The sequence below is a fragment of the Gymnoscopelus braueri genome (assembly GCF_963280865.1).
Source record: "Gymnoscopelus braueri genome assembly, chromosome: 1".
Classification (NCBI taxonomy): Eukaryota; Metazoa; Chordata; class Actinopteri; order Myctophiformes; family Myctophidae; genus Gymnoscopelus; species Gymnoscopelus braueri.
In genome coordinates this window covers 58,628,802-58,700,890 of record NC_137603.1, presented here as the reverse complement: position 1 = coordinate 58,700,890, position 72,089 = coordinate 58,628,802, and the positions used below count along the sequence as shown (strand labels likewise).

General features: G+C 41.4%; 2 protein-coding genes and 1 long non-coding RNA gene across 4 annotated transcripts; 1 reads left to right on the top strand and 2 right to left on the bottom strand.

Annotated features, from left to right (window-relative positions):
• Nucleotides 1-7,274: 7,274 nt before the first annotated feature.
• Nucleotides 7,275-9,701, bottom strand: LOC308090578. 2 transcript variants are annotated; one of them, XR_013933637.1, is made up of 5 exons: nucleotides 9,184-9,701; nucleotides 8,859-8,969; nucleotides 8,606-8,666; nucleotides 7,835-7,888; nucleotides 7,275-7,786 (listed from the first exon to the last, which is right to left on the bottom strand). It is a non-coding gene; the product is annotated as an uncharacterized lncRNA (long non-coding RNA). The 2 variants fall into 2 exon arrangements; XR_013933636.1 differs by having other exon boundaries at nucleotides 7,275-7,888.
• Nucleotides 9,702-37,240: 27,539 nt separating this feature from the next.
• On the bottom strand, nucleotides 37,241-54,119 carry LOC308090542 (synapse-associated protein 1-like). Its single transcript, XM_080435758.1, has 9 exons — nucleotides 53,824-54,119; nucleotides 51,264-51,382; nucleotides 48,256-48,322; nucleotides 46,964-47,037; nucleotides 46,450-46,589; nucleotides 43,809-43,948; nucleotides 43,351-43,400; nucleotides 38,962-39,121; nucleotides 37,241-38,729 (listed from the first exon to the last, which is right to left on the bottom strand). Exons 1-9 carry the CDS (start codon nucleotides 54,023-54,025, stop codon nucleotides 38,599-38,601), a joined length of 1,083 nt encoding a protein of 360 aa, XP_080291884.1. The 5' UTR covers nucleotides 54,026-54,119; the 3' UTR covers nucleotides 37,241-38,598.
• A 1,468-nt stretch (nucleotides 54,120-55,587) lies between these two features.
• LOC308090550 (putative phosphatase phospho2) lies at nucleotides 55,588-60,626 on the top strand. The gene is made up of 5 exons (XM_080435770.1): nucleotides 55,588-55,641; nucleotides 56,987-57,067; nucleotides 57,856-57,950; nucleotides 58,694-58,857; nucleotides 59,714-60,626. The coding sequence occupies exons 2-5, from the start codon at nucleotides 56,997-56,999 to the stop codon at nucleotides 60,116-60,118; spliced, it is 735 nt and encodes a 244-aa protein (XP_080291896.1). The 5' UTR covers nucleotides 55,588-55,641; nucleotides 56,987-56,996; the 3' UTR covers nucleotides 60,119-60,626.
• Nucleotides 60,627-72,089: the final 11,463 nt, after the last annotated feature.

The following is a 72,089-nucleotide window of genomic DNA, read 5'->3' as shown; positions in this document are numbered from 1 at the left end:
GCTCTTGTACCTTCTTATTCTATCGTGTGTCATCATCAGATGTCCAGCTTAATGTTGTGCAGCCACGCCCTCGTCTCAGGTCCCACATCAAAGAGGCCGGCCTCTGATGGTGGTCTATACAGGGGGACAGGTGGGGATAATGTGAACCTGCCAGTTCCTGCTAGGACTGGCAGGTAGAACTTCAGGGGTGGGCTTCAGGCAACCAGCTATGATCCAGAAAGCGTTGTTAATGGCAATATCAAAACAAAATTGGCATGTGGGCTTCTACACCAGCATGGGGAACAATATTCGGCTGCAACGAAGACCAGGGCTTGTGTGGGGGTCCGGAGTAGGTTGGGAGGAACACCATATAAGCCTTGAGTGTCTGAAAGAAAGAAAGACAGAAAGAAATTGAAATGACCAACAGTCACATACTGTATGTATAATGTACCCTGTCACAACAACTCACTACCTTCAACAGTGGCCATAACACAACATAGGCTACACAGCCTAGTATATGCTTTATCCTGTCACAACAGAGCTGCTCAGGGCCGTCAACAAAGTACTCAACTTTATATGTAATTTGTATTCAATCGATTCTAAACCAATAATGAGATATTTAAACTCTATATTGTGCAGGGGGATGCATATATGAGCAGTGAGCACACCTTAGATTTTTCATAAAATATTTTGAATAATTTACATTAATGTAAAAAAAAATGTTTTGTTTTTATTACTGTAAATTGTTGGATAATTACTGCCGTAACGGTAGAACTGTACTTACAAAAGACAATTATAATACCTAGATTGAGCAGAGTACTTGTTATACAGTAGAGACATGTACGTAGATACACATGTAGCTCTGGTCCAGACCAGAGTGTTAGCGAGTTCTCTCCAACACTCTGGACCAGAGCTAATACATGCGTAGGTATCTGACCATGTCTTTCAATGGTTGTAAAATCATGCTTCTTTCGGGTCAGAAACATTGCTAAAATCATGTCCATTTTGTCATCATTTGCAGACCTTGAAAAGGTCATTTAGGATTTCAATTCATCAAACAAATAGTATAATAGTGAACATTTTCGTCTTCACTATTGATTTATTTTGTCCTCACTATGTTATTTCGGCCTTTTTTAAAACATGCACACATTATAAAAGAGCTATACCTAAAAATCGGACAAGGGCCTTGAAATAAATTGAGAGATTAAATATTTAACTAGGTGTGCCACACACACACACACACACGGGTCCCCAACTCCCCAGCTAAATGATTGACAGTTCGGAACCAAATGCACCCTTATGGGGCTGAAGCCTAATTCTGAGTGTGTACAAATGGAACCAAATGAACCCTTATGGGGCTGTAGCCTAACTCTGAGGAAATGGAACCAAATGAACCCTTGTGGGGCTGTAGCCTAACTCTAGCCGCAGGCAACTCTTAGATGCTATTTTTAATATCTGGCATCTAGATTTCAATAACGCAACATCCTGCTGCCTCCTGCTTAATGTGCAATTTCGAAACAGGTGGTAAGCAGGACCATTGAGTGATTCCCAACGAGTGATTCCCAACGAGTGCTTCCAAACTCCAACACTTAGGAAAAAAGCAGCATCTGCACAGAATTTGTTGACAGAAAGTAGCTCATAGCATGTCTACTGTGGATTTTTATGAAACAAAAACTTTGCAGATACAAAGAGGATAATTTAAGCTTTCCTTACAGCTGCAATGTTGGCGAGTTTAACGTTGTTTAATACAATCAGATAGGACTTTTCTGTTTGGATGTATGGGCTGGCAATGGTTGGTATTACAACTCTAGATGCCAGATATCAAAAATAGCTAGAGTTGCTTGCGGCTGTAGCCTAAAGGGCCATTCACACTGAGCACTAACTATAACTATAACATAGTTTTAAAAATCGTTCTAAGTGGGTGGCAGAGTTCACACCGACTAAAAAATAAATACAATGGTTAACGATTTAAAGTTATCTTTATAGTTATAGTGCTCAGTGTGAATGGCACTTTTAACTCTTGAGTGTACAAATGGAGGGGTCCATTTGGTTCAATTTGTACACTGGTCCGCATAGGGGGTCTGGTATAGACAGACTGCCTTTCCCACTTTACCTTTATAGCCTCACATGTTCCATTATATTTCTCATGATTACATATTATTTTCTGTTTATCATATGCATTCCTATCATATGCATTCCTATCATAATACTTATTTAAGCATGACTTTTTGTCACTGATTGCTGTATATTTCATAAACATAGATACAAATCTAAAGCCATATGTTTGCTTCACAAGTAGGCTACAGACAGAAGAGTGTATTCAGGGATGACCGAGCTGGGTGTGGGGTACAATTAACATTCTCTTTGTTGTTTACCTGGGAGACAGAGGGTCTGGGCATCCCCCTTCCTGCCCCATACAGTTGCAAAGTGTTGGGCAGGGGGTGGGGTCTCACCTTTGAAGGCTGACACACCCACACATGTACCTCTTCTTTAGATCTCAATGTGACCACTGCTATATAGAGGGGATGATTTGTAACTATTTGTGTGTGCTACTCCAAGGCCGTGAGGCTGTTGGAGGGACCTCAGGGTCCATAGAAAGCTGTTTGTACTCTGAAATAAACTGGAAGCAAGAAACCTCACTGACTGGAGTGAAGACTCAATTCATTCTACAACCCTTCATACACACCACTGGAACATCAAACTGACTACAATATGGCGTTGTTGGCAACTACAAAAGTGCAGTAGAACCTTTAAGTCTGTGGTTTTCAGATACCACATGATCTCTATTACATTTTGTTACAGCCTCATGGTCAGCACCAAACACTTGTTTTGCTACAATGCTAGCTACATGGTGATCAAGGAGTTTGTATTCACATCTGGACCCAGTTCAATATATCAAAATTCATTTAATATTAATTTCATTTCATTTTTTACAAACACAGATACAATTGGTTGGTTAAAACATAACCCTTTATTAATCCCAACAGTTTTAAGCATCATTACTAAACAAACACACTGACACATACTTGCCATATCCTCTTCCTGGTCTGAGGATCTCAAAAGAGTCACACATGACCACAGTGCTCCTTATATAGAGGGGTATGGTAATTGGGACATACCACTTGCCAGGGGAGTGTATATTTATCTGTGTTATAGTATGGATGAAAAGAGTTGTGTTGCTAAAAACATGAGTAATACTTACCTTGTGGATTATAATGATTTCTGTAAGGTTTGGGAAATGTTTTCTTTGATGATTTTCACCAGTGATGAAGGTGAATGTATTGAGTGAACCTGTTCTTAAGACAGATGGTTGGTGCCACTAAGCAGACGCCCAGGTTTCCCCTGAATAGACTCATCCAATTCAACAGCAGGTGGTTCAAATTGTGCCTTTCTCTCCACCTAATTCCTTCTAATCTTCCCCCTTGCAGAGAGTTGTGTTTTGCAGAATGTTGTCTGGCATACAGGCTTTGATGGATCTCAGCATCACTGCGCTGCTCATTCTTAGCCATGCTATTGGCAGGTGTGAGGAAGAGAGACAACTGAGTTCTGACAGAGTTAGAGGAGTAGCAGTGGGACTCCATCTTCATCTCTGTTCCTGGCAAGCAACACTTCTTGGACAGTGATGAGCTGGACGTCTGTCTGGTTGACTTTCCACAAAGTGCTGGACGATTGCCTGGCTGCCTTCTCTCTCTCTCTCTCTCTCTCTCTCTCTCTCTCTCTGTCAACTTCAAGTTTATTTGTCACATCACAAGAGGTGTGAGAGGGTGAAATCATTTTCCGCACGAGCTACTCAAGAATTACAGTTGCATACAGTAGATAAGAATAAGTATAGAGAATGTGAAAATATCAAGACAACTCAGCAACAGATATGTATGAAATCTACAGGAATCAGTGGTGGAAAAGGTACTCAAATTAGTCAAAGTAAAAGTATCAATACTTCAATGTAGAAGTACTCTGTTACAAGTAAAAGTGCGGAATTCAAAATGTACTTGAGTAAAAGTACAAAAGTATCAAAAATGTAAAATGTACTTAAAGTACCAAAAATAGAAAGTACTCATTATGCTTTTTCCCCCCAAATGTATAAAATGCATGCAAATATTTTGAAAATAGCCGATCTACAAGCTCACAATAGATAGGCTATTTTCAAATGCCCGAGATGTATATAGGGCTGAAGTGGTTAATGTACGTTTTGTAATAATAATCCAAATCTGAAAAGTAACTAGTAACTAAAGTTTTCAAATAATTGTGGTGGAGTAAAAAGTTGAGATGTAGTGGAGTAGAAGTAAAAGTACTGAGTAATTGGAAATACTCCAGTAAAGTAAAAGTACCTCAAAATTGTACTTAATACAGTACTGGAGTAAATGTACTTAGTTACTTTACACCACTGATGGGAATGTTGCATAAGGTGCCAGTGTAACAGCACTGGATAGGAGTAGTAGTGGCTCAGAGCTTCTGCCTGATGACCAAAAGCCTAATATCTCTCCCGGCCCAGGGGGAATTCCCCTTTAGGCTAGTTGGCTTTCCACGCGGGAAACTTGGGTTCGAATCCCGGACGTCACAATGGAACTACAGGCACGTGCTATACAGTATACACTGTAAAGAGGAAGATACAATCCGCACTCTCTGTAAAGGTCTTGGGAGTGCTTTTAATAATGTTTATGATCCGCAGCAGCAGTCTACTAGCCTGACACTCAGCCTGAATTTTCATTTTTTTTCCACTCCATTATTCAGTCTGAAAGCCCTCTCAGTGCAGACGTTTTCTGAGGTGCAGGGGCGTGGCCAAAGTTGGACTCTTTGGCGATTGGTTCATACTGGATTATCCCGATCCCTATTCGTCGTCGTACAGATTGTCAACCGAGAAACCCCCGCCTTCGACACCGTCACCAGACCCTGAATGCGAGGCCAGGCTAGCTGTCTACCAAACAGACGTCTTTCGGCACGCAGACCTTCTTCAGTGTCAGTCAGTGCCGAAACGCGTCGGTTTGGTAGACTGCTGCGGATCATAAACATTATTAACCCATTAAGACCGGGAACACATCTGTGTAACCACTTAAACCATAATTTTATACTTTGGCTATTCAAAAATAGCAGATATATACAGCTCATAGCGCGGCACTCAGTGACTCTCTCACTGACTGGATCACAGTATTTTATCTTTAGGATCTCCCATTCGCAAAATGGAATGCTTTTATTTGGGAGAAAAGGTAGTCTTTTTGTTTTGTTTTGTTTTTTCAAATAAAAGTTGGGGCACCCCCTGTAGTAACTCTGAGGACCCCCTAGGGGTCTCTGACCCCCTGTTTAAGACCCATGGCTTGCCTTACACAACAAGCTCTCAGTGTTGGGAGACAGGTAGAGACAGCAGGAGCCATGAGCGGCAAGGCAAATATTCAATTATTCTGTTTCTATTCCATTGTTATGCTAAACACAACAATGCTAAACACAACAAGCTCATCAGCTAGGAGGAGACAGGTCCAGACAGCTAGAGCGACAAGCCCGCATGTGGCCCGTAGGCCGCCAGTTTGACACCCCTGGTAGATGGTGTGTGTTGGTATATAGGTCATGTAGAACAGCGTTGAATACATTTTGTAAATGTATTTTCAGAGGATGTGGTTTTTTGTTATTGTCGGCAGACAGTATGTGTGTGTGTGTGTGTGCGTGTGTGCGTGTGTGTGTGTGTGTATTTTCAGAGGATGTGTTTTTTTGTTATTGTCGGCAGACATGATGTATGTCTCTATGTGTGTGTCTGTCTGTGTGTGTGTGTGTGTGTGTGTGTGTGTGTGTGTGTGTGTGTGCTACTACTGTGCAAGGTGAACTTGCAGATGTCTACACGTTACTGGCATGCACGTATAGAGACCTGAGTCACAATGGTATGATTAAGATGGTAAATGGTGCACATTTATCCAAGGCGTTTGACAATGATCGTGCATTACATTCCCCCATGCATACACCGATGGCGGAGGAAACCATGCAAGGGCCCAACCTGCTCATCGGGAGCAGTTAGGGGTTCATTGTCTTGCTCAAGTACCCTAACTCTGGGGGAGCCCGGGATCGAACTGGGAACCTTCCGGTTCCCAAGCGGCCGCTCTAGCTCCGGCCGCTTTAGCTCCTGAGCCACTGAGCGCCCCAGCACATTAATATATTAACACATAATAACATCAGACATTTTATTAATCATAAGAAAACAAATCATTTATTGCACACTACTGTTTTTCTTGGTATTTCTTGTTGCAAAGTCAAATGGCTGAGTCCTTTGACTAAGGCTAAGCCATTTGTCAAGCCATGACAATAACAGATCCCCAAAAATCCAACTGAGAAACTGAATGAAGAGCCTAAACATTCACTTTGAAGATGATACAAGAAAGAATTAAGAAACCAAACCATTGTGAAGTGAGTGTTTATCATGTATGTATCTATAGGACTGTTAGGGGCTGAGAACTCCATGCCACGTGCACCTTTACACTATGTGGGGAGAAAAAGCAACATTAGAAGCTGTCCATGTCTTCATATTATGTGCCAAATCAAAGTCAATCTTGTGTTTACAGAACACAGTAAAATCCTCAGTGTTATTTAGTATGTGTATATTGTGTATATTAGGCCTGGGCAGTTAACCAAAAAGTGCATGTACTGTATACTGTACAAACATAATTTTTGTTTTTTCTTTTCTTTAAATATAATTATGTCTCACTGCTCAACACCCAGACATCTCATACAGCTCATACACATGACAGGAAATAACAACGCAAAGGAAATGCTCAACCACACGATCACGTGTGTGCATGGGTGCAGGTTTCACGGGTGCTTCGGGGCCCGAGCACCCACAAGGAAATGCCCCTGATAAGACTGCTCATAACTTGCTAATCCCCTTAGAACTCTGGAAACCTTATTTTCCTTTTATATTTCATTTAATATTTACATTCATATAAATGGGGACTTTATAATCATGTATTAAACAGTGTATGTTTTATTTCACTAATCTAACTAGAAAAAGTGCCCTCGGAGCACCGGTCTCCGCCAGGTCAGGTAGGTTATTGTGGGCCAGCAATGTTGATGGATTATGAAATATTGGACGAATCCGTCTTGATCACATGATCATAGAGATCCCATTTTGCGTAATGTTTGGACATAATCTGTAGGAGTAATATCATTTTTTTGTTTGTTGCAAAAATGGAAATTGGAAATACTCGAGCAGCATAGTATAAATACCTCAAAATTGTACTTAAGTACAGTACTTGAGTACATGTACTTACTACTTAGTTACTTTCCACCACTGGCAGGAACACACAGGAAACCAAGAGTTGACGTAGAACCATACTTTACTTAAATAAAACAGGTAACAGAAGTACACCTTCGCAGAGGGATCAAAACTGTAACTTATAACTAGAACAACAGTAGCACATGGGGCAGGGCAGCCAGAACAGGGGCAGATCGTGACAGAAAATGTGTATGACTCTCTTTACAATACAACAGTGATGCTGGCTTGCATGTAAACACAGCATACTGTAACATGAGCACCAATGCAACGTTGACAAGAATAAACTATATTAATAAAAGATACAAACACATTTATGATACATATACAACTACACACTGATATTAACACACACAACTACAGACTGATATTGATACACATCTGCATGAACAGATGGATGAAGGAGTGCAGATGTTTAGGGCAGTTGGATGGATGAACAGAGAAGAAGTGATGTGGAAACTGTGGTTTCAGGACGCATGTTTTAAAGGAATTAGTTCTGAAATCCGCTCAGACACATTTCCATTTCCTCTCCAGTTCTTCCTGCGTTTGCGCCTGCGCCTGCGTTTGCGCCTGCGCCTGCGTTTGCGGCTGCGTTTGCGCCTGCACCTGCGTTTGCGCCTGCGCCTGCGCCAGCGTCAGCGTCAGCGCCCTCCTTTGTTTCTGTTGAAAATTGAAAAGTGTGGATCATCGGTCCTCCAGACCCAGCGTGCAAAATATGTGTGAAAGTCAATACAAAAGTGTGCGTCGTCTGCAAATGAGCAAACACAGATGGAAGGAGAGAGGGGTTGGGGTCGGGGTGGAGGTGGGGGTGGGGTGGGGGGGGGGGGGGGGGGGGCAACACGCTCACAACGGCTACACCCCCCACAACACTGCGAGCAGCAACACCAGGAGAAAAGAAAGTGGCCATTTCTGAACTGCAGAGGACTCTGAACTGACATGCTTTCCCAACTGGCATGTGTTCTGAACAGCACACATTCCCAACGGGTATGAGCTTCAAACAAGCACTGCACTAGAAAAACGAATTGTCGTATTGAACCTCCGAATCTGATTTACGAAAAGGAGACAGAACATTGGATATTATAACATTCATAAATCATTTATTATATATAAGGTTCAAGTTGTAGGTCTGTGTGTGATGTGCCTGGAATATGCCCAGATATGGACATGCGCGACATTGATGGCATTGTTAGGACAAAGGTTTGTTGTGTGTGTGATGTCAGACCAGGGCAAGCGAAAGGAGAGACAGAGAGAGAGAGAGAGAGAGAGTGAGACTATTTCACACACGCAGTAATGTAGGCAACATCAATATACGGTAATGTTCAAAATAACCCAAATAACCACAGAACCTATGAAATAAAATGAAATAGAAGAACATACTGTTTATGCGCAAAATCAATTTGTTGTCCTTGAGGTTAATATTAATGACCTCCAAGTCCTCCTAAAAAAATGGAAAAAAGAGTGAAGATATCAGTCCATCTCAACACAGAAGTTATAGAGACTTAATTCAGTCAAGCACAACTTTTTAAGAGCACATGTATGAATGTCTACACGTTAACAGGTGCATCCAGATATAAAATGGGGAATGGATTCTCCCAAAAATACGATTAGAAATAATTCTCATGGTACCCACCGTCCTGTGCTTGGCTGTGTTTGGCTTGTCGTTTTTCTTGAAGCAGATTACATAAATTGCAAATATAACGAGTCCCAAACAGAGCAATATTAGAAGGACTACGCCTGCAACCTGAGACACAAAACACACAGTTAAACAATGGTACATAGCGGTACTAGCAAATATTACGAGGAAAAACTATTTTACTAATCAAAACTTAAAAATTACAGGTTCAGCAAACAGCATTCCGATAAGGTTTTTTAATAGTGTATATTGTAATTGAATAGAAAACCTTCATCACCTATAAACTAAGTATTGTACAGTATTAGGAGAATATTGAACGTACCTGAGAATGAAAGATGTACATTGATGTATTCTGCATACATTTGGTTGTGGTTTTATCACCGCTCACAGTGACGTTAGGGATAGCCTCACAGTATCTGCGCCCTCCAGCTCCAAAACTATATTTACCGTTACATTCTGTCTTTGTCATGGCACAAGCAATGTACCGGCCATCAAAGCAAACTAAAATCATCCAAACAATGCAGGGGACGAAACTGGAGGATAACACATAAAGCATACACGGCCAATGGCATCCTTCTTTTCTACATTTATCCAATCCCAATTTACAATCACCCGGAAACAGGATGATCAGCATCAGGAAAAAGGCCATGACAGCGGGAATGATGCAGAAGGCAGATGTAAACCATTCATTGTGCTTAGCCTACAAGGACATTCAAACTGCATGTCCGTAAACTTCTCTACTGCCACAAGTATGAAACCTAAACAAATGTTTGTCAACAAAGGACTACCTTTCAATCCATCTCTCAGCAGGGTAAAAACTGCTCCTGCCATAGTGGATTCAGATTGAAATGCACCAAAAATGCCATATGTCATTGGTATTTACCAGAGGAGGGTGTGTCCTCTTCTTATGACATCTACTCAGCTGATTGGTTCATGAGCAGTGTTGCCATGCCGGCTTATTATAAGCGACTTTGGGCTTCTTTTTCTGTAAAGTTGCTTGTAAACATTGGTAGTTACGGGTGCGTTTTTTTAGGCTTGTTTCTAGAGTGTAGTTGCTTATTTAGGCTTGTTTCCATTTTTTAAAAATTATAATGTTAAAAAAATATTCCAATTATTCCATATTTTATTGCAAGAGTTTTTTTTTAATAGCAGATCTACAAGCTCAAAACGCGGCGCGTTATTTTGAAATAGCTGACGGCCTGGGTTTAAAGTGCTCATGTGGCCTGCTTCTCTCTTGCGCTTGTTTACCTAGAACGGGGGTTGCTTATTTCTCTCACAAAATATGGCAACACTGTTCATGAGGGTTTTTTGGCGGGCTGACATATTATACAGACAAACTGGAGGGAGGGAAATTGTTGTTGCTGAGCAGAGAGCAGCCCTTTATAAAAAGAAAGAAATAAAGAAAGAGAAAGAGAAAGAGAAAGAGAAAGAAAGAAAGAAAGAAAGAAAGAAAGAAAGAAAAAAAACATACTATAGATTGATAGCACTATAACAGTACAGTGGTTACGTTAGAAATAAACTGCAGGCACAGTACTACAACATTATTGTATCATCATGTAATGAAACACACGGGTTAAGAATATGGGCTTATATACTTTGCAACACAGTGGAAACCTCTTATAGTGACCACATCTGTCCAATGCTAAGGATATGTATGTGTTGATTGGAAACTGTATGTCAAACAATTAGAATATTATGGGGAAATTCAATTCAATCTTTATTTCAGACTCAGGGTCCATACAACAGATGACAATCACACAGTAAAAACAATAAAATAATAAAAAGAAAAAAAAACACAAAAAAAACACATAAAAAACTACAGCTGTTCAAAGTCAGTAGAGGCTGTTACGCCAATGTCTCCATATCATGGAAGAGAACCGAGTAGAACTCTTGACAGGGTTAATTAAAATATTAATAACATGATTTTCAGACTTTTCAAGACGACATATGAATTTGTACATTAAATTTCTTAACAGGGCTTGACAGGTAGGTACCCCCAGGTTTACAAACAGCTGGCTGGCACTGTGCCATCTTGGTACCCTCACTAGCAACCGTAGAGCATCATTATATGCAACTTTTAGTTTTCGCATGCTGCTAGCTTTGTAGTTACTCCATAAGTGAGCCGTATACAATGGTGTACAGAAGGCTTTAAAGAGTGATACCTTGACATGTACAGAGCATTTGTGAAATTTCCGCATTAGTATGTTTGCCTGGGCATACAATTTGCATCTTTGTCTATGGATGTCTTTGTCATCAGAGAGATCATCGGATATACAGTGTCCAAGGTACTTAAAGGTATCATGACATTCATTTTCACTTTTTTTATTTTCAATGTTTTATTTGGGGTTTTATGACCTCAATTACACCCAAAAAACCTGAACTTAAAACATTCAGTGGATTTTCTGTGGTCTGGGGTTTTCTGAATAATTAGGCTGAAAAGTAATCTGAGCTTGGCCCTTCGACAGTGAGGTCACTGTCGAATAATCATAATCAATCAAACACTCTCCTCCTCGCCCCTCCCCTCCCCTATCCTTTCCTTTGGGGGGGGCGGAGCAGAGGCGATGATTGACAGGCAAAATCCCTCACCAGCGACACCCGCAGGCAAAGATTTCTTTTTTCATTGCAGTTGAAAAGGCTTTAGAAATGTGAGAGAAAAACACCTGCCATTGATCACTGGAATGGAATTTTCACTTAAAACTTTTTGTACACTTTTGAAGGACCAGGACAAAGACTTTGAATGTGGTGTAAAAGTGAATGTCATTAAACCTTTAATCTCACTGCACACATGTAGTATGTTGCTACTGAGGATAAAATTAGGAAATACTGCCTTTTTATCATCTTTACTTCGTACAATCATGATGCTACTCTTCTTGGCATTATACTTAATATTAAAATCAATGCCATACTGGGAGCAAACCCTGAGAATCTGTTGTAAGCCTGCACTGTACGGGGAAAAGATAATTAAATCATCCGCATACATAAGGTGGTTGACTACAGCATCACCTATGACACATCCAGTTTTACACTGGTTCAGTTTCCTAGACAGACCATCCATGTATAAATGAAATAATAGAGGAGATAAAATCCCCCCTTGCTTAACACCATTGCCAACATAGAAATGTTCGGACACAGTACCTCCCCACTTCACCTGCATAGTCTGATGTGCATACCAAAAGGCTAGTATCCTTATAATGTACTTGGGTACCCCTCTTTGGCACATTTTGTCAAATAATTTGAAATGATTCAACCGGTCAAATGCTCTAGAAGCATCAATAAAACACAGAAACATGGTGGAATTCTGGCTTCTATATTTTGCTATAATGTCCTTTAAAGCAAAAATACACATATCAGTGCTGTGTTTCCTTTTAAAACCAAACTGGTTGTCAGCTGTGGTAATATACCTATACAGTCTGTCCAACAGGATTTTCTCCAATACTTTGGAGAGAATACTAGCTAAAGCAATGGGTCTGTAATTATCAATGCTATTTATTTTCCCAGCTTTGTCCTTAATAACTGGCACAAGTAGTACAGATAACATGGAATCTGGTAAGATACCATGGTTAAGGAAACCAGTAATACATAGAGCAAGCATAGGAGCAAGCTTCAGACTGGCATATTTTAAGTGTTCAGCTGAGATGTGATCCGGGCCACAAGCTTTGTTATTTTCTAGCTTCATTATAGTGTTGTAGACTTCCTCAGCTCTAACTGTCACATTTTCAGTGGAGTCAACCTTTTCCACCAGAAAAGAGTCACTCTTAACACAGTTGAACAACTCATAATAGTGTTGCCGCCACAGTTCTGCAATGTTGCCAGACCCACACACACCTTCAATGGAGGACGGTAAGGGAGTTTTACTACTGTTTAAGGTTTTGACCTCTTGCCAGAAATCAAAACAGCTGTTGTTGCGCAGTTTTCTGGCAAGTGAGTCAGCCCTCATTGTGTCCTCATTTTTTTTAATGAAACGGACAGCATACTTGTATTTGGCGTTAGTGGCCTGTTTCTGTTCAAACACAGACCCCTGTCTTGGCCTACCTGATTCTGACCATACTTTAAAAGCATCTCTAGCAGCAGTGTGTAGCTCAGTCACATATTCATTCCAACCAGGTTTTATACTGAACTCCTTTTTCTTACCCTTGTAAAGACCCTTACTTGAGGCATTTAAAACATTTATGATAAAATCATAAGTAGAGCATAAATCTCTACCATGATGCACATTTTTACAGTTGATGTCACTGCACTGCAAGGCTTCTCTTGGAAGTCTAACAGAGTCTAATGATTTGTCTGTGAGTGAGGTATAGTGGTTAATATCCTTCTCACTTAGCTTGGTCCAATCCAGCCTCCCTGTGTATGTTTTATTATCATCCACAGCTATAGCTGGGATATTTTCAACATTTAGGGTCATTATAATCGGGATATGATCTGTGGTGGCCATATCATAGCAGATAGTTATGTTATCCAGAGAAGCATGTGCATCAGCTGTGCATATACAGTGGTCTAGCCATGACACTGTATGCCATGCTCCACTAATATATGTATAGCTTTTCTCAGGTAATAGTGATTTACTTGTCAATATAAGATTATTATCATTACAATATTGCAGTAAACATTTTCCAAACAGAGATTTATCGTCCGATATATCAGCATTCAGGTCACCAACGACATAGACACAGGTTGTGGCATTGTCCTTGATGAATGCATTAATAAATGCCAATCTATTGCGATATTCATCTTCATTTTGATATGATTCATAAGGTGTGTATATATTTACAACTAGAAAAAGTGCTCCTCGGAGCACAGGTCTCCGCCAGGTCAGGTAGGTTATTGTGGGGCAGCAATGTTCGGAATTAGCCAATCAGGATGGAATATGAAAAATCGGACGGAACCATCTTGATCACTTGACTATATGTGTACCGATTTGCATGATGTTTGAATTTGTAGGAGTAATATAAAAGAGAAAAGTGTTGCAAAATTGGCCTCCTGGTGGCGCTATAATAGGGAAATGTTAAAAGGGTGGCATTTGTTCTTCAATGTAGTGCGAATCTGCGTGCAAAGTGTCACCGCAATCGGACGCTGCATTCATGATTTGTGGCATTTTGTTCAAAACGGGCCACTCCTGCAAACTTTAGATGTCAATGTTAGCCAATCAGGATGGAATATGAACATTTTAAAAGATCCATCGTGATCACATGACTATAGAGATCATGTGTACCGATGTGCGTGAAATTTGGATAAATTCTGAAGGCTTAATATCAAAAAATGTGTTTTACATAAGTCGGTATCCTGGTGGCGCTATGAAAGGCAAATGTGAAAAATGCAGGATAGTTGTTTTTCCTTGACCTCTAAGGAGTGTGCGTGCAACGTTTCATGCAGATCGGTGCAGTTATAGTTAAAAACACAAATCGTCCATTTATAGCGCCACCATGAGGCTGATTTGAACATTTTCAAGTGGCATTTGTTCCTCGGCCTAGTGGGAATGTGCGTGTGAAATCTCACGGAAATCGCAAGCTGCGTTCATGATTTGAGGCATTTTGTTGAAAACGGAGCAATCCCGCAAACTTTGGAAGCCAACCTTAGCCAATCAGGATGAAATATGGAAAATTGGACAGATCTGTGTTGATCACATGACTATAGAAATACTGTGTACTGATTTGCGTGATGTTTGGATAAAATCTGTAGGAGTACTGTCAAGAAATGTGTTTTGCAAAAAGCGGCCTCCTGGTGGCGCTATAAAAGGCTAATTTGAAAAATTTGGGGCAGAGGTTCTGCTTTGGCATCCAGGGAGTGTGTGTGCACAGTTTGCGAACAAGCCAACGGTGCCAGAGATTAGCTGTACACAAAATGACAGAATGACGGACACACGGACGGACGGACGGACGGACGGACGGACACACACACGGACGGACGGACAGGGGGAAAAACATACTCTCTCGCCATGCCTTTCGGCCTGGCGGAGACAATAATAAATGACCTATTTTCATACTTGATCTCTATTCCAATGGCCCAGTTTACCTCTAGTCTAATCACTGTAACCAGAGGATCATATTTACTGTTCCAGAGAATCGCCACACCACCTGGTATTCTACCGTGTGCTATTCTATCACAGAGGTCAGTAGTAGACTCTCCAACTCCATGAAAGTTAGCATGCAGTGAATTCAGCCTTTCTAGGTCTTGTTTAGGTAACCATGTCTCTTGTAAGCACAGAATGTCACATTCCTCCAATAGTTTGTCCACAACCAGCCGCCTCGCTTTGTCACCAGCACTGTGCCCCACACGTAGGCCCCGTGTGTTATAAGACACCACCCGCATCATACTGTTTATAAACTACGGGCATTTTCATCCGTAGATGACTGATCCCCGTGTTGTACAGGAGCGAACGTATTATTTATATAATTCGTTGCAGTGTTTTCACCTATAAGCGACCCACTGGTAGCTGGCCGTCTTGGCTCATAATATCTTCTCACATAGATGCCTGCTGGCCACAGCACTGGGTCATACATTTCAGCCACTTCATTACATTCAGCAGTGATGTGAAATGAGCTGAATCTACTCTGATGATGCGACTCAATCTTCCGACAAGTAACTGTTCGGTTAAGTTTCTCTTTCAGATACACAGCTAGTATGTTAGCTTCCAATTGTGGGGCGAACTTAGTGACAAACACACTCACCCTCTTCGTGTTTATGACATGTATGTCAGAACTCAAAGGGCCAGTTCCAACAATACCTGGCGTCTTCTTCCTCTCCCGTTTCTGTGGTGCTTGCATTCCACGTTGCCGTGCAGCTGTCGTTTGCTCTGGTGTCGCCTTGTTGCGTCGGTGTCCTGCCTTTACGACCCGGGACCATAGGGGAGACTTAGGTGCCTGTGGTGTGGACACAACTCCCATTACGCTGCTGGAGCCTCCTCCAGCCACTGTTACCTCCTGGTCGGCGTTCTCAGCTGCTGGCCTCGCTCTCTTGCATGGCCTCACATACCCAGCCCCTGGGTCCACGCTGGTCTGTCCACGGGGCCTCTCGATTGCAGACACTCGGTCATCAATGGCCATGGTTGTCGCCCGTAGCCCCTCACAGGCATCTGTTTGAGCTTCGAGCGTTTTTTTCACACAGCACATATCTTTATTCAGCTGTTCCATCCGCCCCAGCAATGCTGAAACATCAATGTGGTCATATGATACTGGTGGGAGTTCATCCAAGTAGTGGGATACGAATCTTGGTATATTCTCCCCACATTCATTTAGCACCTTCAAGCATGTTTTTATGTTGTTAGCATCCTTCTGTGCTCCTTTGTGAGCAACACAGCGCTGCACCGTTTGAGGACACATCTCAAACAGTAGTTTCTTCGAGGCTTCGATCCACTCCGAGTTGAAGTTATTTGAGGCCAGCAAGACAATGTCATCATGATTCAAAGTTTTCATTTTGATGACAAGGAAGTTCAATAGTTCATCTTCCACAATCACCTTATTATCTGTCGTGCGGTAAACTTCAGGCTTAGTACGGCCGGAGAAGCTGGCAGCCCCACGCCCGGCTGCTGCCGCCATCATGCAGGATACAAGTCCCGTAGAGAGTTCAGGGCTCTTGTATGGAGTGTTCCCTGCTCTTGCGGTCTCTAGAAGCCCCTAATCCAACCCGGATCCTGGCTAAAAACGAGCCACACCGAGCTAGGAAAAGATTGTTCTTGTAAGACCGAGGAGGTTTATTCTTCCTTCACAGCAGCAAGTAGTTTGTTCTCCGTGTAGCCGTAGAGGGTTCAGGGCTCTTAACTGGAGAGTTCCCTGCTCTTTCGGTCTACCAGAGAAAAGTTTTTTTGAGAGGGTCCACGACGCTAATCCACAGCTAGTATTAGCTTTCACGCTGCCCACAGACTGATGAGGTGAGTTCATCTGTAGTCATAAAAAGCCAAATATTTCTCTACGTAAGACTGTTGAGTCATCTGTAGTCATAAAAAGCCAAACATTTCTCTACGTAAGACTGTTGAGGTGTACTCTACCTCTATAGCAGACTTTACTACTCATTGTTTGTTAGCTGATAGCTTAGCACAAGCTAGCGCTCCCCAGGGAGCTCCACGCTGCTGCTGCTCGCTCACGCTGCTGCTGCTCGCTCACGCTGCTGCTGCTCGCTGCTGCTGCTCGCTCGTCATGTGAAGTCCGGCTTAGCCGTGACGTAGTGCATGTTTTGAAAGAAAAAGAAAGTTATTTTTTCCCTCTGTAATAGGCCTATAGGCCAACTAGAAAAGTGATACTATCACATATTCTAGATCTAAAATCAGCATCCATAAAGCTTGTCAGCAGATGCTGACAAGCTTGATAAAACCTGATAAAACACTGTGAACTAGCACCAGCAGATGACATGGCATCCCAAAACATTACTGCCTCTTTTCAGATTAAAATACATTTTGCATTTCATTTGGAAATCAAAGTGGAGATGCACAGATGCACAGAATCCAAGATGCTTGAATGCTACTCTGGCGCTGCTCTGTGGCGACACGGGCACACGGGCTCCGCAGCAACTTGTTATACGTCCTTATTGTTTAGTTTTGTGCTGTTTTCCGTGCTGTTTTATGTGGTGACTGGTGCACTAGGGATCACACGGTTGGAAAGTGTGCACCATGGACTATAGGAAATCTTTATGGAGAATGGAATGGAGACGGTTGGACCGCCAACTAGTATGGCTACTAGCATGGCTAATGCTGTCTGGCTGGATAGCTGAGAGCGTAGCTCGCGGACCCAGCAACACAGGTCGACTAGTGTAGGCCACAGCGGGACCGAGCTTCTACAGCTACAGGAGGGCGAAGGAAGACCATCGCCGAACCTGCTGAGCTTGGTTCCAGGAGAGCTACTGAGGCCGCCAGGACAGGCACCGTACCATGCTGGGAGAGCCAGGAAAAGGGGGAGGAAAGGTGGCGTCAGGCAATGTACTCGGAAGGCTACAAAGCTACCACTGCCGCTGCCGCCAATACTACTTTGCAACGCCCGCTCACTGAGGTATAAACTGGACAAACTTTGGTTTGTTAAGGACGTGCGGGACAGTCTTGTACAGGTAGAAGGGTTCTCACATATACGCTCTGATAGAGAGGATAGCTCTGAGAAGCTAACAGGAGGAGGTCTCTGTGTGTATGTTAAAGACAGCTGGTGTCGGAACTATGCGATCAGAGACAATATATGTAACCCTGACTTGGAGCTGTTGTGTATCACGTTGAGACCATACTATCTGCCACGGGAGTTTTCTAATATCTTTGTATGTGTTGTGTATGTACCGCCAGATGCGAGGGCAGCCAGTGCAGCTAGCCAAATCTCAGACTTTGTACACCGTCATCTTCAAAATAAGCCTGACGCACCTATGCTGGTCCTGGGTGACCTAAACCACTGCCCTCTGGAGAAATATCTGCCAGGCTTCCAACAATATGTGAAGTGTGCTACAAGGAAAAGCAACACACTGGACAAGTGCTTTGGTAACATCAAGGACGCCTATACAGCCAGAGCTAGGGCTCTACTAGCCACCTCTGACCATAAGGCTGTCCATCTCACCCCCACATATAGATCTGTGTTTAAATCTAGCAAACCAGTCACCAAGACTATACATGTGTGGTCTGGTGATGCAGTGAGTGGAGGAGCTGAAGGGCTGCTTTTTATGCACAGACTGGGATGTCTTCTTTCACAATGCAGATGTCAACATAGCCACAGAGACAACTAGAAAAAGTGCTCCTCGGAGCACAGGTCTCCGCCAGGTCACGTACGTTATTGTGGCCTCCTGGTGGCGCTAGAATAGGCCAATGTGAAAAGGGTGCCATTTATTCTTAGGTCGTTCACGGCAATCGGACACTGCATTCATGATTTGAGGCATTTTGTTCCAAAAATGTGTTTTGCTAAATTAGACCTGCTGGTGGCGCTATAACAGGCCAATGTGAAAAAGGGTGGCATTTCTTCCTTGGCCTAGTGGGAATGTGTTAGTGAAATTTCACGGAAATCGCAATGATGCAATGATGATTTGAGGCATTTTGTTCAAAACGGACCAATCCTGCAAATTTTGGAAGCGAACCTTAGCCAATGAGTATGGAATATGGGAAATCGGGCAGATCCATGTTGATCACATGGCTATAGAGATACTGTGTACCGATTTGCATGACGTTTGGATAAAATCTGTAGGAGTAATGTAAAAAAAAAGGGTTTTGCACAAATCGACCTACAGGTGGCGCTATAAAAAAAAGTGGGCGGTGTGGTCATCACAGTGGTCATCATAGTGATGGAAGCTCACTTCCAAAAAAAATCTGCACCATGGCCATGGTGCAGATTTTTTTTTTTATCTCGTTCTAACGACATATATGTCGTTCTAACATCTTATTAACTTGAGCGCTCGAGATCCTAAGACGTTCCCACATCATAATAAAGTGTGGGAACGAGATCCTTATGTCGTGCGCTCGAGATCCTTATCTCGTTCTAACGTCTTATTAACTTGAGCGCTCGAGATCCTAAGCTGTTCCCACATCATAATAAAGTGTGGGAACGAGATCCTTATGTCGTGCGCTCGAGATCCTTATCTCGTTCTAACGTCTTATTAACTTGAGCGCTCGAGATCCTAAGATGTTCCCACATCATAAGTGAGAGAACAAGATCCTTATACTCACCTTTACGCACGGTGGATTTACTTGGATTATGCGATATAATAGCCTGTGCGACAGTGTGCGTCCATCCTATTCTTTATTATGGTGAACGAATTGATGCTATTATTATAATACTAATAATTATTATTATCGTTTTGTCCTTGTTGGTGTACAGTTGGTTCTGGTTGCAATGGATACAGTAGCTGTCGGGCCGGGCGCAGAATGGCAACATCAGGCTCGCTCTCTCTCTCTCTCTCTCTCTGCTAATTCTCAACGAAAATCTGTGATTCTAATTTTCCTATGATCACCAGAAGTGAGAGTGTCAATTCCTTGATCAAATATGGTTTTATTCAAAGGAAATCAAAGGCTATAGCTTATGGAGCCAACATCGGTATAGTGTCCAAGCGTCTCAGAAAGAGTTTTCACCGCAGCATAATTCCATTGCTCAGGAAATAAACAACGGATTACAATAATATAACATTCCCTATAATCAGTAACATGTAGGTGATACCTATGTCTATCAAATATGGTTTTATTGAAAGGCAATCAAAGGCTAGATCAAGCTTAGAAAGCAAACATCGGGTAATATCCGACGCTACGGCGGGGCCTCGGTGCGGCTGCTGAGTAAGACTATAGGACACTCATTTATGACATTGTGCCGTTTGTTCAACACAACTCTTATAGCAACAAAGTTTATTTTCATACAATAGGCATATAGATTACATTTCAATGTTAAAAGTAAATAGAAAAACAACACTTCTGGGTCCAATTAGTCTAGTTTTGTAATAGAGAGGAATGGTCACATATTCCCACCTATAAACATGTTTTTGCCCAATGCTGACAGCTGGTCAGCAGGTGGTTTCATGAATAGACAATATTTTGGACCAATTAGAAATATATATATATTTGCAAAAGCAGTGTTGGGTAACTAGTAAAGGTATTAAATTGGTTGTCAGTGGCTGGCAGCGCAGTGTGCACTGCACATCTAATCGCAAAAACCTGACGCTTATTTTGTCTTGATCAACAGCGATACATTTGACAAAATACAGCGAAATCCCCAAATTCTTAATATCCAGTAAGCAATAGGAATTAACTGCAAACAAATTCAAAGTTGTATGCTATCAATATCACACACAAGTAGAGAGAAGCTGTGATCTCACCTCACAAACAAATGGACAAGAAATAATCATTTTGCAAACAACATAATGTTCTGTTCGTTTGTCAACAATGATCTAAATGGAAAGTTTATTTCAGCAACTAGAAAGTGACAGTTTGACATAGTTTGAGACATTTTTGCTGCGCAGGCCAGTCCTCGTTTAAGTTCATTGCTTTCATCTGTTGTTCTGCTGTGCGCAACAGGGCATATCTCCGCCAGGCCAGGTTTACCTACCCAGGCCATGAAATTCATAGGCAGTCATATTAGCCAATTAGAATGAAATCTGCTAAAACTGACTCATATACTGATACAGAACCATATATAGGCTATATATTGTCGCTGTCGGATGGAAACCTTGTATGTTCTTTTTTTATTATTATTTTAAAACAATTTAAAATTGTGAAAATAGCCAATCTGCAAGCTATACTTATTAATAATGAAGACATATTATATTTTAAATAGTGAAATATCAACTAAAGTCATTATTAGTGCAAGTTCAATCACATTTTATTTGAATGAAAATAACTTGTGGGGAAAATACATAAAATCTCTAATCTGTGAATCTAATGTGATTCATGTGACCCCCAGTGGCGTTCCCAGAAATTACATTTAGGGCGGGCGAGATCCCCCCCTGGGGGGGGGGTACTCGGGGGAAAATCTCGGGGGAAACAAGTTAACAACACAACAACACTACCTGACTACAAAACTGAAAAACGTTAATAAAAACAATAATAAGTATAATCAATGTATTACAGAAAAGGCGAACATGATGTCCTGCACAAATTATTGACTCATTTCAGCATTGCGATTACAACAGTAACAATAACAGCCAAATCAAATAGTTTTCAAGCATGTAGTGATGTCTCAAAACATGAGATGACGGGGCTTGCTGCACTTGAAAATATCTATAACTGAATCAGAGTTCAGACCTTCAGTTAAATCTCTCTCAAACGCTAGGAGACACAGACGAGGCGAGAGGTTGTCATTGTACTTCTGTGTGTACTTTTTATGCCAGGTGAGTACAGGTGATGGCCCAGCTAGACCCCCACTCCTGGCACTCCTAGTACCCCATGAAGACAATGGCATACATGATTTGCATCACTATAGGCGCGGGTCGCTCTGCTGAATGGATACGGTAGTGATTGGCTGCCTGCCCGCGTGAATGACGGCCGCTGTCTGTCAGTCTTTTACTTTATTTTCTAGGGGTAGCGAGATTTTAGTTGGGCCTTGCCTCTATGGTGGGTACGCCACTGGTGACCCCTACTTCAGTCAGTGAAGACCAGGGTTGAAAGTGACATAATTGAGACCAGTATAACTTTATACAAATATTGGTAATTTGCCAACACATTATTTTGTGAAATAAATGTGAGTGAATACATATTTCTTCTATTACCATTAGCATAAAGTCATGTAGGCTATTAGAAGTGTAGGGAATATGTATTCAACTACATCTATTTATTTGACACATGCTACAGGCCAGCGGTGTAGACACATTTTTTGGCAGGATGTGATTCCCACCCAACACACATACAGTATCTAATAATAATAATAATAATAATAATAATAATAATAATAATAATAATGATAATAATAATAATTGATTGATTGATTGAAAAGTTTATTTCGAATATGGCAATTAAAAAAAATATATATATAACAAATGAAAGCAATTAATTCTGATTAACAGAAAATGCATATTCGAAAAGGAGTGAGAAGAAGCATAACTTATTGCTCCCACCCCTTCATCATCAATAATAAATATCACACAAGCTTCCATGCTGGTCCACTTCTACCTACAGTAAATACTTCCGTGATATGTGATATATATACGCTTACTATATACATACATCATGCATACAAAATCCATCCATACATACATCCTTACATCCATACATACATACCTACATACATACATACAACCAGGACATACATGTACATACATACATACATGCATACATCCATACGCACACCATACATACATTTACACAATAATAATAATAATAATAATAATAATAATTATAATAATACATGCATGCATCCACACACACATAACTGAGCGCATTCAACTAGTTTGGAGCTACGTTTAGCCTTAGATGCTTTTGCCCTATAGAGAGCACATATTCATCAGCTTTCCAAAGCAGAACATTGATTATTACCATTTAAGAGTGCAAGAGTGTTATATAACCCATTTATTTCACAAAATAATGTGTTGGCAAATTACCAATATTTGTATAAAGTTATACTGGTCTCAATTATGTCACTTTCAGCCCTGGTCTTCACTGACTGAAGTAGGGGTCACATGAATCACATTAGATTCACAGATTAGAGATTTTATGTATTTTCCCCACAAGTTATTTTCATTCAAATAAAATGTGATTGAACTTGCACTAATAATGACTTTAGTTGATATTTCACTATTTAAAATATAATATGTCTTAATTATTAATAAGTATAGCTTGCAGATTGTCTATTTTCACAATTATAAATTGTTTTAAAATAATAATAAAAAAAGAACATACAAGGTTTCCATCCGACAGCGACAATATATATGGTTCTGTATCAGTATATGAGTCAGTTTTAGCAGATTTCATTCTAATTGGCTAATATGACTGCCTATGAATTTCATGGCCTGGGTAGGTAAACCTGGCCTGGCGGAGATATGCCCTGTTGCGCACAGCAGAACAACAGATGAAAGCAATGAACTTAAACGAGGACTGGCCTGCGTAGCAAAAATGTCTCAAACTATGTCAAACTGTCACTTTCTAGTTGCTGAAATAAACTTTCCATTTAGATCATTGTTGACAAACGAACAGAACATGATGTTGTTTGCAAAATGATTATTTCTTGTCCATTTGTTTGTGAGGTGAGATCACAGCTTCTCTCTACTTGTGTGTGATATTGATAGCATACAACTTTGAATTTGTTTGCAGTTAATTCCTATTGCTTACTGGATATTAAGAATTTGGGGATTTCGCTGTATTTTGTCAAATGTATCGCTGTTGATCAAGACAAAATAAGCGTCAGGTTTTTGCGATTAGATGTGCAGTGCACACTGCGCTGCCAGCCACTGACAACCAATTTAATACCTTTACTAGTTACCCAACACTGCTTTTGCAAATATATATATATTTCTAATTGGTCCAAAATATTGTCTATTCATGAAACCACCTGCTGACCAGCTGTCAGCATTGGGCAAAAACATGTTTATAGGTGGGAATACGTGACCATTCCTCTCTATTACAAAACTAGACTAATTGGACCCAGAAGTGTTGTTTTTCTATTTACTTTTAACATTGAAATGTAATCTATAGGCCTATTGTATGAAAATAAACTTTGTTGCTATAAGAGTTGTATTGAACAAACGGCACAATGTCATAACTGAGTGTCCTATAGTCTTACTCAGCAGCCGCACAGAGGCCCCGCCGTAGCGTCTGATATTACCCGATGTTTGCTTTCTAAGCTTGATCTAGCCTTTGATTGCCTTTCAATAAAACCATATTTGATAGACATAGGTATCACCTACATGTTACTGATTATAGGGAATGTTATATTATTGTAATCCGTTGTTTATTTCCTGAGCAATGGAATTATGCTGCGGTGAAAACTCTTTCTGAGACGCTTGGACACTATACCGATGTTGGCTCCATAAGCTGTAGCCTTTGATTTCCTTTGAATAAAACCATATTTGATCAAGGAATTGACACTCTCACTTCTGGTGATCATAGGAAAATTAGAATCACAGATTTTCGTTGAGAATTAGCAGAGAGAGAGAGAGAGAGAGAGCGAGCCTGATGTTGCCATTCTGCGCCCGGCCCGACAGCTACTGTATCCATTGCAACCAGAACCAACTGTACACCAACAAGGACAAAACGATAATAATAATTATTAGTATTATAATAATAGCATCAATTCGTTCACCATAATAAAGAATAGGATGGACGCACACTGTCGCACAGGCTATTATATTGCATAATCCAAGTAAATCCACCGTGCGTAAAGGTGAGTATAAGGATCTTGTTCTCTCACTTATGATGTGGGAACACCTTAGGATCTCGAGCGCTCAAGTTAATAAGACGTTAGAACGAGATAAGGATCTCGAGTGCACGACATAAGGATCTCGTTCCCACACTTTATTATGATGTGGGAACAGCTTAGGATCTCGAGCGCTCAAGTTAATAAGACGTTAGAACGAGATAAGGATCTCGAGCGCACGACATAAGGATCTCGTTCCCACACTTTATTATGATGTGGGAACGTCTTAGGATCTCGAGCGCTCAAGTTAATAAGATGTTAGAACGACATATATGTCGTTAGAACGAGATAAAAAAAAAATCTGCACCATGGCCCTTTAGGGGCTCCGTAGAATTGGCATCCAGGGAGTGTGTGTTCGCAGTTTCCCAGCGACCGGGCCAACGGTGCCAGAGATTAGCTGCTAACACACGGACAGGACACACACACGGACACACACACGGACGGACACACACACACACACACACACGGACGGACGGACGGAGGGTAAAACATACTCTCTCGCCATGCCTTTCGGCCTGGCGGAGACAATAACCGCTTACATCACCTTCTGTGTGGATTCAATAATACCCCAGAAAACTTTTACAAAATAACTTTTACACAATAAACCCTATAGCACAAAGGGAATCCAGGACTGCATTCGGAGAAAGAAGACAGCCTTCAGGATGGGGGACACAGCAGCTATGAAGGGTTAGCCAGCTCCAATATCAAGAGACTATGGGACTCTATCAGGAAGATGACAAACATACAACCTACCAGGAAGCCCATGGCTGCTCAGAATGAGAGCACAAAGGCAAATGAGCTAAATGATTTTTTTAGGCGTTTTGAGACTGACACTATGCCTTACCATGTGACGGTGATGATGATAGAATAATAATTGATGCAGGTTCGGTTACTAAGGTGTTTAAAGCTTTGCAGACTAACAAAGCGACAGGACCGGATGGAATGTGTGCATTCCTCCTAAAAACATGAGCGGAGGAATTAACTCCAGCATGGCATCGTCTTTTCCAGGTATCCATCGACACCCACACGGTGCCATAACTATGGAAAAAATCGATCATAGTTCCAGTTCCCAAAAAGCCCTGTCCACTAGAAAATAATGATTATAGGCCAGTAGCACTAACCTCCAATGTGGTTAAATCCCTGGAGAGAATTATAACTGAGGAGCTCCGTAAGGAAACAGAGCGATCACTAGATCTGCATCAATTTGCCTATGCAAGGAACCGCGGAACTACAGTAGTAATGCGACCTAGCACACTGTGTATTGAAGCATATAGAGCACACAAAAACATATGCAAGACTTCTCTTTGTTGATCTTAGCTCGGCCTTCAACACAATCCATCCAGATATTCTTCTCCGTAAATTAGCTGATCTGAAGGTGAATCCGTTTTTAATTAAGTGGTATTTTTCCTTTTTATCTAATAGGCCACAACAGGTGAGATTTAACTCGGCACTCTCTGATAAGGCAGTGAGTGGTACAGGGGCCCCTCAGGGGACAGTTAGCTCGTCCCTTTTGTTTACTTTATACACAAATGATTGTGTCAGCTCACAACCCAATCAGTATGTATTTACGTTCTCTGATGACACTGTTATCCTCAGTTTACTCACAAGTGAATGTGACATCAGTAGCCATACAACTGGAGTGGACAGGTTTGGTAGGATGGTGTGATGAACACCACTTACAAATTAATGTAAGGAAAACTGAGGAGATTGTGGTGGATCCCAGGTCCATAGAAGACCACACCACGATCACCATTCATGGTCATGACATCAAACAGGTCACCTCCTATAAATATCTAGGAGTACAGATCGATTGTGAAATGAGCTGGCACACTCATGTGACAAGTGTGTGTGCAAAAATACACCAGCGCCTTCATTTTCTCCGTAGGCTTAGACTCTTTGGTGTATGTAGAAATAATGCTGATCTTTTATAGAGCTAGTATAGAGTCTGTTGTCAGATAGACACCAGTTGGTTCGGAAACCTGACGGTAAAGTATAAATCTGAGATCCTTAGATTAGTCAAAATGGCAGGGAAGATTATGGGTATGTCCACACGCCCCATTACCCCCCAGGTCATTTTTGAGCAGTCCACCATTGGGCTGGCTAAGAAGATTGTGTCAGACAGTATAGGTTACTGCCGTCAGGTAGGAGGTACGGGACCCATGCGTTCAACTACAATAGGTACAAGTACTCCTTTGTCCCTATGTCAATTACACTCCTCAATGATGTCCTTGCGGTGGGCAGATGGCGGGGCAGAAGGTTTTGACTTTGAGGTGTGCTAAGGTGTTGGTCTTATTGCACTATATGCTGAATGAGGTGGCTATTATTATTTATTATTATTATTATGGATGGTGATGACTAGGAAAAACGGACTGTACATGTCACTGTGTGTTTATGTTTTTGTCTTTGTCTTTGTCCTGTACTGTATGGTATTGTGTATGCTGCTGGTCTGTGTGTCCAAGACAAATTTCTCCCACGGGAGACAAAATAAAGTAACCTTGAACCTTGAACCTTGAACCTTGAACCTTGAAGATAGTGTGAAGTTTCCACAGTCAGTAATGTTTTGGGGTGTCATGTCCTCTGCTGGTGTTGGTCCACTGTTGTGTCCCTGTCATGCATACAATGTAAAGATGATATTTACACTTTGGAAAAATGATTTATGTCAATACATTTAATTAATGTGTGGTGTGCTGCCTTGTCAGTCAGTATTTCATTTTTGTTGTTTAGCACCCCCTGTGTGTTGGTGTGTGTAAATGCATTGAAGTTGTGTAAAGGTCAGGCTGCCCTGTAACATTCTAATTGATGATGTCACCATGACCTAGCAATCATTATGATCAAAGCAGTTCATCAGGTGTGTCTAATAAGTTCAATTAGTGACAGCTGGTTAGTCTGACAGAGTGCAGAGCTGATTAGTTCGGGACCGTACCTATATTCCCCAGGTTCTATGTTCCCCAGGTTCTATGTTCCCCGAAAAAAAGGTTCTATGTTCCCCCCTTACCAAAAAAGGTTCTATGTTCCCTGGGTTCTATGTTCCCCGTTTACCCCAAAAAAGGTTCTATGTTCCCCATTAACAAAAAAAGTTCTATGTTCCCCGCTCACCCAAAAATGCAGGAAACATACATCAAAAAAGGTTCTATGTTCCCTGGGTTCTATGTTCCCCGTTTATCCCAAAAAAGGTTCTATGTTCCCCATTAACAAAAAAAAGGTTCTATGTTCCCCGCTCACCCAAAAATGCAGGAAACATACATTTTTAATTTCCAATTTTTTATTTTTTTTTCTCTAAATTTTTATCCCACGATTTTGTAACCCTATTTTTTTACACCCAGTGCCAATTGTCTATGTAATCCTGGGCACTACCTTCCCTCTGCCAACCTAGGGAGGCTAGGGCCGAGCTCATGCCTCCTTCAATGCATGAGAGCCAACTGACCTTCTTGTCACCTGACAGGGGAGAGTTTCCCTGGTTGGACGTAGTGCGTGGAAGGAACACGTTATTCCAACCAGTTCCCTTCCCCTCCATCAGGCGCCCCAGCTGGCCAGGGGGAGGCAGTATAGTGACCAGGATTACTGCATGTTTTTGTGAGGGTACCTAGCCTAGGAGACACGGGGAGAACATGCAAACTCCACACAGAAAGGCCCTTTCGCCAACCCCACCTAGGGTATGGGCACTGATGACGCGGAGGAGAGAACACACCCCCAGCGCCCACAGCGTCCCCTGCGGGAATCGAACCTAGTTAATAATTTCCAATTATTAATAACATCTCTGAACACACAACTGAACATAATGGGGAGAAATTACTATCAGAAACTTGCCCGCCCCTTTCCCCTGGCGGCCATCTTGGACAAAAAGTGTACCATATGATAATAAGCATTGGTAAGGACCAATTATATGAGATAAGATATGTTGAAAATGGGTGAAAATGGGTTGTCCTTTAAGCTTGCATAATTGTCTCCACCAGGCCGAAAGGCATGGCGAGAGAGTATGTTTTACCCCCTGTCCCCCATTTTTTGACATTACTCCTACAGATTTTATCCAAACGTCATGCAAAGGTCCGTTTTGAACAAAATGCTTCGAATCATGAACGCAGCTTGCAATTTCCGTGAAATTTCACACGCACATTCACACTAGGCCGAGGAAGAAATGCCACCCATTTCACATTGGCCTGTTATAGCGCCACTAGCAGGTCTAATTAAGTATATATAATAAGTATATAATAAGTATAATAAGTATTTATTTTTGTATGTAAAAAACGTTGTAACTTTTTTTATATGCTTTACAAATTAAGCACTTTGAAACTGAAGATGATGGCCAATGTTGATGATAGTAAAAATGATAATAATATCGTATCGATATCGTGAGCCCAATATCGTGTATCGTATCATATGTACCGTGAAATTAATATATCGTGACACCCCTAAATAGTTTTTGAGTCATGTCAAATAAGTTTTCAAAACATATTTTGACACTTTAAAAACTGGAAAATTACATAATTATAACTAATGGGTATAAATACATGTATTTAAACCTTTTTAAATGTCTCACCATTTCATGCATTTTTGGGTGAGCGGGGAACATAGAACCTTTTTTTGGTTGAGTGGGGAACATAGAACCTTTTTTAGAACCTTTTTTGGTTGAGTGGGGAACATAGAACCTTTTTTTGGATGAGTGGGGAACATAGAACCTTTTTTTGGATGAGTGGGGAACATAGAACCCTTTTTTGGATGAGTGGGGAACATAGAACCCATTTTTGGTTAAGCGGGGAACATAGAACCCGGGGAACATAGAACCTTTTTTGGGGTGGGAGGGGAACATAGAACCTGGGGAACATAGAACCTGGGGAATATAGGTACGGTCCCATTAGTTCTACCTGTACCAAGGCCAGAGAAGGATGTGCCTTTTCTTCTCTCTTCTTTATACGTTCAGATCTTTGAAAGCATCGTTGGTAAGAGTTAAAAAGACTTAGACTTTGTTTTCTGCATGTTCTTACAATTAAGATACATTTGTACAAGTTCATGTGGATTTAGTGCAGACACTGTATTCATTTAGGTAAAATGTTTGTACCTGCTGATTAAGAATGTGTGCTGATACATTGTATTTTTGCAACATTGCACTTACCTTAGCCTATGCTTATGTAACATTTAGAAGCTTTTGTGTAACTTTTGGATTGTTTTGTGTTGTGATATACTCATACTTACCTTGCATTTATGTGATTTATACACATGACTGACATGTGACTGTATGTATGTTTCTTTCTGTCAGTTTTACCCTACTGCCAGTTGCTACAGTAAAGATCCTCAACTGGAACGTCTTTGTCTGTGTGGTAATTGGAGATGGAGTTTATCTGCCTGTCGGTTCACGCAAGGCGTGTGAAGGTTACAGGACATGTGGTGTACATACTTTATATCAATACATTTCACTTTATAAAGACATGACATATTTAGTGCCCATCACACCCCGTTTGACCTTGTGTGTGTTAAAAAAACAACAACAATAATTATTAACTATTTCTATCCATAGGCGATGTTAACTTCTGCCAGTGTTAAAACGCATCATCTATTTACAATAGTGTCACTTTTATGACAATAATAAATCCATATGAAGTTGAACTATTGTCTTGATGTTGTTTTTGCGTACATTCCACAAACCCAAATTACATTGATTTAATCATTTTGTTAATTTCTAATATCAAAATGACTCATTATTTACAGTTTAGTAGATCGTTTATGAACATAGGAGGATACATGAACCTATACCGTTATTATAAATAGTATAGGGTTATTTTGTTGTATGTTTTTATCCCCTTTCCCCCTCCATGCATCATCTCAACCTTACTGCAGCCATTTAAGGACCTGCCCACAATAGCTTCAGTATGCTCTCTGGGTGTACTCATGCAACACATTACGTACCATATTAGCACGACTTGGACATGAGTGACCTTAAGATTATATCCCTTAATGTCAAAGGCATAAATAATGTGGTTAAGCGCCAAAAAATCCTGTCATTTCTGAAAAAAGAAAAGTGTCAAATCGCCTTTTTACAGGAAACCCACCTGTCTCAATTAGAGCATATGAAATTACGGCGAAACTGGGTAGGCCAGGTACATTACTCTTCATATAATACAAAAAGCCGTGGTGTGGTCATCCTTTTACATAAGAGTCTCCCATTCACCGTGGATAAGGTTGTCTCTGATGATGAAGGGAGATATGTCTTGCTTTCAGGTTACCTTTACGGTGAACATATCCTCTTGGGTTGTGTATACGCTCCTAATGTCTTTGAGGCCTCCTTTTATTCCAAATTACTGTCTGCAATTTCTTCATTTTCAATGAATTATACCATTATCGGTGGAGACTTTAACTCGGCTCCTAACTCAAATGCCGACATCTCAACTCCACGACCTACTCCATCTCGCAAGAGTGCTAGACTTACAGAATTGTGTAATGATTTGGAACTACTCGATGTTTGGAGAGTACTCAACCCAAGAGTGAGAGACTTCACCTTTTTCTCCCGACCCCACAAAGTTTTTTCCAGAATAGATATTTTTTTTACGTCCAGAATGATATTGGACAGGTCTAAAGAGCACTATTGGCACACAGACGCTCTCCAATCACTGTCCAGTAAGTCTGACTGTTCACCCTCCATATAGGGACCCCGCATGTAGACCCTGGCATCTGAACCCCTCTCTGATGAGCAGCTGCCCATTTCTGGAATATATCACTAAACAATGGAAGTTCTTCTTCTCAGTAAATAAGACCCCCGGGATGAACCCCTCCACATTGTGGGAGGCAGCAAAGGCTTATCTTCGCGGCTCTATAATCTCGTATACATCGGCCCAACGGAAAGAGGCGCTCAGAAACCAATTGGAACTTGAAAAATTGATTGCAAAATTAGAAACAGAATTCAAGTTCACCCTCTAATAATGTGGGGAAACAGTTAGATGCCGCCCGTTCAGCTCTAGTTCAAATACTGACAAGGGAAGCAGAGTCCACAATCTTTTCTGCAAAGCATCGGCTCTATGAATCAGGAAATAAACCCGGCAGGCTCCTGGCTCGCCTTGCTAAAGGTAAACACAACTCTAATATAATATCCTCCCTTAAAGATGACAATGATATCAGCCATCATACTTCTAAGGATATAAATAGAGTTATGAAATCTTTCGACCAAAATGTATATTCATCGGAGTGCGGGACCTCGGATCAGCAAAGGAAAGACTTTCTCGATATAACGAAAAACATCACATGGATGCACCTGGGACGTATCATCAGTGTTGTAGCCTGGGGTCATAGGATGTTTCGGGTCTCGCAACATACACCCTCACCCAGGTGACCCAGCCAGGGTTGATCAAGCCCCGACTTAAGTCCCAGGTAGCTACCCACGGTCAGTCCTAAATAGGGAAAGACAGGGCCACTCAATACGCTTGTCCGAAACTACTCTGCCAGGAATGGGGGAGAGCGGAGGCTCTGGCACGTGGAGGGGCTAGGCTCTGTGGATGGCCTCCTGGCCGGGCTCCTCCTCCGTCTCACCAGGTCCAGGACCTGAGCGTTGCACCAGACTCCCCCGCTCCAAACATTTCATTCTGGTGTGATGGTGTCTTGGCCCGTGGTGGTACTGCAGGCTCCCTTTGCGTCTTGCTTGAATGGTCCTCCTAAAGGCCTCACCGTGGATTTGTTGGGCTTCTTCCTCACGGAAGACACAGACTGGGGCGCCAACGTTCCCTATACTGTCAGAGAGACATAGAGAATCCATTTGTAAAGCTATTACAGAGGTACTCGAAGCGATAAAAACCCTTAAAGGGGCAAGGCCCCTGGCCCAGACGGTTACGGACCAGAATTTTACAAAAAAATGAGCAAGATCATAGTAGGCCCTCTGAGAGAGATGTATGCTGAGTGCTGACTCATTTCAGAGGGGCTGTCTCCCCCAAACCCTGAACCTAGCTAATATCTCTCTCATCCTTAAAAAGGAGAAACCAGCTGATATGTGTGGTTCCTATAGGCCCATTAGCTTAATAGCAGTGGATAGTAAAATACTCTCTAAATTGCTTGCAAGGAGGATTGAGGGACTGATGCCTCTTATAATAAATCCAGATCAGTCTGGTTTTATACAAGGCCGACACTCAGTTACTAATGTAAGGCGGTTGTTGAATGTTACACAGCACTCTTATCAGATGAAACGTAAAGCACTAGCAGTGTTGCTTGATGCCCAGAAAGCATTTGATAGAGTTGAAACACCTGTTTGATGTTATGGAGAGGTATGGACTTGGAGGGAATTTCCTTAAGTGGATACAAACTATCTACCACTCACCTGTCGCTCGTGTCCTTACCAATGGTACTTGCTCCGAACCTTTTCCCTTGGCTAGAGGCACAAGGCAAGGGGACCCCATAAGTCCATTACTATTCGCCGTCGCGCTCGAACCGCTCGCCGAGGCTATACGGTCCCATCACGATGTGGAGGGGGTCTCATTTACGAATGGGGGTACCCCCCATAAAATAGCTTTATACGCAGATGACATTATACTGTTTTTGTCCTCTCCGAAGAGGTCGGTGCCAACTGTCCTCTCAATCATAAAAGCCGCTATCTCGGGCTATAAAATTAACCAAAGTAAATCTGAAGCTATGCCGTTAGGTACTCTGACCAAGTCAGACATCCCAATTAACTTTCCCTTTAAATGGACCACCTCTGGATTTACGTATCTTGGCGTCAAACTTTCCCCCAACTTAAAGGATCTGGCACGCCTGAACCTGGCCCCGGTCATTAGGGAAGTTAAGAGGGACTTGGAACGGTGGCATGACCTCCCATTATCATTCCTGGGACGGACAGGTTTAATAAAAATGAATACTCTTCTCCGCCTTTTATACCCTTTACAGATGCTTCCCTTATGGGTATCAAAAAAATATGTCAGAGATCTGGAGAAGGCTTTCTCTAAGTTTATCTGGCATGGAAAAAGACCTAGGCAAAAGTTTAAAATCTTGCAGTTACCAACGAGCAGAGCTGGCCTGGCCATGCCAAATATACTTTTCTATAACTGGGCCTGTCATGCTCGTTTCATTTGGGAATGGCTCCAAGCCTATTTACACAATAAGAGCTGTGTGGACTCGTGGGGCTGCTCACCAAATTCAATATGGGCCCTTGTAACTGGTAATAAAGATAAAATTCATAGAGAGATACGAGGAAACCCAATTATCTATACTTCTATCAGAATATGGCGACAGATTAACACCTATGTAGGTATAGGAGACCTAAGGTCACTGCTAACACCCATTTCTAGTATCATGAATTTGGCCCAGGATTTAGCTCGGCAATCTTCAAGACCTGGCATTCTCGAGGGCTTAGAGTACTGGGTGATTTATTCAAAGATGGTGTTTTGATGTCGTTTCAGCAGCTACAGACGCAATTCAATTTCCCAAGGGATTTGTTTTTTGTTTTTTTGCAAATACGTCACTATATTAATACATTACGTTTGCCCCCACAACCTGGATCCCTATATCGCAAAGTGGAGGACCTCCTATGCAAACGTAGTGATGTATCACATTTCATCTCATCCTTCTATTCCTTGTTGTACTCGCTGGACTCCCTGGAGGTACAATCCATCCGCAAGTGGGAGAGCGATTTTAACAATGAATATATCGAGGACGACTGGCAAGAGGCCATTGATTCTGTTAAAAATGTGTTCACCTGTAATAGACTAAGAGAAACACAATATAAAATCTTTCACAGACTGCACATCACACCTGTGTTACTAAACAAAATGGACCGTTCAAGATCTCCTCTGTGCTCTAAATGTCACACAGATCTTGGAACCTACTACCACTACTTTTGGGAATGTAAGTGGATATCCAGGTTTTGGGGCTCCACGTGGCACGGGAGTTAAGCGATATCTTTAAGGTTAAATAAAGAAGGATCCGGGAGCTTTCATTCTGGGACTCCCTTCCAAAGAGATTAATCTGACACCCTCACAATTTAAGTTATTTGACAAATTCTTATTATTAGCTCGTAAATGCATTTTAATCAATTGGATTAAGGATAAGCCCCCCACCGTACAACTTTGGTATAAAGAGATCTTTGGTGTACTCCCCCACGAAAGACTGTGTGCAGTACACAGAGGCAATGAAGCCTCGTTTCTGAAGTTGTGGGCCCCACTAATAGACTACTTCCCCGCCGAAATCTCTCTGATCCTTCTAAAAGGTCAATGCACTGTGGGCCTGAACCCTCCCCTTAGATAGGACTTTGATGATTATGCCGATGGATCAATGTGACCATGAGCTATATGGAGTGTGGTGACCTGTCTTAAGTGCCTGGCTATGCTTTTTTTAGTTTTTCGCTCTATTTGTCTTTATACTGATGGTGTTGATGAACAATGGAACTGGAGAACCCCCCCCTCTACTTGTTTGACCATGTTTGTCTTGTTTTGTTAAGAGTATGTCTATGTCAGTTGCTGTATGTGGAAAATTTTAAAAATTCAATAAAAATATTAAATAAAAAAATAAAAAAAAGTATAATAATAGATCATGATATATATATACACACACACACATGTATAGGTTGTAGTTCTGTCTCACACCATCTCAGTGGATAAGCATATTTTTCTTGCTTTTTTAAATATAATTTAGAGAAGCCAATTATTTTTAACCCGCTTTTTCTCCCCAATTTAGTCCTTGTGCCAATTGATTCCTCCCCACACACATTTCTGTGTTGTCACTGCTGTTGTATCCTACTGGCTCACCTACCAGTGAGGAGCCCCCACCGGGAGGACATAGAGCCTTCGTCCTACTCCTCCCGCCCAACACTCCCTGCTGACAGTTGCTGCCCCAGCCCGCAGGAGTACATGACGAGGGGGAGGGTGACCAATATCACCCTTCCCGCCCAGGGGCGGATTAATTAACCCTTCATGGTGCCCGGTGCTTGTACCCGGTTTGGTGCCCCCCGGCACCGTTTTGTCAACGGGGGGGTGCAGCGCGGAAAAAGAGAGGACGCTCTACATTTCTGCGTTTTTTTTTGTCTTCACGTCGTTTGGTGCCCCCCTAAAGGTTGGTGCCCTGTGCTTCAGCGCCTCAAGCCCGTTGGATAAGCCACCACTGTTCCCGCCTGGCTTCCCTCACCCAACCACAGGGTTCGCACAGATGACCGACAAAACCGGATGCACCACAGTAGATTCGAACCCACAACCGTGGTGGTGGGCAGGGACTTTGCCTCATAATGCCTAATTTCTACTTAGCTGTGTGCCTATAGCATGGCAAGCGTGCCAAGCATTAAATGACTTGTCTTAGTTCTACTGGATCTCTTCTCCAGTCCCTCCCTAACATTTTCGTGTAGTCTTAATTTTTTTTGACAAGATTGTCAGTACTGTATATTTAGTCATACTTTTAGCCATCATAGCTTAAATATAACAGTTGCTTTCATTGAATGTTCTGGCTGGTAGCTTTGTAACGGTAAACTTAATGTTGAGTCCAGTAGACGCTGCAATTGTATTTGTAAGTATTTATTTGGAGTTATTAGGAGAATGTAAAAAACAAATGTATTAGATAGATGTTTCTGTTATCGGTGTTAGGCTAAAGGAGATCCACGTCCTGTTCTGCTGAGGAAAGTCTGATGATATGCATTGGCCATCCAAAGACACATTTTGTGTTATTTGTCTGTTTCCTACAGAATAAACTGTCAAACGTGGTCCCTGCTCTCATCATTGCTTAATAAGTGATATACGCTACATATTCAGTCTAACATCTACCTATGTATATACATTTACACGTGACGTACATAGTGTCAGTCTAATGGCCTGTATTGCATGTTCACCTAATGCAAGGGTTCCCAAACTTTTCAGGCCGTGACCCCCCCAAAATAATCATATTTGAACTGGGGACCACACACCCTGACAAGCACTTGGAATTGTAGGCATTACATTTAGTTTGACTCGCTTCCACAGATAAATATTGTGAAAATAGCCGAACTACAAGCGCACAACGCCTCGCACACTGCAAGGCGTTGTGAGCTTGTAGATCGGCTATTTGCACAATGTTTGCCTCTTTCTTACGCAATATTTGACAATTTAGTGTAAAAAAGGCCTTATAAGTCATTAAATTGTAACTTTAGAAATGTGCAGATAGCAAATACCCTGTATACATGTTTACTGTATGTTGGTTTGTTAACTGTGAGAAAACAATGTTGCATATTAAGCTAATCATCTAGGGACCCCCAAAATAATTTTGGGAATCAGACCTATATTATGCAGCCGATACACACAGCAATAACCTAAGCTCCTTTCACTGTGGATTATTGTCGCTTGAGTTGACTATTTCCTCAACCTGCGCATATCACTCAATTCATTAGGATGCATTAAGATCTCCCCCAGCAAATCGAACCTTAGTTCTTCTAACCGTCCTGGGATCATATCATCCCTGTCGATTGGAAACCTGTCCAAAAACAGCAAAAGTAGCAGATCTACAAGTTCAAGCTTGCGGATCTGCTACTTTTGATGCTTTTGTGTGACACTGTAGTAGTAGGGCGTTAATTTACAAAAAAAAAAACACTACGTTAAAATATGGAGATAAGAGGTTTCGGTCCGACAGCAACGATATCCCCCTGTACGTATATAAACTTGATTCATAATGCACTGGTAGAATTCTGTCCATAATAAGAAAGGAATATTTATTAAGAGAAAGTATCAAACAGAAACCTCACATATGCAGACAGTACACACAATATCAGGAATCATTCAAATAACAGTTATTTTTTAAAGAGGACATACCTATGCAAATTATGGCAATTTATTTTGGATAATTATTCATCATTGTGCAGGGTCACAATCCTCTTTATTTACATACACATAGCTCTATGTTTTGTCAGTCTTAACTGTACAAATCACCACCAGTAGTAGTTGAAATAAAAAGATACATTTCCAAGTCTATCTATAATTTCAAACAGGCCCCCTCTACCAGAGTAGAACGTCTGGGACTTGTACTAAAGCGCCATCTGCAGGCCACCCTCTTTATTACAACGGACTGATGGAAACTAAAGTGCAGTGGTTCTCTCAAACATTTTTCAAGGACCCCCCCCCCCATAAATTTGGGTGTACAAATGGAACCAAATTGACCCTTAAGGTGGTTCAATTTGTACACTCTCAGAGTTACAGATCTGTAAGGGTCCACTTGGAAACCCCTCAAGGAACCTTGAGGGTCCCTGGACCCCACTTTGAGAAACCACTGCTATAGGGAGAAGTAAAGGACATTAAGAGCTGGGCAATACATTGATATTATTATTTTAGCCACAGTGACGTTATGCCCTAGTAAGTACGAATAGGGAAAGTAATTAACGCCACGTGTGTTGACGTCAGTTCCTGCGTGTATTTGGCTACTTTTTGTGGCCCCGGCGCTTGAAAAACAAACATTTGGATGTCCTGTCTTCATTTGTCATGTTGCCGCTCCCTGCACTATACTTAAGCATAGTTTTGCACTTGGACAGAAAAAATACATAACTGTATATCATCAGTCCCTAACAATATCTATATCGTTCGTAATGAGACTTGATATCGTCTGGGTATAAGTGTTGTCTTTTCTTTCGTCTGAAATGACGTAAATGCATCTAGATCAGCTATTTTAGCTATTCTAAAAAAAGAAAAAAAAAACATTATCGTCACAACACAGTAGCATCGTCACAATATCAATATCAAAGTATTTGGTCAAAAAATATAGAGATATTTGATTTTGTCCATATCACCCAGCCCTAAAGGACACTCGACCAAACCGTAACAACACTGGTCATAACATGCGGTATTGTATGTCCCAAACCTTCTACCCTTCTTATCTATGCTTATTTACTCGTATTATTATCTGTTATAGAGCATGGATACAAGTCGACAGGTCATAATCATACAGGAGGGAAATACTAAACCCCCTCGTCTCCCATAAGTCATAAGTTATAGGGGCCTGCTGAGTGTTTTGTGCGGAGAAGACGGCGAAGTGAAGCGAAGGACGGTCTAGCTGTCGTCGCCTTGTAGCATCTTCTCGATCTCCTGGTCCCACTGGTCGTCCTTGTTGTCCGACTCCGTCACCACCTCGTACTCCTGGAGCTCCTGCTGGAGCTCCTTCTCCCAGTCGGCCGGTTCCTCTGAGAGGGGAGAGAGAAGCAGTGTTGCTAGATTTTGAGAGAGAAACAAGCCCAAAAGAAGTGACTTCACCACATGAGCACACACACACACAGCTATTTGAAAATCAATTAATCGATGAATCGATCGATAAGGTTATCAACTAAACAATAAAGAATGAATCTATAATTTTCATCCCTACATGAGTGAAACCACATGTTGTGTAACAGTACTTAGGAAAGTAAGGACTCTGACCATCAGGAGTGGGGGGGCTGCTCTCCTTCTTGTCCAGCACCAGCTGTTCCATCTCCTTCCTGAAGTCATCCTGGTCGATGGACGTCGAGTCAAAAGCGTCGCTCACAAATTCGGACACGCCAGGGCTGGTGGACATCTCCTCGTCTTCCTCCTGAGGTGGCTGAGAGGACGACAACAACTTAATGCTGGAAATCCAACTCATGTGGAAAACATAGTGTTTTGTTATGTTATAATTGTGTGATGTTATAATTATGTAATGTTATGGTGTGTTATAATTTGGCATTCCCCTACCCAAACAAATATGTTATATACATTTTGGAAATTGTGTTTGAACAGGCAAATCTGCCCCACTCCCAACATTTCCCATATTCAAGGCTGTGACGTCAGGGGTGGAAGTAGTATTACCTTGCTGCTGCTTATAATTGCACCGGTCCAAAAATACAAGGACACTTACAGTATATCATCAATATAATTAATTTATATTCATCAGTATAGAAAGTCTTCCTCATGTGGTGTGAGTCTGTAATCCACTGCCCGGAGGACAGTAGATTTTGGTGAGAGGACTAACGAATCAACACCACCCACCTCCTTAAAGCCAGCAATGGAACACGGGTTGTGTGCAGGGCCAGCGACCCTGCCACGTAAAAACAGATCCTGCCACAGAAATCCTAACCAATGAACCAGATGCTGGGAGGGACAGCAATGGGGTTCATTGGTGAAGACCTTATGTGCTATCCAGCACGAAGAGGATTAAGTAAGTAAGTAGGAAAGTCTTCCAACGCATTGGAAATATATCTGGTTTTGAATGCTAGACAACTACAACTATGTACATTTACAGTCCAATATTGTACCAACTACAGTGGCAGTCAATGCAGTATGTAGAAACTTCCTCAACTCGTGATAATCATTACTGTGATGTACGCGATGCAGCCTGTACGGTCACCTTTACAGAACTTTTCTAATTTTAAGTCATTTCAATACAAATATGCATTGAAAAAAATGAAGAAACAACTGATACTGTTGTCTAGATATTCTGTAGTACAAAGGTTCACAAACATTTCAGGCCTCGACCCCCCAAAATAATCATATTTGAACTGGGGACCCCCCACCCTGACAAGTACTTGGAATTGTAGGCATTACATTTAGTTTGACTCGGCTCCACAGATAAATATTGTGATAATAGCTGAACTACAAGCTCGCTAGCTTGTAGATCAGCTATTTTCACAATGTTTGCCTCTTTCTTATGTAATATTTGACAATTTGTTAAAAAAAAGAGCCCTTAACTCTTTGACTGCCAGAGTATTTTCATAAAGTACTCCCCCAGTGCCAGCAATTTTCGTGTTTTTTTATTTTTATATTTTGAATTTTTTTCATGAAAATAATTTAAAGACACATAATTTAAAGGCACAGCACAAATCCGCCACTAGAGAGCAGCACATGACAGCTTGATCAGGTCGTTGGGTCACTGTCACCCTTCTTGGGAGATTAGACAGGGAAAAACATGAAAACGGATGTGACGTAGTCCCAGATTGTCTGATCGGCCAAAATTACGATGTGATACACGACGGCGATGACTGATCGTCACCCAGACCATAGATTATAGAAGAGAACCTGTCCGTTTGTCTGTTATACCGTGTGAAAAAACGTTTGTTTACCTATTTTGGACGAAAATGACCGGGGAAAAAAATCAAAAACCGGAAACGGAATCCAGGTCATGAAACCGGATGCAGATGTGGGTGAAGTAAGTGGAACTCGAAAATAACATTGAATATTAAGCAGCATAGCGCAATCAGAGATTAAACAATGAACGCGCGTCCAGCGCGTCGAACACGTCGACGGCCAACTGGACAAAGTAGCACTTGACGCGTTATCGCGTCGTCCGCAGTCAAAGAGTTAAAAGTAATTAAATTGTCATTTTAGAAATGTGCAGATACCTTGTATACACTTATACTGTATGTTGGTTTGTTTACTTTTGAGTGACAAAACAATGTTGCACTTTAAGCTAATCACCTGGGGACCCCCCAAAATAAATTGGGGACCCCCCTGGAGGTCCCGACCCACAGGTTGAGAACCACTCATGTAGATGATCCACGATGTCAAGTCTTTTTTTCTAGTTGCATGCTGCACTGCGTAAGTAATCAGTCAACAGTATATGTGAGCGGGTACAGTGCTTTAGGCAGCAAGGGGGCATTTTTCATTTTTCATTTTATTACAGATTGTTGAAGTACAGAATATAAGCTTTCATATGATGTATCATTCATTGAAATTGGAACACATTTGAAGAAGATGTGATCATTTGAATCTTGTCATCTTTAATAGTCTAAACTGAGATAATCCCTTGTAAAGAATTTCCACTTTCTAGCACCTCTCAGCTCCAGGTAATGGGCGTGAACGATGGGTAATTTATTCAACCTAGCCACTCCTCTAACCACTCCCCCATTTTCGGATTTTTACTGTGGAAAGCAACTAAGTACATTTACTCAAGTACTGTACTTAAGTACATTTTTTTAGGTATTTTATACATAGGCTATTTGAAAATAGCCGCTCTACAAGCTCACAATGCGCATTGCAACGTGTTGTGAGCTTGTAGATCAGCTATTTTCAAACATTTGAGTACTTTTACTTTAGGTACTTTAAGTATATTTTGATGCCAATACTTTTGTACTTTTACTTTGCTTGAACGTAACATTTTGAGCACAGGCCTTTTACTTTCTATATTGTGGTGTTGCTACCACCAAGTGCTTCTTCCACCACTAAATTTGACCCACTGGTAGTCGACTATAGTCGAGGTTTACCTACTAATGATAAAGACACGCACAAGCTAGGTCCTGGATTAACTCCAACCTGGTGTTTGCACTCTCCATTTACAACCCGTACATCTACAGAAACGTTCAGATTTCAAATATAAAGTCCTTACCTCATGACAACGGATGTTACCATTCACTTCGGGTGGGTCTAAGTACCCGTATCTTCCATATTGTTCAATAAAAAGCATTTTAATCCGATCGGCGGCCATTTTCTCATAGAGTTATAACGTATCAGGAGTGCAATACCCCCCCCAACCGATACGGCCGCGTAGTTGAAAAAAAAAACGGAGATGGCCATCAATCGGATCAAAATGCTTTTTATTTAACAATACGGAAGATACGGGTACTTATGAGGGCCCGTACATAATTATAACACCCGTGGTCATGAGATAAGAACTTTATATTTGAAATCTGAACGTTTATGTAGATGTACGAGTTGTAAATGGAGAAATGCAAACACCAGGTGTACGTTCTGCCATGACGCTTGGCAACGAGCTAACAATGCTAAAGCTCCTAGCCTCGTTACTCCACTGTTGTTTTGGCCACATCTTCAGTGAAATACTTCCATACGAACGTCGAGCGGCCTGTTGTTTAGCTGGGGCTGACCTCACCTAGCTGCTGTGTTCGCTACAATCTTATATTGTTTATACAACTAGATTCTGTCCCGAAAAAGACTAACGCAATACTGGCCGCTTCCTAGCCCTGGTCCAGAGCGTTAGTGAGATTATTTTTATTTACTCCACTGCGCCCTCTACAGATCTGGACAATTTGAACTTACCATTAACCAAATCTGTAGAGGGCACTGTGGAGTAAATAAAAATAATTTCCGTCTTGCGGACATTTTCTGCCCAAAAAGTGTATTTTACAGAGTAGCTGGGGTGCTGAGAGGCTTCCCACCTCCGAGAATAGACTTTCAACAACACAAAACAGCCTTTGTTTCAGTGAGTAGCGAAATGGTTTTGTTTATTTTCACTACTCTTGAGTCTTCCAGGGCGTTAGAGGGAACTCACTAACGCTCTGGACCAGGGTCCACCGTGGTGAAGTTAGTTTCAGCCTCAGGTTGAATATTCACCCAGTGGATATTACTCCAGTAAAGTAAAATACCTCAAAATTGTACTTAAGTACAGTACTTGAGTAAATGTACTTAGTAACTTTACACCACCACAGAGAGGAGCGAAACTGATGGGCGGGGATTAGGCTTGTAACCGGAGTACAATGCCTAGCTATGACCAATCGAAACCTCTCGGGTTAGCAACTCTCTACCAAACTCTCCGCCCACAGGACTCACAAACAGGCACACAGACTAGCAGAATAGGAGCCTACTTTACTATACAAATTTAACCATTTAATGACGTTTAAACGGATATCTGTTAGGATTGAAAGCTTGCTCGACATTCGAACTGTGTTAATATGGAAAAAAACGAAAATCAGCCAAAAAAAAAAAAAAGTTATTTTGCTTAGTTTCTACCGTTTCTCATCTCGCGAGTTGATGCCCGAAACACCAGGCCTGCTCACATATTCCTATAAGTAACGAGTTGGATAATTCATTTGTCTAACATGTAAATGCAAAGGTTACTCTTACCTTCTGCATGTCACTGATGGAAACGGGTGGGGTTTTTGGTCTGACGTTCTCTGCGTGATCAAACAGACTGCTGTTAGTTTCATAGGTCAGCCTATAGTTTGAAGCAGCGGAAATGTTTGTCTAATGCAAAATAATAATAATAATAATACCCCCATCTGAAACTGTTTTGTGCCAGAGACCCCCAGATTTTTTTATTATTCAAAAATGTTCAAACGTTGTTTCAAAAGTTTTCAAAATGTAAAAAAAAATAAAAAAATAGCAGATCTACAAGCTCACAGCGCGTCACTTCGTGCCGCACTGCGAGCTTGTAGATCTGCTATTTTTGAAAACCACCAATGTCCCAAATCCTAGGAGTTTTCTGAAAAACGTATGTTGCTATGTACATATAGCTAAAATCTAAAATGACACAGATGCTTTCCCAGCTTTAATGGGGTAGTCCATTGCATTGAAACGCAGACCTGGGAGAGGGACGTCCTGTTCTCTGTCCTGTCCATCGTTGTGCAGCTGCTGCTGGGCGGCCAGAGCCGTGAGCTGGGCCGACTGTTTGATCAGAGACACCCGGTAGAAATAGTTCCTCCAGAACACATCCTCCTTCACACTGTAGCACACACACACGAGAGAGCATACATTATGTGTTTGTGTACAGTGCACGCACGCACACACACACACACACACACTATATTTAGAGTGGCCAATTACTTTTCTTCTCCCAATTTAGACTTTATGTCAATTAACCCGCCTCTTCATACTTTTCTGTGTTGCCATTGCTATTGTACCCTACTGGCTCACCTGCCAGTGAGGCGTGTTTAACACCCCCCCCTGCGACAGGCACCGCCCCCAACCCGTAGGAGTTGCTGGCACAGAGACAAAGATCAGCCTCCCCGCCAGGCCTCCCTCCTCCCAACGCGGCAAATTATGTGCATTATAGCCAGATAAACCACAATGGATTCGAACATCTAGACACGGCGATGGTGGACAGGTGCAGGCCCCCCTGTGCCAACCCAAGCGCCCAAGCTAATTTATTTTAAGGCACTTCATGGCCTGGCTCATAATTACATTTTAGAGTTATTAGCCGCTTATAAGCCTGATGTGTGCAGCCTGAGGTCCTCAGGCAGAGAAACCTGCTGGTTGTTCCTGAGTGCAGGCTGAAGACAAATGGTGACCCGTGCCTTTGCTGTCAGGGCTTCTCCACTCTGGAACGACCTGCCTGAGGACCTGGGCCTGATAAATCACTGTCTTTTAAAATCCCTTCGTAAAAACATCCTTTTATCCAAAGGCCTTTCCATAATTACAATTTAGAACTTTAATTGTGTTTGATTCCCTTAAAGCTGAAATCCAGGACATATTGTAGTGAATAAAATGATCAATCTGTATGGTAGACAGGTAGAGTATGTTATATAATACAACTAGCACACCTGCAGTGGCTGAAGGTAGTCTCCCTACTCTTCCACTGAGGAATTTCAATCCTGGGGTCAGACTCAGGAAGGTCACCAACTGGCTGACAATGTTGACAATTATTTCTTTCTTTATTAACTTTTTTTTGCTGCTTTAATATCACATAGAATGTTAGCACAATTTTGCGGAACACGTCCCAAAAACCTTTTGCTGCTTGTACTTAGTAAGTTAGTGACCTTCTTGATTCTCGACTAAATCAGTAAAGATATTTGATGTTTGACACTAAATGTCAAGACAACATGTCAAGCATTGTTTTTTTTTAATGTGTGCCATTGTTTCCTGATTTTATTTTATTGTAATATCATTTAACTAAACCGCTCAAAAAAAGTTTGGAAACTTAACTTCGGTCAATTATATCTCCCCTTTAATAATACCAATTGGTATTGTGTTTTATATCATTTTTATCGTAGATTAGTCACCTTTACAACGAGGTACACATAAGGATCGGGCATTCGTGGAATGAGCAACACAGCTAGACATGTGGGTAGCGCCTCCAAAAAATGAGCCAAAATCACCCGATATGCTTCTGTTGGTAATCGCTCTTGTTTTGAGCAACCTGCCAGCACACACCTGCTGAGAGGTGTGTGCCAGTAGTCACAGGTGTGTGACTGCCTCACAGGTGAGTGACTGGCACCTGAACATGGGTTCTGCAACTTTGTTGAGTTTGTGTATGCTCCAAGCAGCAACTCTGCCCCCATGGAAAGATGCCACGTTTGTCCCTTCAGGATAAGGCACGTGCAATGTGCCCACCCACGGGCAAGTGAAGCTGGTGTTCCGTTACGCAGATTACGCATTATTTGATGTCAGCCCTGGTACCATTTGCAGGCAGGTGTGTGCCAGTCACAGGTATGTGACTGGCACCTGAGCATGGGCCCTGCAACTTTGACTTCTGTCTTTGGTACCGTTGTGCAAATCTTGCCTGTAAATCTATGGTTCCTCAGTGAAGCAAGGGGTCTTGGGTTGTTGTCTTCCTTGTTGACTTCACCAGTCTCACAGAACTTGGTCTTAAGTTTGGAAATGGTACCAGGGCTGATACCAAATAATGCTGTCACTCTGCGTAACGGAACACCAGCTTCACTTGCCCTATTGCACGGGCCTTATCCTGAAGGCAAAAACGTGGCATCTTTCCATGGGGGCAGAGTTGCTGCTTGGAGCATCAACACAAACTCAACAAAGTTACAGAACCCATGTTCAGGTTGACCAGTCACACACCTGTGACTGGTACACACCTCTCAGCGGGTGTGTGCTGGCAGGTTGCTCAAAACAAGAGCGATTACCAACAGAAGCATATTGGGTGATTTTGGCAAATGTTTAGGAGACGCTACCCACACGTTTAGCTGTGTTGCTCATTCCATGAATGCCCGATCCTTATACGCTGTACCTCGTTGTAAAGGTGACTAATCAAAGATAAAAATGATATAAAACACAATACCAATTGGTATTATTGAAGGGGAGATATAATTGACCGAAGTTAAGTTTCCAAACTTTTTTTGAGCAGTTTATTTTAATGTTAAGTAGTATATTAACATCATACGTTTTACTCTTTATGTCTGTGTATGTCTCATGCACGCGCACGCGCACGCACACACACACACACACACACACACACACACACACACACACACACACACACACAGGACTGACTGTTTGGGAACGAGGTCGAAGCGCATGCGGTTGAGCAGTTCATCCTCCTCCAGCATCACTGCAGCCAGAGGATACATCTGCTCCAGGTCAAAGTGGAACTGGACCCCTGCAGGAGGGTCACGCAGGAAGTTCCTCCTGTCCTAAAATTCAACACAACAACACAACAACAACCATGCAGTATTATGCAAAAGGTTTACATAATTGTTATGGGTTGCAATTCCTTTATCCTTTTTTTGGGTAATAAATAATCATTATTTCAAAAGATTTTCTAAAAAGAAAAAATCTAACATTTTACATGAATTTCATAAATAAAATACAATACATTCTAAGAAGTAGTGAAAATAGCCGATCTACAAGCTCACAGCTGAGCTTGTAGATCGGCTAGATCGACCTAGTTTGGGCCCGGGGGAGATAAAACATTTCAAAAAGTTTGGGAACCACTGCTTCATACACAGTTTCACAGGCACAGCAGTGGGACATGTTGACACAATCATACTGCATATGAAACACTCACAGCAGACAGAGCCAGGATCTGTTGTTGAATGGTCTCCTCCTCATTGTAACCAACCCAGGGAGGTACTGCCGAGTCTACACACACACACACACACACACACACACACACACACACACACACACACACACACACACACACACACACACACACACACACACACACACACACACACACACACACACACACACACACACACACACACACACACACACACACACACACACACACGCACACGCACACAAACTGTATTAGGTTTCTGCAGGTCATAGAGAAATGCCCTTTGGGGAATGAGGAATAAAGAGCTAGTTGTGGCCACACCAGATACTGTCAGAGCTGAATAGGCTCTGTGCATAATAACTGTAGTTCTCTGTTCTGGGTCAGTTTCTCATAGCTTCATTTGATTGGCTCAGCAGCAGGTTTGAACTGGAAACACATTATGATGAAGATGTTGTGTGTTTCCAGTTCAAATCTGCGGCCCACAAAAATTGGTGAAGCAATAGGAAGCGGCGCTGGAATCCAACCGCCTGGGTTTGGATCCGCCCTTCAAGACCATCGATAGGGCTCGCTCTTTCAGGCTACTAGAGGCGAAACGGTACACAAATCCTGAAATCTGCTATCACCCACTTAGGAGACCATTTAATGGTCTCCTAAGTGGGTGATAGCAGATCTCACGAATGTCCTATGTTTACTGGTGCTAGATCCTGCGAGACCGTGTTGCTGGGACAGAGAAAGGTCGATAATAAAGTAGATTCTCTCCTGATTTGTCTTTCTGAAAAAAGCCATTTTAGTATGAAAATCTTGGGGAGATTGTGTGGCTTGTTCAGTGACCATGGGGCAAAAGAATGGTTCAGAGGCTGTGTTTATATTCACTATTCCATTGGAAATAACAGACCTCAACCTGCTTCCGGTCTCCTAAAAAGGCGTCCGCCTACTTCACGCAGATACGGAAAGGAAACCGGAGATGACATGTCTTTCTTCTTTTTTAGTCTTGGAAAGAACAGTTATGCAAATCTATTCCTTCAAATGACAGCTCAAAACGCGCGGCATTGCGGCGTGTTGTGAGCTTGCAGACCAGCTATTTTTAGCTGTTTATGAAAATGCAGATTTTTTTTTTAAAGACAAAGAAAGATTTGTGAGGTGTTCACCGAGCTATAAACACATCACAACGCATTTTTTATTTATTTTTGATGACCTAATAAGAACCAAATAAGGGTATCTGGGGGCAAGTGGTTAAGCGATCAGAAGAACACAAAAGGATCAGGACATTTTGTCCTGTCTGCTTCCATTCTTACCTGATTTCTTAGATTTATTTTCCTGGACAAACTTCTCTTGTTCCTTTTGGAAATCTCCCAGGAAAGTCTGGTCACACACACACAAACGCGCGTGTGCGCACACACACACACACACACACACACACACACACACACACACACACACACACACACGCGCACACACACACACACACACACACACACACACACACACACACACAATTTACAATCACAGGATCACAGGTAAACCAATAACCTAGCATCAGTTTAAACAATAAACTATCAAAAACAAATAATCTGTACATTGAAACTATATGACACCAGGTAAACAATGAACCTAGCATCTGTTTAAATAACATGCTATATAATTTACATTCTTAACATTGTGGTCGAGAAAAACAAACCTAAGAAACAACTAGAAGAATGACCACGGTATGTTTGCACGGTAGTCATGTCTTGAGGAAGGGGTAATGGGAGAGCGAGAGTGCTAGGGCGTGAGGTGGAGTCTGAAGAGGTGAGTCTTCAGATTACGCCAGGAAAATTGGGAGAGAGAGTCTGCAGTTATGACTGCAATGAGGAATTTGTTCCTCAGTTTCGGGGCCAGGAGGGGGAAGAGTTTGGGACGTGTTGAACATCCCGGGTGTTTTAGGGAAGGTGCAGACAGCTTCCCCGTGTTAGCTGATCTGAGTGAGCGGGAGGGGTTGTAGGGTTGGATCAGGCACGTACACACACAAACACACACACACACACGCGCACAAACAAACTAAAGGAATATAAATCATGTTAATGGACTGCAACTGAAAACTAAGCGCAGCGTTTACCAAGCTGTAGCCTTTACTCAAGGTGTTTTCATTTAAACACCTTTGAGTAAATTGCAATACTGGCACGACATCAACAAGATCCTCCACTAGAGGGCACTGGCTGTGCCAAAGTTACTCTACAAAATGTAGCCAGAATGCTGTTTTAAAGTTGAACCAAGCCCCCCAGGTAAGTAAATAATAGCCCATAGGGCAGGGGCCAATGTCCTGTTTTTGTAGCGTGAGGCGGCTTGATGTACAAGTTCATCCTCCGGGAATGAGAGGGCCACCTCTGTGTCCTGCTAGCTTGTGTGGCTTGACCAATAGGCTCGATAAGCTCGCTCATTGGAGATAGTTTGGGATGCACATGCTCTATTGCAGGGGTCTTCAACGTTTTCAGCCCAACGGATCTACAAGCTCGCAGCGCGAGGCGTTGTGAGCTTGTAGATCTGCTATTTTTGGCTTAAGTTCTCTTCAGAATAGGCATAAGGGGTTCAAAAAATCCAATCACACAAAGATTTGCCGGCCCCCCTGTAGTAACTCTGAGGACCCCCTAGGGGTCCCGGACCCCCTGTTGAAGACCCATGCTCTATTGTCATCAAGTTGATGACCAAACCCGGAAGGAGGTTCTAGTACTTCCGGGGGAGTAATATGCACTGGGTGAGCAACTTTCATTGCAATGAAGTGGGCAAGGATTTTCACTCTCCAGATATTATAGAGCTCTATGAATTGAACATCAGAGAGTGCTGTGCTTTGAAAAAGGTTACATCTTCCGTTAAAAAATGGCAGATGAAAAAGTCATTAGAAGCCTACGCCTGCATTTTTATTGGTATTATAAATCCATTAAATATATCTCACTGTGATTATGTTCACACTGGTGTGCCTTTGATTCTATTATATTCAAAACTAGTTGCTAAAGAGAACATTTTGCATCATATTTTGCAGTGTAGCTTTCTTTTAAATGTGATTATTATTTCTGCAATAATGTCTACAATGTTTTAAATTGTGTACACACGCACAGGGACACACAAGCTATGCTCACAATTGATGTGCTACCGACAACGCCCCCCCCCTCCCCCCCAAGGACTACATATGTACATTAGCTCTGGTGAGATCACATTAATTGTGCAATGTCCCTGTTCAATAACAAATACAGAAACAAAGATATCACCTCCACATCTACGTGGAGGTGCCTTGAGGTTGTAAACAACCTCAAGGCACATTCAGTCACATTCTGTTCCACTGGCATCACGTTCCACATGTTGCCAGACAAGTCTTTGAAGTATAACTTGAACTTCATAAGGAATGCGAACACTTAAACTCAAACAATAGTCTCTTACAGGGTGCAAAGAGTTCACAACAACACAAAAAGATCACCAGCACTCACTTACAGCCCTTTTAGGTTCCTTTATAAGCAGCAAAAAACAAACGGCCTGAAGGCTCCGGCCTGAAATGAGTGCTGGTGATCTTTTTGTTGTTTTGGAAGTAGGGCTGCCTGCAACTATCGATTATTTTCATTATAATCTAGCACTTTTTTTCCAGCAGAGTTTTTTTTATTATTCCAGTAGTGTCGTGCAATTTTTTTTTTAATAGCATATCTACAACCTCACAACGTGTCACGATGCAATGCGTTGTGAGCTTGTAGATCTGCTATTTAAAATAAATAAATGAATAAAATCCGCCTCAAAATACATGCTCAAAATAGGGACTGATTTTTTATTATAAATTATTCATCAATTAATTAGTTTTTGTATTAATCGGTTAAAAAGTGATTAGTTCGATTAACTGCTGCACCCCTAATTAGAAGTCAGTTTAACCCATTAAGACCTGGAACTGTGTCATTTTTAGATTTGAGCTAAAAAGCATTATTTTACACTTTGGGCTATTAAAAAATAGCAGATATACAAGCTCATAGCGCGGCACCGAGTGCCGCGCTACGAGCTTGTAGATCTGCTATTTTTGAAAAATCGTGAAAATGTGTGCAAATCTTTGAATATATATATTTTTAAAGCGAACATTTTTAACTCAAATCTTTGCTTCTGGGGGTCCCTGGAACAAAATATTTTGATGGGGGTCCGCGGCCAAATACATATCATTTTGGGGGTCTTTGACATGAAAAAGATTGAGCACCACTGACATAGAAACATAGGTTTTTCAGAAAACTGTTGGGATTTAGGAGACATGTAGAATCAGCTTCAGGTCTGAATGGGTTAAGATGAAGAGTAATCATGCCTTGTCGATGATGCCGTCGATCTTTCCTTCCTCCACACTCTTCTTGATGGTCTGAGCAGTCCCAGCCACAGACTCAGAGATCTTCTTGGAGGCAGAGGAGGCGAAAGTGAAGATGTAGTCTGCAAAACGGAAGAGTTATAGTGTTCATGTCATCTATTCATCTATTAGTCCAAATCAGAATCAGGCTTGATTGTCACATGATCACAGGTTTACAGAGGAGTAAAGAAGTAAAACGGGCTCCTTCATTTGTAGTTTACAGGAAAGGGGAGAAAGAACAGAGAAAGAAAAGTCCAGTGGTTTTCAAACGTGTTGTGCCCAAGGCACAGTGATGGGTGAGTGAAAATCTCAAGGCATGTCTAGAGCTATTTTTGAAATTCTTAATGTAATAAAACCTAAATACTTAGTTGACAGAGTCCCCCACAAGTCTACACTAGACCCCTTCCTGTTTTCCCCTTTCTACACATTTTTTGCTGAATATTTGCCTCCAGACTAGGGATGCTAGGGTTCATGTGGTTAAAATTAGATGTATGTTGCAACATACGTGTAATGTGTGTTTGTCACAAAACTCACGGCACACCAGTGTGCCTCAACACACCGTTTGGGGACAACTGGCAGCATGAATACCCCATGTGTATATGCAATCATTTAGTTTAATCTATAGATAGGGCTGGGCAATGACAACATCTATTGGTTGCTTGGTGCTTCCACAAAATAAATATAATTATTTACACATCAGATTTTTACTAAATAATAATATATAAATAATACCCATTATAAATAATACCTATATAAGTGAGTAAAGGTAAATAATAGAACCTACCACAGAGCAGTGTGGTAGGTTCATAACAATTACATCACTATACTGTAATTTAGCCTTTAAAACCAGGAAAAGATTACTTATGCCAATAAAATAATAGGATTGTATTATAATATATTGCCCAACGAGCCATCCATTTGCTGCAGTGTAGGAGAAAACATCATCATCATCATCATCATCATAGATTTAACACCTTTAAACACACACCAACACACATTTAGTGACAGATTATGCCAAATTCAATCCTTCTAGGTAAAATCTGTATAAATGTTCAGTTGGATCTGCATTGCTATAGATTGGGCCCAAGTTTTTTTTCTTTTCATTTTTTACTATTCTACATACTGTAGGTCCAAGTTCATATCCAGTTGCAGTGTGAATAATCAGCACACAGTAAAACAAAATCCTCTGTGTGAATTTAACTCTGAGAGCGTACAGAGTTGTAAAAATAGGTTTCGTGGGGATGGATGATAAATTATGCCAAATAAAACAATTCTAGTTTTAATTTATAGACATTTCCAGTGTAGTTGTAGGACTGCTGTAGGACGTTAGGAACAGACTGGGACCAATTTTACTTGAAAAAAACATTCTATTAATATACTGTAGATCCAAGTTCATATCCTGTTGCAATGTTTGTGAAAACACACTAGAATCCTGAGTGTACTGTACAATACTGTCTTTGAATGCCTTGTCCATTAATAGACTGACCCTCTCAAATAAAGACATCAAGTCAAAGTGTGCAAAATCTGCAAATGGAACCAAGTTGACCCACAAGGGTCCATTTGGTTCCATTTGTACACTCTCAGGGAGTTTCTGAAAACAGTCCTTTCTTCTGTTAGGAATGATCTGATGGCAGATTAGATAAAAAAGAGGTTTCCTTGGGATCTGATTGTGGATCAGTTATACAATTTGGTTTCTTACCACTCAGTCCTTTCTCCAGTCTGGGATCAGACTCTGGATCAGTTATAAAAAGGGGGTTTCTTAAAACCTAGATCAATTATAAAAGAGGGTTTCTTAAAACCTAGTTATAAAAGGGGGTTTCTTAAAACCTAGATCAGTTATAAAAAGGGGGTTCTTAAAACCTAGATCAGTATAGAAGGGGGTTTCTTAAAACCTAGATCAGTTATAAAAGAGGGTTTCTTAAAACCTAGATATAAAAGGGGGGTTTCTTAAAACCTAGATCAGTTATAAAAGAGGGTTTCTTAAAACCTAGATATAAAAGGTGGGTTTCTTAAAACCTAGATATAAAAGGGGGGTTTCTTAAAACCTATATCAGTTAGAAAAGAGGGTTTCTTAAAAACCTAGATCAGTTATAAAGAGGGTTTCTTAAAACCTAGATATAAAAGGGGGGTTTCTTAAAACCTAGATCAGTTATAAAAGGGGATTGTTATAACCTAGATCAGTTATAAAAAGGGGGTTCTTAAAACCTAGATCAGTTATAGAAGGGGGTTTCTTAAAACCTAGATCAGTTATAAAAAGGGGGTTCTTAAAACCTAGATCAGTTATAAAGGGGGTTTACTAAAACCTAGATCAGTTATAAAGGGGGTTTCTTAAAACCTAGATCAGTTATAAAGGGGGTTTCTTAAAACCTAGATCAGTTATAAAAGGGGTTTATTAAAACCTAGATCAGTTATAAAGGGGGTTTCTTAAAACCTAGATCAGTTATAAAGGGGGTTTACTAAAACCTAGATCAGTTATAAAGGGGGTTTACTAAAACCTAGATCAGTTATAAAGGGGGTCTCTCACCACTCAGTCCTTTCTCCTGTGTGCTAGGATCTGACTCTGGATCAGCTGCCTGCTGTTTGTTTACTTCATTCTGTGTCTGAACAATCTTCTCCTCCTCTGTTTGTTCTCCTTCTTCTTCTTCTTCCACAGGAGACACGGAGCTGTCAATCTCTGCTGTCTTGTTGTTGTCCAGGCCCAGCCACGCCCCCCAGCCCTTCAACATCCTGACCTGTTGTTTTTATATATTTAGATGAAAATGTAATTTATAAAAAGAGCTAAAAAAAATTATCCGTCCGCAACTCGATGTTTTCTCCAGATGTGACGTAACCAGGAAGTCACCGTCAGTGTTGACAGGTTTTGTGAGAGAACTAAGCAATCGGGTCCATGAAAACAAGCCCAAAACAAGCCACATGAGCACATTGGCTATTTAAAAATAGCAGATCTACAAGCTCACAACACAACGCGTTGCCATGTGACGCGTTGTGAGCTTGTGATCTGCTATTTTCAAAAACTCTTGCAAGAGTTATTAAGGGATATTTGGAATATTTTTTTGAAACATTCTAACAACACTACACAAATGATCGCTGGCACAAAACATTATCATGAAAATATTAGAGAACTACTGGTTTAAATAATAATTTACCATTTTTGAAACAAGCCTAAATAAGCAACTACACTTTAGAAACAAGGCCAAAAAGCCGCAACGCACAACTACCAATATTTACAAGCAACTTTACAGAAAAATAAGCCCAAAGTCGCTTATAATAACTAGACATGGCAACACTGTTCTTCTTCTTAGCTTTTTGCATTACCTACAGTATGATGTCCTGCTCTTATGAGTTATCATCGCCATCTAGTGTTGGTTTGGATGTAATGCTCTCCTCTGCCTGTCATCTGAATTATGTAAATATGACTGACTGACTGACTGACTGACTGACTGACTGACTGACTGACTGTGTGTGTGTGTGTGTGTGTGTGTGTGTGTGTGTGTGTGTGTGTGTGTGTGTGTGTGTGTGTGTGTGTGTGTGTGTGTGTGTGTGTGTGTGTGCGCATGCCTGCCTGCGTGCGTGCGTGAGTGAGTGACACGGCCGATACAGTGAGTGTGTGTGAGAGAGAGAGAAAGAGAGAGAGAGAGAGAGAGAGAGAGAGAGAGAAAGAAAGACAGAGAGACAGAGAGATATTATTATTATTATTAGTAAAAAATATATAATAATAATAATAATTGTTTAATTATATATTACTTACCAAATTAAAAATACATTGTGTGCGTGCTGTTTCCAGTTCCCATCCACTAGATGGCAGTGATGAGCTACATTTGTTTTTGTTTCGCTGCTTTCATGAAGACCATGAAGCAAAGAAGAAGCCAGAACCAGGGTTGCCATGTCCTCTTATTGTAAGCGACTTTGGACTTGTTTTTCTGTAAGGCTGCTTGTAAATAATTGGTAGTTGCGGGTTGCGGGTTTTGTGGGCTTGTTTCTAAAGTGCAGTTGTTTATATAGGCTCGCTTCCTTTTTTTTTAATTATTATTATTTAAACCAGTGGTTCTCAAATATTTTCATGAAAAAGTTGATTCAGGCATTTCAGGGATCATTTCGTGTTGTTAGTTTCCAAAATATTCCAAATATTCTACATTTTATTGCAAGCGTTTTTGAAAATGCGACTCATTGTGAGCTTGTAGATCTGCTATTTTCAAATAGCCGATAAAGTGCTCATGTGGCCTAAGTTGCTTCCTTTGGGCTTGTTTTTCTAGACCTCGTTGCTTATTTCTTTCACAAAACCTGGCAACGCTGCCATTAAAGCAGAAAAGAAGACAGAAGCAGGCAGCTTTACACACTCAGGGTAACAGACATGTATTCATCTATAATAACATTATAATAGATTGATCTGAGTCTAAGTGTTAGTTTAATTAGGGTTTAATGTATGGTTCATGACATGATGTTATGGCTGAGTTTCTGACTGATCTGAGCAGTAATAATAAAGCTGTTGTTTGCTAGATATAATGAGGCTAAAAACATGAATAGTTGAGCTTTGAAACATGGTTTATACTCTGTAGTATGACATGGGGTGTAAAGTAACTAAGTACATTTACTCTGAAGTATTGTACTTGTAATTGTACTGGAGTATTTCCAATTTTCAGTACTTTTACTTCTACTCCACTATACATTTGTACTCCATTACAATTATTTGAAAACCTTTACTTTGTAGATTTTGATTATTATTATAAACATACTATTTAGTACTATGCCCTATATACATTTTGGCCATTCGAAAAAAAGCAATATGTCGCGATGCAACGCATTGTGAGCTTGTAGATCTGCTATTTTCACAAGATTTTTATACATTTGAAAGCTTGTAAAACAGGACAATCTGCATGAGCAGCACTTTCTACTTTTGGTACTTTAAGTACATTTTGATGCCAATACTTTTGTATTTTTACTCAAGTACAGCCGGGTTAGATCAGTACGTGGTTCCCAAACTGGGGACCGGGACCCTAGGGGACCCCCCAAAAATTATTTTGGGGGGATCCCCAGATGATTAGCTTTAATGTGCAACGCTGTTTTCTCACTCAACAGTAAACAAACCAACATACAGTATAAGTGTATACAGTGTATCTGCACATTTCAATTTAAATACTTTTTAAGACCTTTTTTAATACCAAATTGGCCAAACAGTCAAATAAGAAAGAGGAAAACATTGTGAAAGTAGCCGATCTACAAGCTCACAACGCCTCGCACTGCGAATATACCGCAGTTTAAATATGATTATTTTGGGGGGTCCCCAGTTCAAATGATTATTTTGGGGGTCCCCAGTTCAAATATGATTTTTTGGGGGGTCCCCAGTTTAAATATGATTATTTTGGGGGGTCCCCAGTTTAAATATGATTATTTTGGGGGGTCACAGCCTGAAAAGTTTGAGAACCCTTGAGCGCTGCTAGATGAAGCTTCAGTCCATTCGATTATAAAGTCTTTTGATGATTGTACTGCATGGATGATTGTACCCCAGGGGGGTCCTTGAAGGAGTTCCTAGGGGGTCCCCAGCTAAATGCTTAGCTAGCTATGAACCAAATGGACCCTTTTATAGAGTTGTAGCATTCTCTGGCCTTCTATGCAAACGGGGGTCCTTGAAATGAAAACGTCTGAGAAGCAGCGGTCCAGCTGAAGCTGTTTCTTTCTTCTCGTTTCAGGTGAAGAACGATGAAGACCCTGGTGGTGTTTGATTTCGACTACACTGTGGTCAACGACAACAGTGACACCTGGGTGATTAGGTGATTCATCAGCTCATTATAGTTTTGTATCATAATGATAAAGTGATACTGAGTATGTTTATTAAGCAATATTACACTCGAGGGTGTGCGTCACCTTGACTATTGGCACGCCAGTGATGTGAATAATGCGATTATACAACAGTTACCATCAAATAAAACATATCAAAATGTATTCATATTGCGGGACATTTCTGTCTCAAAATAACAACCTTTCTGTGTTATCTCTGTTATCCTGGAAATACATGGGGTCCGTCTGACAGACAGACAGAGTCCCTGTTTACTCAGCCACACTAGACAACTTTTCTCACACTGGACACATAGAGAAACAAAACTCTACTGTTGTAGTGCGGCACTCGGTGCCGCACTATGAGCTTGTATATCTGATGTTTTTCAATAGCCAAAGAAATCTAAAATGACACAGATGCGTTCCCGGTCTTAAAGGGTTAATACAATTAGTGAGAATACATACACATACATACAGTTTTACACCTATGTGTTTTTGGAGAACACCTGGTTTACTGTATTCAATCGTGCTCAAGTTGATCCTGAACTTCAGTGGATCTCAAAGTTGTGTCCAGGCCCTCCAGGGACCAAATGGACCCTTACAGGTCTGTAACTCTTGAGAGCTGTACATTTGTATATTCTCAGAGTCATGGGGGTCTTTGAAATTAAAATGTTTGAGGAACCACTGCACTACTTTGTTACTGAAGACATTGTCCATTAGTTTCTAACATTATACTCGGCTTGCTGTTTCCTTGTTGTAACGTTTTTTTGTTTCCTCTCACTAGATGTCTCCCAGATCAATCCCTTCCTGATTCACTGACGAAATCCTATCAAAAAGGCCAGTGGACAGCATACATGGGCAGAGTGATGTCCTACATAGGTGAGCATTTTGTGATGCTGTTTTAGGCTAGGTAGGCTCTTTTCAAATCTGAAGGTGGCATACCTTTTTTCAGTTTTTTAATTGTTTTCCAATAGCTTTGTTTCATTGGCTCGGCAGCAGATTAGATCCAGAAACACATGGAAGGTGTCATTATGTGTTTCCTGTTTCAGCCTGGGCATAACTATAGTGTAACTGTCACACACATAAATGAGTCTTATGAATTTATGATCTTGTACTCTAGCTGCAGCCATTTTCACCAAAGAGATTTGGTGTAGAGGGAAAAAAGGAGGAGGCCAAGTACAGACCCCTGGGGGACCCCGATCAACAAAGTAGACCCATTAAAACCTGGAAAGCATCTGTGTCATTTTAGGTTTTAGCTGATATATAATAGCAACGTAGGGTTAGAACAGTGCTTCTAAAAAATTGCAGATGTACACGCTCACAGTGCAGTGCGTCAGTTCATGCCGCACTGCAAGCTTGTACATCTGCTATTTTTAAAAACATTTTTGTTTTTTTTTTAAAATAAATTTGGATTTTTTTTGTACACAAATCTTCTCTTCTGGGGGTCCCTGGCACAAAACATTTTCAGATGGGGGGGTCCGTGGCCAAATACATAATTTTGGGGGTCCTTTGGGGGAAAAAGTGTGAGAACTACTGGTTTAGAAGGCATTTGTAGAATGGGCCTCAGGTCTTAATGGGTTAATAAAGGATGATCCGTATCCTATCTTGTCTCATCCATGCAGGAGACCAGGCCGTCAGTGAGGCCAGCGTCCGCAGTGTGATGGAGACCATCCCGTTCACCGACGGAATGACCGAACTGTTGACCTTCATATCGGAGCACAAGAGCACCATCGACTGCATCGTCATCTCAGACTCCAACACCATCTTCATTGACTGGATCCTCCAGGTAGGCCTGTCACCATTATGACATTTCACTTGACGATTAATTGTTAATTGCTCAAATAATTGCGATTAGCGATTTAATTGCGTGTCTACTATTTCTGCTTGGCTTTTAGGGTTCGTAAACAAAAGGTGCCACAGTGCAGATATATAATATATATATAATAAATATAGGCATATAGGCATCCTACCTGACGGGTCGCTCCTACCAGGTGATGCTGAGAGGATCTGTGTCAGAACCACACAGACTCACTACTGGGGAACCACACAGACTCACTACTGGGGAACCACACAGACTCACTACTGGGGTTCCCCAAGGCTCGGTTCTGGGTCCTCTTCTTTTCTTTCTCTACACTACATCTCTTGGTGCTGTCATCCACTCCCATGGCTTTTCCTACCACTGCTATGCCGACGACACCCAGCTGATCCTCTCATTCCCCCCCTCTGACACCCAAGTGGAGGCACGCATTGCTGCTTGTCTGGCTGACATCTCGGAGTGGATGTCAGCCAGACAATTTACAAGCTTTTTTGATCGGCCTTTTCCAATATTTATAATTAAATGTGTTGGTAGTCTCTCAAGCCAGACAACTCAAAATTACATTTTAAAATCGCTTGAACATATTTTAGAATTCCCATTTCTGCTAAACAGACATATCTGGGGTATCTGCTTTATTTTCTACCGGTGATCACGATGTAACGCGTTTTGTAGATTTCCACAATTTTTTTAAACGTTTGAAAATATATTTAAAAAAAATCGACATGGAAATGATTATGACGATTATGCAAAACAAATATTGTGATTATTTCAAATAACTGCGATCAGGCGATTAAGTAAATAACTGTGACAACCCTAATACCTCCAGGCGGCGGGCGTCCAGGCGGCCGTCGACCGCGTCTTCACCAACCCGGCGCGGTTCGACGAGCGCGGCTACATGGAGGTGCAGCGCCACCACCTGCACGACTGCACCCGCTGCCCCGTCAACCTCTGCAAGAGGAAGGTCCTGGAGGTGTACCTGTCGGAGCAGGCGGAGCGCGGCGTCGACTACCGCCGCATGTTCTACGTGGGCGACGGCGGCAACGACCTCTGCCCGACGTCCTGCCTCCGGGGAAGCGACGTGGTGATGCCCCGGAAGGGCTTCACCCTGGAGAAGCTGCTGGGCAAGCTGAAAGACAACGACAACAACGTCCTGTCCCTGAAGGCCAGGGTGGTCACCTGGAGCAGCGGCTCCGAGATTCTACACGAACTGAAGACGAGCGTCGGCGCGTAGTTTTTTTTTGGAACCGGTGGTTTTCAAATGTGAAAACAGCAGATCTACAAGCTCACAATCATCATTGTGAGCATCGTGAGCTTGTAGATTTGTATTATTATTTTTGTATTTGTGAAAAATGAAATAATTGTTGACTATAATGAATAGCACAACATAGGGACCAGGTTCAAAGATGTTAAAATGTATTTTTTTTAGGGTGTAGTATTTGTCTGGGAAACGAGTGTGCACAAAGTAGGCTTACCGATATTGTAAATTAAAGGCAAGAATGCATAACTTTTTGTATGGTTGTATACAGTATAGTGTAATAATAATGTGGTTGTCACACCTCATAGACTCACGCCACACCGTTTGGGAACCACTGGTTTGGACAAAACGTTGTGACGAGTTTGTGTTGGACACTACTTGACTTTGACTTTGCAGTCATAACACAAATAACATGTTCATTTTCATTGTGTGCACTTTTACCCAATCAGGTATACATTTGTTTTAAGTAAATCTGTCCAAATGGCTTGTTTGTCTCTAAGAAATTCCTTTTGTTTCATAGACTATTATTCAAAAATACATACTGTCATGAATTCACAGAATGCAGAATATCAAAGAACTGATTGGATTCAGGTGAGCAGGCAGGGAGGTTGGAGATTCCAGACTTCAGTTAACCCTTTAAGACCTGAGGCCGATTAAAAAAATGTCTTCCAAATCCTAACAGTTTTCTGAAAAACGTACGTTGCTCAAACCTTTTCATGTCAAGGACCCCCAAAATCATGTATTTGGCCGCCGACCTCCATCTCAAAATATTTAGTTCCAGGGACCCCCAGAAGCAAAGATTTGAGTTAAAAGTGTTCGCTTTAAATATATATCTATATAATATCTATATATCTATATCTATATCTATATCTATATCTATATCTATATCTATATCTATATCTATCTCTATCTCTATCTCTATCTATATCTATATTTATATCTATTCAAAGATTTGCAAAAATATATATATTTCAAAAATCGCAGATCTACAAGCTCATAGCGCGGCACGAAGTGACACGCTATGAGCTTGTGTATCTGCTATTTGTGAATAGCCAAAGTATAAAATAATGGTTAAAGTGGTTAAAATCGAAAATGACACAGATGCTTTAATGGTTTAAATGTTCAAAAGCACTTCACTACTACGGCTGATCCATGAAATATGTGTCGGTAGTCTCTCAAGCCAGACAACATTTTAAAATCTCTTTAACATATATTTTAGAATTTCCATTTCTGCTAAGCATAAATAGCTGGGGTATATCTGCTTTATTTTTTAATTTTTTTTTCAGCACTTCTGATGTAGACTGCTAGGCGGAAGCATTTGAAAACTGTGAGCCAAGAGTCTGTCTCGAGAACTATATTTGGGCATCATACCAGGATACAAAACGAGTCTCTTGTACTGTACGCAGCGTTCATACATCCCAGGACTTCTGGTCCAGTCCCCAGCGTGACCACTGTGTCCCTAAGAGAATTGAGTTCCTCTCCTACTATGAGGCCTTGGGTATCTCCTTCAGGGCCGGTGCTAGGCAATTTGGCGCCCTCGGCAATATTTTTCCTGGCGCCCCCCCCCCAAGTGGTCCTGGGTACGCACCCGGGCCGGGACCATAGTCTGAATCGGAACATCCTCATTGTTTTGATGTCATGAGTCCTTGCACATTGTTTTATGTATTTATATTTGTATTGTGTGCATTCAAAAATAATACCATCTTTCAATATAAAAAGGGGGGGAAATCATAATGGATTACTCCTGTCACCCAAACATGTGATTTTGAGGGCCCCATGTTATAGGTATTTCACACCAGAAATGTAGTCCATTGCATGACTTACACTAATGGAGGCAAGATGTTATAATAACTTGGCCCATGGCATTACTCATGTCATGATTTTTCAAGGTTTTAAGCACAATCGAATAGCTTCACCATGTCCACAGAAAGCAGTTTATGAGCATTATTAGATTATTGTGTCATCTGCGTTATTAGATTATTGTGTCATCTGCGTTATTAGATTATTGTGTCATCTGCGTTATTAGATTATTGTGTCATCTGCGTTATTGTCACGGTGCGAGGCAGAGAGGTGTAGGACCCAAGCGTAGACAGTGAGCGGAGACAGAGCGATTCAGATGCAGGGGGGTTTATTAACTAAACAGGGTATACAAGGCAACACTATAGGTAACAGACAGAACACTGTAACAACATTAATGAACCAACACATGCTGGAAACAGAGGGGCATATAAATAGACAGGGACTAACTAGGCACAAGTGAGAACAAAGGACAATTAACACATGATTGGCTGTAACAGAACAAGACACAGGTGAACTATAATTGCAAAGACATACTAGTGAGACAAGACAGGAAGCAACAACTAGGGCAGACAGGAAACACTACAAAATTAAGGTACAAGGAGAACAGGGAACAATACAACAGAAAGAGTGGCCAAAAAGGTCCAAAAGGGTCCAATACCATATAAGGTCAGACAATGGCTAAATAATAAAGTCACAGTCCACGGTCCGAGGAGCGGACCGTGACAGTTATTAGCACAAATAGCCTACAGCTAAAACAATGGTAAACAAGGACTTCTCATGGTAACGATTCAAAGTCAGGTTGTACAGTAAATGACCGGCCTGTCAGACACAGCCAGGGAGATCCAACGTGACATTGATGAGCGGTGCTCCTCTCCAAAAGTTGAACAATTTTCGGCTTGAAGGTGCCCGCGACAACTGTGTGTCACGGGTTCGAATCCCGATCCCGACGACATTCGCTGCGTGTCACTCCCCGTCTCTCTCTCCCCATTTCCTGTCTATCTGCTACTACCATATACTATCAATAAAGGCAGAAAAAGCTAAAATATATATATCTTTAAAAAAAATGCATGGCAGAAAGGTGTTGGCAGCTCAAATTGTTCTGTGGACATATATGGCTCCTAAAGCTGTATTTGTTGTCATTTGAAGTCAGAGGTTGGTAGACGTCGGGACCTCCTGGAATGGTAGAGCACCACTCCACACACCAGGACACAGCCAACAATGAAGACCAGGTTGTTGATTAGACCAGAACCTAAACCTAAACAGTCAAGAAAAAAAAAGGAAAAAACAATGAATATAAATATTAAATACAATCACACACAGTATTGATGTTTACATTAGGTCCTATATAGGCTATATACACACACACACACACACACACACACACACACACACACACACACACACACACACACACACACACACACATATATATATATATCATATATATATGAAATTGTGTCTTGCCTCGGCTGTCAGTTCTGATCAGGTGCAAAGGTCCCTGGGAAATGGAGTGCGTAGCAGCCTGAGCGTTAGCATGTCTCTTTTCACGATGCTGGCTGCTCCCTGAGACACAACCTTGAGAGCATCTGGATCCAGGAATCTCCGTCCGACACAGCATGACTGAGCAGCTGATGTAGACCTGTGTGGACACGGAGGAGGATGATGCATTTGTTTCCATACAATCTGGTTCCGATTCAGGTAAGGTTCTAAGAACCTAAGTTGTGCCATGCTCACCGAGGTGGCACTAAACCATACGTGGGCAAATGGCGGCCCGGGGGCCACATGCGGCCCTCACCTTCACTTAATGCAGCCCTCACCTTCACTTAATGCGGCCCGCAGGTTAATATCGGAATACTGATATATCATTGATTTCAGCTGTTACAATTCCAAACATGACCCGCTTGAATTACTTCAGTCTATATTAGTAGTAGCTTAATGACTAGTATTACAATTCTATTGGCTTTTTTATTGGCTTTTTTTGTATTTAAGTTCATAAAGTTAACATAAGTATAACTAAATGCATTTGAAATTAAATAAAAATGTAACTTTTCAGGATTCCAATACAAAAATAGCACAAGAAAAAAAAATGGCATAGAATCGCCCGACAGTATATCCAATGTGGCCCTCTGGAGTGAGTGTGGAAATATAGTGGCCCTCCCTCTCCATCATCAAAGTTGCCCACCCCTGCACTAAACCTTCAGTTCAGGGAATCCAGAACTCAGAACCTATACTTTCAAAACTTTCAAATTGTTTTCTAAAGTAGCGAAAACAGCTCATCTTTGGTCAGATGTACGATGCATTGTGAGCTTGTAGATCAGCATTTTTTAGTATAACAGTATTATGGTTAATATATGTTTTGCAATGATAAACTAAATCCTAAAAGTAACTACAACTAGCAACTACAGCTGTCAAATAATTGTAGTGGAGTAAAATGCACACTGTTTGCATAAAGCATCAAAACAATTTAAATGCTCTTGTAAAGTAAAAGCCCACTTAATTAGGCTACAGACTAAATGCAGTTTAGCTATTTTCCACCCGCGATAACATAAAGATTGCGTCATGATTACTTTACCTCCTCATGGCCTCCGAAGGAGTCAGAAGCCTCCACTCCAAATCTGAACTGAGACTTCTTGGGGCTGCTGTAGATCTGCACAGTCTCGTTTGTCACACACCTGATATTGACATAATACAATCATTACTAGAAGAACAAGTGTTATTGATAGTATTGGATATCATTGTTGTTGGAAACCTTGTATCTCCATATTTGAACATTTTGTGTTTCTTTGTGAATGAATGACCTACTTTGTCATATGGTAGTGTTGTGATGCAACACATGGGGAGATTGTAGATTTGTAGACTATTGTAATGATTTTGGGACGGGGGGCGGGGGGATTTTTTTAAGATTTTCGTTGGTTAAAGTGATTAAGAGTGTCTGTGGCTTACTGGCTTTTATAAATATTTATCCAATGAAAAGTATTAACACGAGCTTGTGACTAAATAATAACTACATTGGAAAACAGGTTATTTTTGTCCTAAATCTCTGCCCCAAATTTTACAAATTTTTCACATGGGCCTGTTATAGCGCCACCATGAGGCCGATTTCTGACCTGGCTCAGAGGAGCACTTTCTCTAGTTTTCTCTGGAAATTACAGTAACAGGTTTGGACATGCAACGTTTCTGACAGACAGTGAAATACTGAGCAGATTTTGATTTAGTTTTAGTCATAGTGAATAAAATTCTATTTATTTTTAGTCATATTTTAGTCATCTGAAACGTTTTAGTTTCAGTCTAGTTTTAGTTGACCAAATATGATAAGATTTCAGTCAACTAAATTCACATTTGATTTAGTCGCCTAGAATGTACTTTTGGCGGGCCTTGATGGCGTCGTAAAACCTGATTTATACTTAGCCGACTGCCAAAAATAGCAGATCTACAAGCTCACAACACGTCTGCAGCTTGTAGATTGGCTATTTTCCGAGTGTGACACCCACGCGCAACCAAGTATAAACTGCCTTTTTCGTCTGGTTGTTGTTTGTTGGCAAAATCATCTTAGCTTAGTCAGTGAAAAAAGTAGTCGACGAAGCATTTTCGTCATTGTTTTAATCCACGAAATTCCTTACCCGTTTTCAATGATGGTGTGGCCGTTTTCAATGTCATCATAGGGCGTGGCCTTGCAGGACTCCACAAAGAGCTCAGTACCGGGGACGGGAGGTTTGGTCTCAATCTGCATGTAGATCTTCTCCTTGAGGGACACGGTCACTGGATACGTGCTGGAATGCTTCTGCTTTCTGAAAGTACCAACCAATCCAATTCGTTCTTACATCATTTAAATGATATTAATTTAATAGAATTTAATAATCGAGCCACATTTTTGGACATCATTATAGGGGGAAAGTATTTTAAAAAATTGCTAAATGTTTTGAAAATAACTGATCTACAAGCTCACAGCGCATTGCATCGTGGCATGTTGTGAGCTTGTAGATCAGAATTGTCCACTATTTTTTTGCACGACACCACCGTATAAATGATTAAAATAACGTTTCAGTGTAATCGACCGAAATAATCGCCAAGAAAACAATCGAAGGTTTTTCAGCTCTACCTGAATCGCTCACTCTCAAAGAATTCAAAGTGCAGATTGAAGGCACCATAAGCCTTCTCAGTAACTGCACATGGGCTTTTGTTCTTGAACGTCCCTGCCTTCAGAGAGGTCCGTCTGGGATAGACACATGAGAATGCCACCTGGACGTCACACGTCCCGCTGACGTCTTCTTCACTGCCGTCAGCAGACGTGATCACATTGCTGAAGACGAGGCTCTCTTTATCCTCCTGAAAGTACAAGTTAAAAAATGTCAACGGCTGCCACGATCATGATACAAATACTGAAGTTTATATGATCTTGTTGTTTCCCCCCAGTTTCGGGACGCTTAAGGTGAAAAATGCGTTTTATCACGCAGCCACTACTCAGTGGAATGCCCTCCCTTCAGTCCCTAAATTCTCTTGCAAGATTTAAGAATGACCTCAAATAGTTAGATCCCTGCCCAGTAACACAAGCCAGACTGTCGTCTCCCACAGTTTTCAAGTGCTTCCGTCATACAGTCTGGAGCAGCGGAAGCTCTGAAAATGATCGAGCGATAAAGCGGAATGCGACGCCTCCTCACGTCTCCTTCCGTTTCGTCTTTACAGTCACACAAATGTATCCGAATATGAATCAAAATCATCTAAGCATATAAAGCTGGCTTGTGATCAAGATATTTAAAAACATGAACTGAAATGACAAACAGATGACAGTTTCCCTCCAGGAGGTGTAGTTGAAGACTCTATATAGCATTACGAAGATTGTGGAGTAGTTGTCTGGCTACGCGAGACTAACACAGAACTATCTCTGAATATATCTTTGGCAGAAAGAGTAAACTATATGAAGATGAATGTCCTGCCCAGCTTTGTGTACTTGTTCCAAGTGTTGCCTATTTTTATTCCTGTATCTTTTATATATTCCCTATATTTAGACAAATTAATTTTGTCATTTATATAGGGAGGTAAAGATCTGAAAAGTGCAAAGTACAAAGACCCAGAGCTGATGGTGGATTTAATTACAAATAACTTGCCTATCTCCCCGAACCGCTATTCTTCCAACGCCATCGTTGTGAACACTCTGTTGTGAACACTCTGTTGTGAACCTCTTTTGGCCTTCAAGAATTATCTCACTACAGCCCTATATGCAACAACCACCTGTTTGCTCCTGCAAGGACAGATCCAACTTACTCTGCATGGCACAGGTCAGATTAGGGGACCTTTATATTAATGTAATTTTTGCTCATTTCAGGGAACTGGCAGTCAACTTCAACCTTCAAAACTCACATCTGTTCAGGTATTTTCAGATCAGTCACTTCGCCAAATTACGCAACTCGTCTTTCCCTAACATGATCCCCCCCAAATCAGGAATTGAATCTATATTGGATGTTCTTTATAGTGTGTTATGATTATTGTTAAAAAGCATTATGAATATTCATGAATCATGAGTGCTTAACAGATTATAATGGATTACAGACCCGGGCTTCGTGGAAAGTGTCATAATTTGTTTATGTTTTACATCAAGTCTGAATGGCAAAGTTTCAATTTAAGTCAAGTCTTGCTCATTAATTATGTCTAGTGTAAGTCACTTTGAAAAATCTGATGACTTGCAAGTCTCGAGTCCGCAGCTCTGGTAGCTGTATGTTATTCTAATAGAAATTAACCTTCAAACTATGTCTGATATTAGAAACTAACTGTAGGTACCCCGATTAGTATAATAATAATTATTATTATTATTTGTTACATCATACCTCTAGCATGGTGCCGCAGGTGTTGAGTGGCATGACAACGACCAGATGCGTGTGATTGGAGTGAGTTGTCAGGTTGCAAGCTGGATCGTTGAAGGCTTTCAGACGTAACTTGTCCTCATTGCGTCGGATGAGGTCGTTCTTCTCCACCACCACTGTCATTGTGCTCTCACTGCAGTGAACAGTGGTCTCTGAATAGAGAAAACATTTACTTCATGGACAGAAATGGATATTTTTATTTTTTTCTTCAGAGAAAAATAAATTTAAAAAACGTACTAGGTGGGTCTGGGACTTGGGTGGGTCCGGCAGAATCACAGATGAGAGTCTGCAGCCTGTCCTTCACTCCCTGCAGAGCCTGGTAGCTATCAAGTTCGATGATAAACTGTTCATGGCTGGCGATGGACTTAAGTTGATCAAAATCATAGTCCCCCATTCCGATGGCAACCATAACGACTCCCTGGCTCCTCAAGGCCAGGGACGGCACCACAATGTCATCTTCTGAGGCCCCGTCTGTGATCACCACAGCCACCTGAGGTACCCCCTCGTCAGCACGGCTTCCAGCCTCCTTCGTGAAGTAACGAGTCTGGAGGAACGTGATGGCCTTGCCCGTGTAGGTGGCTCCGCCTCGGTAGGGGAGTCTGTCCACTTGCTCTTGTAGAGACCTTTTGTCTGTGTGATCCTTCAGTAGTAACTCCTGATATATCACATGACTGTATTGTGCCAGGCCAACACGTACTTTATCTGAACCAATATCCAGGGCTTCAATGAAACTGTGGAGGAACCGCTTGATCTTCCAGAAATCGTTTGTGCTCATGCCCGTGGAGCTATCCACTAAGAAGACGATGTCGACCCTGATGTCTGGGGCACATGCTGCAGAGCAGGGACAAAAAAATAGCATGTTTCAATAGGGGCCCTCAGGGATGTCATTGGACTCTGATCAACAGCAAACTCAGGGCCCACAAACTTTGGAAGGCAGTCATAGCCAATTGGAAAAGGAAATGAAATATCAAACTTATACATCTTGATCACATGACCCCAGATAATGTTTACCGGTTTGTGTGAGTTTTGGACTAAATCTGTAGTAGTAGTAGCAAAATGTGTGTTTTGAAGAAAACACAGAATGACAGAAAATATAATCTGGCAAAAATGGACGGGGCCTATACTGAGAGTGAGAATCCAAGGAATCCAGGGTGAAAACAATGTTCTTATTGTAGGCCTACAAGCTACGGTTCAAGACTTATTGGCCAAAACATTAAGTGGGCTGTTATAGCGCCACCATGAGGCCAATATGAAAAATATAGGTTGGAGGTTCTTCCTTGGCCTACTGAGTGTGCAAGCAAAGTTTCACAGCAATGGCCTAGTGTTATGGCAATCGGACACTGTATTCGTGATTTGGAAGCCAATCTTAGCCAATCAGGATGGAATATGAAAAATCTGACAAATCTGTCTTGCTCACATGACCATAGAGATGATGTGTACAAATTTGCGTGATGTTCGGACAAAATATAATAGCCTGAGGTGCGGCTCTGGCCTCCAGGGAGTGTGCTTGCACAATTTCACAGCGATCGGTCCAACTGTGCCGGAGATTAGCTGCTCACAGGCAGACGGACGCACACACAGACAGACACACACACACACACACACACACACACACACACACACACACACACACACACACACACACACACACAAGGACACACAAACGGACGGACAGGTTCGGCCTGGCGGAGACAAAAATGTACTTTATGTTTTTCTAGAGCCACAGTTTGTGCACCAGTGCTTTAGCAGCCACTGAAGCCTGCCTCTTTGATGGACTCACCTGGTGTAGTAACAGGTGTAGTGGGAGCTGTTGTTTTTATCTCTGTGGTTGGTCCTGTATAGCAGAGATACGAGTTTCACAACATTAGTATACACTTGGACTAATGTTGACATATAGAATGGAATAATACAATATAATAAAATATGAAATAATACAAAGCACGGAAAGAGTTAATTCATGTAGCCCAACATGAAAAACCTTGTTCTTTTTAAAACACGTCTTGATCACATGACTATAGAGATCATGTGTACTGATTTGCGTGAAATTTTGATCAAATCGAGTAATATAATAAAATTGTTTTACATAAGTCGGCCTCCTGGTGGCGCTATAAAAGGCAGATGTGAAAAATGCAGGGCAGGGGTTTTTCCTTGACCTCTAGGGAGTGCGCTTACAAAGTTTTACACAGATCGGTGCAGTTATAGGTAAAAACACGAATCGGGCTGTTATAGCGCCACCATGAGGCTGATTTGTAAATTTTCAAGTGGCATTTCTTCCTCTGCATAGTGGGAATCGGCGTGCAAAATATCACGGAAATTGCACGCTGTGTTCATGATTTGAGGCATTTTGTTCAAAACGGAGCAGTCCTGGAAACTTTGGAGGCCATTTTTAGCCAATCAGGATGGAATATGAAAAATCTGAAAGACCTGTTTCATTTAATGACTATAGAGATGATGTGTACAAATTTGCGTGATGTTCGGACAAAATATAATAGGCTGAGGTGCGGCTCTGGCCTCCAGGGAGTGTGCTTGCACAATTTCACAGCGATCGGTCCAACGGTGCCGGAGATTAGATGCTCACAGGCAGACGGACGCACACAGACACACACACACACACACACAAGGACACACGAACGGACGGACAGGAGCGAAAACATAGTCTCGGCCCGCCTTCGGCCTGGCGGAGACAAACACTTACTTTATGTTTTTCTAGAGCCACAGTTTGTGCACCAGTGCTTTAGCAGCCACTGAAGCCTGCATCTTTGATGGACTCACCTGGTGTAGTAACAGGTGTAGTGGGAGCTGTTGTTTGTATCTCTGTGGTTGGTCCTGTATAGCAGAGATATGAATTTCACAACATTAGTATACACTTGGACTAATGTTGACATATAGAATGGAATAATACAATATAATAAAATATGAAATAATACAAAGCACGGAAGGAGTTAATTCATGTAGCCCAACATGAAAAACCTTGTTCTTTTTAAAACATAATTAGCATTTTCTTTTTTCTTGTTTCATTTTACATGAAAGTATAGAATAGGGGAGGGGGGGCGGGTTGTCTTTGACAAATAGGGTTTGAACTTTTTATTACACTTACAGTAGACCTGAGGGTTTGATCTTTATTATACTCAAGCACAATTACGATATTGTCAAGCACTGGTGCTGTACATTTGATCTCTGCTGAAGAACACCTGCACATGCAAATGTACTTCAGTACAGTTCAAATCAATGATTGGCGAAAATATTTCACGTAAACAGCTTAGTGAATCAGGCACAATAACTTACCAGGTATGTGTGGGTCTGGGACAGGAGTAGATGCCGAAACAGAGGTACACACAGTGTGCAGCAGACTGTCAGCCTTCACTCCCTGCAGAGCCTGGTAGCTATAAAGTTTGATAAGAAAAAGTTCATGAGGCTGGTTGACGATTGACTTGAGTTGATCCTCATCATAGTCGCTCACTCCGATGGCAAACACAATGACTCCCTGGCTCCTCAAGGCCATGGACGGCATCACAACGTCATCTTCTGAGGCCCCGTCTGTGATCACCACAGCCACCTGAGGTACCCCCTCGTCAGCACGGCTTCCAGCCTCCTTCGTGAAGTAACGACTCTGGAGGAACGTGATGCCCTTGCCCATGTAGGTGCCTCCACCTCGGTAGGGGAGGCTGTCCACTTGCTTGAGTAGAGATCTTTTGTCCGTGTGATCCTTCAGTAGGAACTCCTGATGTGTCACATCACCGCATTGTGCCAGGCCAACACGTACTTTACCTGAACCAACATCCATTTCTTCGATGAAGCCGTGGAGGAACTGCCGGATTTTTTTGAAGCTTCTTACGCCGATGCTCGTGGATCCATCCACTAAGAAAACGATATCGGCCCTGGAGTATTTGGCACATGCTGCAGTGCAGGGACAAGAACATTTGTCAACACAGGTTTGATTTAGATCTACTTTCTTGGATGGTCACTTCACTTGACCGTTAATTAGAGAATGTATCATCTGTGCAATGAGCAATCAATGCATGGAGGTGCGTCCCTGATCAGAAACAAACCTCTTTGTAAAGGGCTAGTGTGGGAGTAGAAAGAATAATTAATCTACAATCCTCTGAGGTTGTCAGCTATTTTCACTTGAAGTAATGAGTAACATGCCTATGTAAATTTCAGTAACTGTTATGGTGTTTCACCACTAATTACTGCAAAAAAGTAGTCACAACACTTTACTCAAGTAACTTATACAATTTTGAATGGAATACTATATATATATATATATTTATGAATGCCTTTTATTCATA

Coding starts and splice junctions, on each gene's coding strand:
- LOC308090542 (XM_080435758.1), bottom strand. CDS start 54,025: ATGTTGAAGGGCTGGGGGGCGTGGCTGGGCCTGGACAACAACAAGACA. Junction 51,383..53,823: donor ACAGGAGAAAGGACTGAGTG/GTGAGAGACCCC, acceptor TCCGTTTTGCAG/ACTACATCTTCACTTTCGCC. Junction 43,401..43,808: donor ACAGGACGTCCCTCTCCCAG/GTCTGCGTTTCA, acceptor TTGATCACGCAG/AGAACGTCAGACCAAAAACC.
- LOC308090550 (XM_080435770.1), top strand. CDS start 56,997: ATGAAGACCCTGGTGGTGTTTGATTTCGACTACACTGTGGTCAACGAC. Junction 57,068..57,855: donor AGTGACACCTGGGTGATTAG/GTGATTCATCAG, acceptor TCCTCTCACTAG/ATGTCTCCCAGATCAATCCC. Junction 57,951..58,693: donor CAGAGTGATGTCCTACATAG/GTGAGCATTTTG, acceptor TCATCCATGCAG/GAGACCAGGCCGTCAGTGAG.